Here is a 71,735-nt window from a genome sequence, read left to right as displayed (position 1 = left end):
ACCCACATGTGGAGCAAATTCTTGATATGGGTTTTTCTCCTCCTAAGGATCCACAAAATCCAACTTTTGAGGAGAAGAAAAACTCTTATCTAGATGCTCAAGCTACTAAAGTGCTTTGCCATGTTGTGAGTCATGTAGTGATTTCCTCCATCGCGCCTTTCTGGAGTGCTCATGAGTTTTGGACAAAGCTTAGAGATACATATGGTGGGTCCAAGACCATTGAGGATGATCACACTCCTTCCACTTCACCAATGTGTGATAAGACACAAGGTAATTATATGGTGAGTGGTGATGAACATTGCATTGTTGATGGTGAGCCTTCTCTTGATGATTCTTCATCCCTATCCCATTGCAATGTTTCATCTATGGACTTGAACACTTATAACACTATAAATGCTTTACATGCTAGTGTTGATAGTCCTTGCATGTCTTCATCCCATGATGATGTGCTTGCCTTGTCTTGTTGCCATAATGAACATACTTTGCTTTCCTCTAGTATTTGTGTGACTAACAATGTAGAGGGAACCAAGGATACTATGGGCCAAGACAAGATATTGGACCGAGCTTCAATTACTTCGTCCTCTTCATCATCTCATGGTTCCCACACTTGCCTTATGGCTAAGGCTTCTAAGGTATCTCCTTCCTTGGAACCTTATATATCTAGTGATGATGAGGATGATGATATGGAAGAACTTAATGTTGCTTCCTTAAACATGATGGGTGAGTTAGTATTCCATGCTCTTCATGATAAGAAATTTTCTTGCTCTAACTTCATGAAAATCTTGGATTTTGCCATTGAGAGCACAATACTTATTGAGAAAATGGAAGGGCATGAGCGCGAGTATGCAAACGAGATTGCAACTCTTAGTGAAGCTCTTAAAGGACAACAAACCACCAATGAATCTCTTGAGGAGACCTTTACTCTAGAGCTATCTATGGTAAAGGAATCTCGTGATAGAGCTTTAGAGGTGGCACATGATTTTCGAATTAAAAGTGTTGAGCTAGTAAGTTCTCGTGCTAAACTCCTTGAGGATTTTGAGCTTCTCAAAAGTAGCTCTAGGGCTATTGAGAGTGAGCTCATCAAACTCACCGAGTCACATGAGCAATTTAAGGCTCTCAACCTAATAGATCTTGCTAAGTTGCCTTCTCCTTGTGCTATAATTGATAATGCTTGTGCTACTAACTCTACCTCTTGTGAAGCTTCCATATTGAAGGAGAATGTTGAGCTAAGGGCTCAACTTGCTTTGCTAACAAGTAATTATGAGAAATTGGAAGAAAATTATGGAAATCTTTCTAGCTCCCATGATGATCTTCTAGTCTCTCATGATTTGCTAAAGTTAGCTCATCAGGCTATCATGTCAAAGGGAAATCGAAGAGCTCGAGCCCCAAGTCACTTCTTTGAAGAAGGACTTGGTAAAGGGTCATGAAGGGAATCAATCCCCCAATGACAAGAGTGGACTTGGATTCAACTCCAACAACAAGAACAAGTCCACCACACACAAGCGGAAGAAGGGCCATGGGCATGTGAAGGACCCCGCCAAGATTGTGTGCTTCAAGTGCAAGATTGAAGGGCATCATGTTAGATCGTGCCCCTTGAAGAAGAAGCCACTTGGCGAGAAGAAACAAGGGAAGCGGCCTCAAGATGGAGCTCATGGTATTCCTCAAGGCCAAGCTCAAGGTCTTCCTCGACTTGAAGAAAGGCCGCTACCCAAGAAGGATCAAGCCAAGGCTCCCGTTGTGGAGAAATCAAGTGAGAAGAAGGAGAAGAGAAGAACATGCTACGTATGCCGTGAGAAGGGCCACATCTCCTCCTTTTGCGCTAGTGGTAACTCATCCAACCCTATCTTGATCCATGGTGCTTATTCTCTACATAAGGATAAGGTTGGCGATGTGTTTGCCAAATATGTTGGCACTCAAAGTGGTTTCGTAAAAAGAACTGATGTCTACGCATGCTTCTATTCCTGTAGACAGTGTTAGGCCTCCAAGAGCAGAGGTTTGTAGAACAGCAGCAAGTTTCCCTTAAGTGAATCACCCAAGGTTTATCGAACTCAGGGAGGTAGAGGTCAAAGATATCCCTCTCAAGCAACCCTGCAATCACGATACAAGAAGTCTCTTGTGTCCCCAACACACCTAATACACTTGTCAGATGTATAGGTGCACTAGTTCGGCGAAGAGATAGTGAAATACAAGTAATATGGATGGATATGAGTGGTAATAGCAATCTGAATAAAATATGGCAGCGAGTAAACATGCAACAGAACAGTAAGTAAACGGTGATTCGATGCTTGGAAACAAGGCCTAGGGATCATACTTTCACTAGTGGACACTCTCAACATTGCAATCATAAAGGAATATAAATAAGCACTTCACTATGCGATTCTGAATTACTCTCTGGCAAGATAACGAACACTAATTCATCATGTAGGCAAACCTTAAAGATGTATTCCCAAGTACTAATAAACACCCCACGCTGTCACTGTGAGCATTCATAGGAGGTACTAACACACCACAATTTCATAGAGACATCCAACTCAAATCATAACTCAGTGAATAAGTATTCTGTGAAATATAGCCTAAGAGACCCACACGGTGCACACACTGTCACCTTTACACACGTGGGACAAGGAGTCTCCGGAGATCACATAAGTAAAATCCACTTGAATAGCATAATGACATCTAGATTACAAAGCTCATCATATGGATCTCAATCATGCAAAGCATCTCATGAGATCATTGTATTGAAGTACATGGGAGAGAGAGATATGAACCACATAGCTACAGGTACAGCCCTTAGCCTCGATGGAGAACTACTCCCTCCTCATCATAGGAGACAGCAGTGGTGATGAAGATGGCGGTGGTGTCGATGGATATGCCTTCCGGGGGCAATTCCCCGTCCCGGCAGCGTGCCGGAACAGAGCCTTCTGTCCCCCGAATCTTGGCTTCGCGATGGCGGCGGCTCTGGAACTTTTCTCGTATCGTGGCTTTTCCCTCTCGAAAATTTAGGTCACGACGACTTATATAGGCGAAGAAACGGAGTCGGAAGGGGTCTGGGGGTCCCACACAACAGGCCCCCCCTCTAGCCGCGCCGCCATACTGTGTGGGGGCCCTGGGCCTCCCCTCTGGCCCCTCTTCGGTGTTCTGGAAGCTTCGTGGAAATATAAGATCGTGGGCCTTGATTTCGTCCAATTCCAAGAATATTTCCTGTGTAAGATTTCTGAAACCAAAAACAGCAGAAAACAGGAACTGGCACTTCGGCATCTCGTCAATAGGTTAGTTCCGGAAAATGCATCAAAACGATATAAAATGTGTATAAAACATGTGAGTATCATCATAAAAGTAGCATGGAACATAAGAAATTATAGATACGTTGGAGACGTATCAAGAACCATTTGGGTTGCCAAGCCTATTGTGACTAACTTCTTAGGACCCAACTTGGTTGGGGACCAACAAGCCAAAATTTGATCAATAGGTACATGTGGAGGACATGGAGGCTTGACTAGTTCATGAAGACTTGGGGGATCTTCATCATTCTCACCTCATCAAGTCAAGTACTATTCCTTTCATCCTTTACCCATGCTCCTCCTTGCGGTAACGAGTCCTCAACTCCTTTACATTGAAAGTTACTCGCTCCCCTTTTACATGTGTTGGTTTTGTATCTTGCATGTGGTTGTGTATGTTGTGCTTCCTACTTGCTTATCTTGCTTTCATGCTTAATTATATATGTTGGGTGGCACATCATGTACAATTGTTCTTTGTTGAGCCTATTGCATCTTGTTGATATCTTAGTTGTTGGCTCGTGTGAGAAATTAATGTACTATCCCATTTTGGGGGAGTGATATGCTTTGTGCATTTAACAATCCTAAAATGTGTGACATGATGAATTAAAATTCTATAATGTCCATTAACCATCTCACTTGGTTCTTATTTGCCTCTTGCACGAAAAATGTTTTCATCACATTATGGGGGAGTATTGTGCTTTGTGCATTTTACAAGCCTAGAAAATGTGAACATTTGAGGTTGTGTCACATAGAATTGATATTATAGATTATCTTGTTCCTATGTGACATGTGTTCTCAAACAAATCCCACTTTACCATATGCTTTCTTTGTTGTGAAGATAATCTTGGACATACTCACAAACTACCATATGGATATTTCCTAAATACCTCTTGTTCTTGGACAATTGGTAATAAATTGTGTGGTATTGTTCCGGATCATCCTCACACTTGGCTCATGTGCTCAATTGCTTATTTCTTGCCAAGAATTTGTCCTTGTGGGTTAGACTCCCATATGTCTTCCTTGCCTCTTTTGGATCTCCTTATTTCACTTGAACCTTGTGAGTGTCTTTATAAACAATGGTAGAGCGATGATCCCGCATTTGTGCATTTTTTATTCAAATGCTAAATCCTAAATAGTGCACTAATTTTGGGGGAGCTCTCCTATGTTTGCTAGAACACTCCCTTGTTTCAAGAATTTGACTTGGAAGACAAACCTTTTCTTTTCGGTACTTTTGTGCCATCATGAAAAGCGTTGAGGGTTTGGTTTATTTGGAACCTTGCTTTCTTTGGGAGTTGGTTATCTCATTACTTGATTTTTGGTTTTACTTTTCTATAATGAGATAAGTCCTTGAGCATGCTTGTTTTGGACATCTTGCTCCATCTCTCTTGTACCTATCTTGTGTGTGCATGTTTCTTTGTGAATAAATGTCTTCGTGATGTTGTCCACTTAGACAAACTTATACACACAAGAGATGGTGCATATTGATACGTCTCCGACGTATCGATAATTTCTTATGTTCCATGCCACATTATTGATGTTATCTACATGTTTTATGCACACTTTATGTCATATTCGTGCATTTTCTGGAACTAACCTATTAACAAGATGCCGAAGTGCTAGTTGCTGTTTTCTGCTGTTTTTGGTTTCAGAAATCCTAGTAACGAAATATTCTCGGAATTGGACGAAATCAACGCCTAGGGTCCTATTTTGCCACGAACCTTCCAGAAGACCGAAGAGGAGACGAAGTGGGGCCACGAGGGGGCCACACCATAGGGCGGCGCGGCCCAGGCCCTGGCCGCGCCGACCTAGGGTGTGGGGCCCTCGTGCCCCTTCCTGACCTGCCCTTCCGCCTACTTAAAGCCTCCGTCGCGAAACCCCCAGTACCGAGAGCCACGATACGGAAAACCTTACTGAGACGCCGCCGCCGCCGATCCCATCTCGGGGGATCCAGGAGATCGCCTCCGGCACCCTGCCGGAGAGGGGATTCATCTCCCGGAGGACTCTACGCCGCCATGGTCGCCTCCGGAGTGATGGTGAGTAGTCTACCCCTGGACTATGGGTCCATAGCAGTAGCTAGATGGTTGTCTTCTCCCCAATGTGCTATCATTGTCGGATCTTGTGAGCTGCCTAACATGATCAAGATCATCTATCTGTAATTCTATATGTTGCGTTTGTTGGGATCCGATGAATAGAGAATACTTGTTATGTTGATTATCAAAGTTATATCTATGTGTTGTTTATGATCTTGCATGCTTTCCGTTACTAGTAGATGCTCTGGCCAAGTAGATGCTTGTAACTCCAAGAGGGAGTATTTATGCTCGATAGTGGGTTCATGCCTGCATTGACACCTGGGACGATGTAAAGTTCTAAGGTTGTGTTGTGCTGTTGCCACTAGGGATAAAACATTGATGCTATGTCTAAAGATGTAGTTGTTGATTACATTACGCACCATACTTAATGCAATTGTCTGTTGCTTTGCAACTTAATACTGGAGGGGGTTCGGATGATAACCTGAAGGTGGACTTTTTAGGCATAGATGCAGTTGGATGGCGGTCTATGTACTTTGTCGTAATGCCCAATTAAATCTCAATATACTCATCATGATATGTATGTGCATGGTCATGCCCTCTTTATTTGTCAATTGCCCAACTGTAATTTGTTCACCCAACATGCTGTTTATCTTATGGGAGAGACACCTCTAGTGAACTGTGGACCCCGGTCCAATTCTCTTTACTGAAATACAATCTACTGCAATACTTGTTCTACTGTTTTCTGCAAACAATCATCTTCCACACAATACGGTTAATCCTTTGTTACAGCAAGCCGGTGAGATTGACAACCTCACTGTTTCGTTGGGGCAAAGTACTTTGGTTGTGTTGTGCAGGTTCCACGTTGGCGCCGGAATCTCTGGTGTTGCGCCGCACTACATCCCGCCGCCATCAACCTTCAACGTGCTTCTTGGCTCCTACTGGTTCGATAACCTTGGTTTCATATTGAGGGAAACTTGCCGCTGTACGCATCACACCTTCCTCTTGGGGTTCCCAACGGACGCGTGCTGAACGCGTATCAAGCAGCTTTTTCTGGCGCCGTTGCCTGGGAGATCAAGACACGCTGCAAGGGGAGTCTCCACTTCTCAATCTCTTTACTTTGTTTTTGTCTTGCTTAGTTTTATTTACTACTTTGTTTGCTGCACTAAATCAAAATACAAAAAAATTAGTTGCTAGTTTTACTTTATTTGCTATCTTGTTTGCTATATCAAAAACACAAAAAAAATTAGTTACTTGCATTTACTTTATCTAGCTTTACTTTATTTACTGTCTTGCACTCTACATTAAAAATACAAAAAAAATTTAGTTACTTTTGATACCATGTCTAGCTCTGAACCTGTTACTTCTTCGCCTGAAGAATTAGTCTTCACTTTTAAACAAGGGGATGAGGAGAGTTTTAAGGATGCTTGGTCTAGAATTTTTACTTCTTATCGTAAAACTGAACCTCAAATGACTCTAAGTTTGCTCCTTAGTAATTTTTATTTTGGTCTTATGATTCGCTATAGATATGCTTTGGATACTTTTGTGGGAGGAGATTTCCTTCATTGCAATGGGGATCAAGCTTTTAATGCCATAAAGAAGTTGGTTGCATCACATGATTCAGCCCTCACTAGCATTTATAATAGATTAAACAAACTCGAGATAAGTACATCTCGCTTGGATGATAACTATTGCCATGTTCGTAATCGTCTTGAACAAGTTTTAGTGAACTCTAAATTTTCATTGTGGGATCCTACTGTTAAAATTGTTATCGGTGATCGAACTCTTCATGCCAACTGTGATATTATGTCTGAATTTTGCCTTATGCCTGAGAGCATTTATAAATCTTTGAAACTTTGGGGAGTCGATGAAGGAGGAGAGGAAATAACTCTCATTAATAACTCTGTTATAATTCCTAAGGGAATAGCCGCAGGTGTGCATACAACCATTCTTGGAAGAACAATATCCATTGATTATCTTGTTGTTGAATGTGTAGGGACAGGAAAAATCACACTCGGAAGATCCCTGCTGAAACTATTGGGAGCAGTCATTGATGTGGGAGAAGGCACCCTGAAATTCACCTCTATACCGGGGGGAAATCATATATTTCCTAAGTCAAAGGGAAAGAAAAACAATAAAGGTAAGGGTAAAGCCCAAGGTAAGGTTGACGCTTCATCCCTTGATAATACTTGATGCACACTTTCTGCGCCTAGCTGAAAGGCGTTAAAGAAAAGCGCTTATGGGAGACAACCCATGTTTTTACCTACAGTACTTTGTTTTTATTTTGTGTCTTGGAAGTTGTTTACTACTGTAGCAACCTCTCCTTATCTTAGTTTAGTGTTTTATTGTGCCAAGTAAAGTCTTTGATAGAAAAGTAAGTACTAGATTTGGATTACTGCGCAGTTCCAGATTTCTTTGCTGTCACGAATCTGGGTTTACCTCCCTGTAGGTAGCTCAGAAAATTAAGCCAATTTACGTGCATGATCCTCAGATATGTACGCAACTTTCATTCAATTTGAGCATTTTCATTTGAGCAAGTCTGGTGCCATTTTAAAATTCGTCAATACGAACTGTTCTGTTTTGACAGATTCTGCCTTTTATTTCGCATTGCCTCTTTTGCTATGTTGGATGAATTTCTTTGATCCATTAATGTCCAGTAGCCTTATGCAATGTCCAGAAGTGTTAATAATGATTGTGTCACCTCTGAATATGTTAATTTTTATTGTGCACTAACCCTCTAATGAGTTGTTTCGAGTTTGGTGTGGAGGAAGTTTTCAAGGATCAAGAGAGGAGTATGATGCAACATGATCAAGGAGAGTGAAAGCTCTAAGGTTGGGGATGCCCCGGTGGTTCACCCCTGCATATTCTAAGAAGACTCAAGCGTCTAAGCTTGGGGATGCCCAAGGCATCCCCTTCTTCATCGACAACATTATCAGGTTCCTCCCCTGAAACTATATTTTTATTCCATCACATCTTATGTGCTTTGCTTGGAGCGTCGGTTTGTTTTTGTTTTTTTGTTTTGTTTGAATAAAATGGATCCTAGCATTCACTTTATGGGAGAGAGACACGCTCCGCTGTAGCATATGGACAAGTATGTCCTTGGTTTCTACTCATAGTATTCATGGCGAAGTTTCTCCTTCGTTAAATTGTTATATGGTTGGAATTGGAAAATGATACATGTAGTAATTGCTATAAATGTCTTGGGTAATGTGATACTTGGCAATTATTGTGCTCATGTTTAAGCTCTTGCATCATATGCTTTGCACCCATTAATGAAGAAATACATAGAGCATGCTAAAATTTGGTTTGCATATTTGGTTTCTCTAAGGTCTAGATAATTTCTAGTATTGAGTTTGAACAACAAGGAAGACGATGTAGATTCTTATAATGTTTACAATATGTCTTTTATGTGAGTTTTGCTGCACCGGTTCATCCTTGTGTTTGTTTCAAATAACCTTGCTAGCCTAAACCTTGTATCGAGAGGGAATACTTCTCATGCATCCAAAATACTTGAGCCAACCACTATGCCATTTGTGTCCACCATACCTACCTACTACATGGTATTTTCCGCCATTCCAAAGTAAATTGCTTGAGTGCTACCTTTAAAATTCCATCATTCACCTTTGCAATATATAGCTCATGGGACAAATAGCTTAAAAACTATTGTGGTATTGAATATGTAATTATGCACTTTATCTCTTATTAAGTTGCTTGTTGTGCGATAACCATGTTTCTGGGGACGCCATCAACTATTCCTTGTTGAATTTCATGTGAGTTGCTATGCATGTTCGTCTTGTCTGAAGTAAGAGCGATCTACCACCTTATGGTTAAGCATGCATATTGTTAGAGAAGAACATTGGGCCGCTAACTAAAGCCATGATCCATGGTGGAAGTTTTAGTTTTGGACATATATCCTCAATCTCAAATGAGAAAATTATTAATTGTTGTTACATGCTTATGCATAAAAGAGGAGTCCATTATCTGTTGTCTATGTTGTCCCGGTATGGATGTCTAAGTTGAGAATAATCAATAGCGAGAAATCCAAAATGCGAGCTTTCTCCTTAGACCTTTGTACAGGCGGCATAGAAGTACCCCTTTGTGACACTTGGTTAAAACATGTGCATTGTGATGATCCGGTAGTCCAAGCTAATTAGGACAAGGTGCGGGCACTATTAGTATACTATGCATGAGGCTTGCAACTTGTAAGATATAACTTACATGATACATATGCTTTATTACTACCGTTGACAAAATTGTTTCATGTTTTCAAAATCAAAGCTCTAGCACAAATATAGCAATCGATGCTTTTCCTCTTTGAAGGACCATTCTTTTACTTTCATTGTTGAGTCAGTTCACCTATTTCTCTCCACCTCAAGAAGCAAACACTTGTGTGAACTGTGCATTGATTCCTACATATTTGCATATTGCACTTGTTATATTACTCTATGTTGACAATATCCATGAGATATACATGTTATAAGTTGAAAGCAACCGCTGAAACTTAATCTTCTTTTGTGTTGCTTCAATGCCTTTACTTTGAATTATTGCTTTATGAGTTAACTTTTATGCAAGACTTATTGATGCTTGTCTTGAAGTGCTATTCATGAAAAGTCTTTGCTTTATGATTCACTTGTTTACTCATGTCATATACATTGTTTTGATCGCTGCATTCACTACATATGCTTTACAAATAGTATGATCAAGGTTATGATGGCATGTCACTCCAGAAATTATCTGTGTTATCGTTTTACCTGCTCGGGACGAGCAGACCTAAGCTTGGGGATGCTGATACGTCTCCGACGTATCGATAATTTCTTATGTTCCATGCCACATTATTGATGTTATCTACATGTTTTATGCACACTTTATGTCATATTCGTGCATTTTCTGGAACTAACCTATTAACAAGATGCCGAAGTGCCGATTCTTTGTTTTATAACTGTTTTTGGTTTCAGAAATCCTAGTAACGAAATATTCTCGGAATTGGACGAAATCAACGCCCAGGGTCCTATTTTGCCACGAAGCTTCCAGAAGACCGAAGAGGAGACGAAGTGGGGCCACGAGGGGGCCACACCATAGGGCGGCGCGGCCCAGGCCCTGGCCGCGCCGACCTAGGGTGTGGGGCCCTCGTGCCCCTTCCTGACCTGCCCTTCCGCCTACTTAAAGCCTCCGTCGCGAAACCTCCAGTACCGAGAGCCACGATACGGAAAACCTTACTGAGACGCCGCCGCCGCCGATCCCATCTCGGGGGATCCAGGAGATCGCCTCCGGCACCCTGCCGGAGAGGGGATTCATCTCCCGGAGGACTCTACGCCGCCATGGTCGCCTCCGGAGTGATGTGTGAGTAGTCTACCCCTGGACTATGGGTCCATAGCAGTAGCTAGATGGTTGTCTTCTCCCCATTGTGCTATCATTGTCGGATCTTGTGAGCTGCCTAACATGATCAAGATCATCTATCTGTAATTCTATATGTTGCATTTGTTGGGATCCGATGAATAGAGAATACTTGTTATGTTGATTATCAAAGTTATATCTATGTGTTGTTTATGATCTTGCATGCTTTCCGTTACTAGTAGATGCTCTGGCCAAGTAGATGCTTGTAACTCCAAGAGGGAGTATTTATGCTCGATAGTGGGTTCATGCCGCATTGACACCGGGACAAAGGATGTAAAGTTGTAAGGTTGTGTTGTGCTGTTGCTACTAGGGATAAAACATTGATGCTATGTCTAAGGATGTAGTTGTTGATTACATTACGCACCATACTTAATGCAATTGTCTGTTGCTTTGCAACTTAATACTGGAGGGGGCTCGGATGATAACCTGAAGGTGGACTTTTTAGGCATAGATGCAGTTGGATGGCGGTCTATGTACTTTGTCGTAATGCCCAATTAAATCTCACTATACTCACCATGATATGTATGTGCATGGTCATGCCCTCTTTATTTGTCAATTGCCCAACTGTAATTTGTTCACCCAACATGCTGTTTATCTTATGGGAGAGACACCTCTAGTGAACTGTGGACCCCGGTCCAATTCTCTTTACTGAAATACAATCTACTGCAATACTTGTTCTACTGTTTTCTGCAAACAATCATCTTCCACACAATACGGTTAATCCTTTGTTACAGCAAGCCGGTGAGATTGACAACCTCACTGTTTCGTTGGGGCAAAGTACTTTGGTTGTGTTGTGCAGGTTCCACGTTGGCGCCGGAATCTCTGGTGTTGCGCCGCACTACATCCCGCCGCCATCAACCTTCAACGTGCTTCTTGGCTCCTACTGGTTCGATAACCTTGGTTTCATATTGAGGGAAACTTGCCGCTGTACGCATCACACCTTCCTCTTGGGGTTCCCAACGGACGCGTGCTGAACGCGTATCACATATCTTTTGATATCCCTCTTTTTTGGAGTCCATTCCTTTATTCTTATTTGACTTGTTAATGACTCCACAAAGATCTTGGTCATGAGTGCTTGTTTTATCCTATTTGCATCTTCACACACTCATACTTGTTTTTGGCACAAGCTTCGTTTTTTTACTTTCCTCTTATTAAGCTTGTGTTTCTTTTTGGGTCATTGGATTGCTTGCTTCATTTGTCGAAGCCTTCTCACCTTCATATCCTCTTGCAATCTTTGATCCTCAATATAGTTTGATTTCCTCCGAATATTCGTCATTGAATATGTGCATTTGATTTCACTCACAATTATGAGAAATGCACAACTTATGGAGGAACGCTCACTATATTGGCCTTCTAAACCTTTCACCCATTTCGGCAATCGATGTCAACGGGGGAGAAGTTTGGAGGGTTTAAGGGAATTGCTTTTGTTGGTTCTTAAGCATTTGCCTTTCATGCCTTGCATTTGTTGCTTTGCATGGTTGAAGATTTAGAGGATACTCCGCTAGGCTTTAATGGCGGTATATGCAATGAAATTCAAGTTCATTCACACATGCATATATTATGGGGGAGTTTGTTCTAAATCTTCAACTTGGGTTGTTCGCTAAATTCCATATCTAAACCCTCTCAAAGAGATTGTCATCAATTACCAAAATGGGGGAGATTGTAAGAACATGTCCATTACCCCATGTGTGGTTTTGGTAATTGATGAAAATCCCTATGGACTAGCGGTTGCATTGAGAATCAATCTTAGGTCAAGTCCATAGCTATGTGTTGGACTCGAGGTTGTAAGATGGAGAAGACGGAGTACAATGACGAAGACGGTGTCGAAGAGATACGAAGACGGTGTTGAAGATGAAGAGAGATGAAGATGGCGTAGAAGATGAATGAAGACCGTAGCGCGCGTACAAGATGGAGACGGTGGCGTGTATGTTGGAGGAAGACGGTGGCAAGTACAAGGTTGAAGAGGATGAAGACGGAGTTTACCGACTCGAGAGGAACGCGCAAGGATAAGGTTTGTGCTCGATAGGATAGTGGGTCGCATCATCGGAGAGAGCTCAAACCTTGCATGCATTGCATCGTGTTTCTTGGTTCTTCTTGGTTCTTATCCATAAAACGGATTCCGGTTGCATCGCATGTCGCATGTGCGAGGGTGATGATTTTCTCGATATACCGTATTGAGAGGTTACACCTCTATGACCATGAGAAAATCTTCACTCACTCTTTTCCATGATTTCATCATGTGAGAAGGTAGCTCTTGTCGTCCTCTTTCCAACAAAATTGATTTCATGTCATTCCGATTTTCCTAGATCGAGTTATCGCTCTTTCCGCTTTGCAGAAAAAAGAAAAAGAAAAAGTGGGCGGTAGTACCGCTTGGGCTTCCGGCCCAAGTACCGCAGCTGCCTCCCAGCCTTACTGGACCCGGAGCGGTACCAGGCCGGTACCATGCCGGTAGTACCGTAACCATTAAGGTACCAGGCCGGTACCGGGCCCGGTAGTATCGGCCCTCTTCTTTTTTCTTTTTTTTTCTCCTTTTTTCTCTGCACTGCCTGCATCCGCCTGGGCCACCGCCGGCCCACACCACGCGCCCAGGCCGCCGCTCGCCAAACGCCCGCGCTCGCTCGCCAGCTGCACGCGGCCGCTCGCGCCGCCGACGCTCGCCTCGATCCCCGCGCGTGCGTTGACTCCCGCTTGGGAGAGAGGCTCCCGCTCGGCGCAAGACTGCTCCCTCGGCCCGCCCCCACGCGCCGCTCCCGTCCACCTGCTCGCTGCATGATTGCATGTTGCTGCTGCTTGCCGTGTTACTGCTGCTCTGCTCTGATTTCCCTTCTCTCTCACACACACACATTTTCAGATCTGACCTGTTTTCTGGACACAAGCGGTAGTACCGCTCCGCGGAGCGGTACTACCGGTTTGGGGCGTTTTCCAGCTGTTTTCTGCGCAGTTCGCGCGCGAGCGGTAGTACTGCTTTGACAAGCGGTAGTACCGCTCGGGCGCGGAATCTGACCATTTTTCTGCCCCAACAGCTATATTTCTGGGCCCCTATTTATACCTCTCTTCCACCTCCGACCCAACCACTTCTGCCCCTCCATTCTCTGTCCTCCATTGTTGACCTTGAGTTGTTTCTTCCTCCTCTTGATCTCCCCACTATTTCTTGCATATTTTTGGGGGGAAAGGAGAGAGGAGATCTAGATCTAGAGCTTCACCAATTGAATCTCTCTCCAAGTGAGGGGATCTTGCTAGATTTAGGTCTTGGAGTTATTTGGTGTTTCTCCACATATTTGTTCTTCCTCCCTTATTCCCCCAATAGCTTTTGTAGCTTTGTTGGAATTTGGGAGAGAAGAACTTGGGCATCTTAGTGGTGTTCTTAGCCATTGCATTAGGTGCATCGGTTTGGGTTCTCTCCGGGGTTTCGATCTCGTAGAGGGCATGTTACCTTAGTGGTGTTGTTGCCTTAGTGGCCTTGTTACCTTAGTGGTGTTCTTGCCTTAGTGGTCTTATCGTCTTTGTGGCGTGGTGGCCTTTGTGGCGTTGTTGCCTTTGTGGTGTTGTATCCTTTGTGGCCTTGTAGCCTTAGTGGCCTTATCGTCTTTGTGGCGTGGTGGCCTTTGTGGCGTTGTGGCCTTTGTGGAGTGTGTTAGCCTTTGTGGTTTTGGAGCCGGTTGTGGCACGTTGGTGTCTTGGTGGCTTTGTTGCCGGTGTGGCGTGTTGTAGTCTCTTGTGGCCGTGTGCTTGAGAGCCTCCGTGTTGTGGAGTTGCCTCAAGCTTGATACTTGGGAGTTTGCCCAAGCTTGTACGGGTTCGGTGACCACCCTCAAGGGTCCCTTAGTGGATCGAGACTTTCCTCCTTGGAGGATAGGCTCGAGGAGATACGGTGGCCCTAGTGGCTCATTGGAGTGCCTTGTGCCTGCACACCGCTCCAGACGGAGACGTAGCACCCTTGGGTGTGAACTTCGGGATACATCGTCGTCTCCTCGTGCACCGGTTACTTCTCAACCCGAGCTCCTTTACCTATGCACTTTACCTTGTTATATCCACCTTGCTTGATGTGCTATACCTAGCTTGTTATCACCTTGTTGCTCATCATGCTAGCATAGGTTGTTGGTGCTCTTAGGCAAACCCCTTGTTGATAGGCTTTGAGCTAAACTAGTAAACACATGTGTAGTTTTATTCCGCCTAGTTTAGCTCTCAAGTAGAAGTTCTTATACACCGCCTATTCACCCCCCTCTAGGCGACGTCCTAGTACATTCAGCCGGGACCCGTTGTATTTCGTTGAAATCTTACTGAGAATGACACTTTCTCGGTAGCTTCCATGTATAATGCTTTTAGTTCAGCCCGATGTTCCAGTTGATCATAATAAGAAAATTTGGAAAATGAAGATTCCACTTAAAACTAAAGTGTTCGCGTGGTATCTTCGTAGAGACCTAATTATTACCAAAGATAACTTTGCAAAACATAATTGGCAGGGAAGCAAAAAGTGTGTCTTCTGTCATCATAATGAGACTATTAAGCACTTATTCTTTCATTGCAAATTTGCAAGATCTATATGGTCACCCATCCAAATAGGTTCTACCTTATATCCACCACGAAGCGTTGGAAATATATTTGGCAATTGGCTTAATGGTGTAGATTCTAGGTTCAAGCTACTTATTAGGGTGGGAGCTATTGCCATTATATGATCGCTATGGTTTTTTAGAAATGACAAGGTTTTTAATAATAAAAATGCTTCTGTTACACAGGTCATCTACCGGTGTACAACTATGCTCCGTTTGTGGTCACAGCTATAGCGTGCGGAGCATCACGACCTATTTATAGAGGTGTGATACGTCCCAAACGTATCTATAATTTTTGATGCTCCATGCTCGTTTTGTTACAATTCTTATATGTTTTATGTGCACATTTCAACACTTTTTAGCATTTTCTGGGACTAACCTATTAACGCACTACCGCAGTGCCAGTTCCTGTTTTCTGTTGTTTTTCTGTTTCAGAAAAGTTGTACATAAAAGTTTCTCGGAATTGGACGAAACAAAATCCCAGAGTCTTATTTTTCCGGGACGAAGACGGAGCCAGAAGGACACGCGCAGGAGAGCTGTCACGTGGTAGTACATAGGGTAGGCGCGGCCCCACCCTTGGCCGCGCCTGGCCTATGTACTGGCGCATTGTCGCCTCGTTTGCTCCGCCCTTCCGCCTATTTATTCCTCGTATCGGGGAAACCCCAGGGACCAGAGCCTCCATCCACGAAAAGTTCCAACACCGCCATCAACCGAAACCCTAGTTCGGGAGGGTTCTGCAGTCCATCCTGGCACCCTGCCGGAGAGGGAAATCGCCGCCGGAGGCCTCTACATCGCCATGTCTTCATCCAAGGTGATGCATGAGTAGTCCTCCACGAGACCATGGGTTCATAGCAGTAGCTAGATGGCTGTCCTCTCCTTGTTGTGCTTCATGTATAGATCTTGTGAGCTGCCTAACATGATCAAGATCATATATTTGTAATTGCTACTTGTTGGTTTGATGTGGATCCGATTTATAGAGAGATTGCTTTGGTTGAGATTATGTATTATGTTATTATGATCTTGCATGCTCTCCGTTTCTAGTAGATGCTCTGGCCAAGTAGATGCTAGCGACTCCAAGAGGAAGTATTTATGCTCGATGGTGGGTTCATGCCACTATTTAACCATGGGAAGTGACCTTGTTCTCTACGGTTGTAGATGTGTTGTTGCTACTAGGGAGAAAACAGCGGTGTTCTATTCAAGGGTAGTTTCATCGTTTACTTTACACACATTGCTTAAATCTATAGTCCGTTGCCTGCAACTTAATACTGGAGGGTGTCGCGGATGCAATCCTGAAGGTGGATTATTAGTCATAGATGCAGTTGGATTACGGTCTATGTATATTGTTGTAATGCCCGCATACTTTCATAGCATGTATTCTGCACCAACCATTAGCGTAGAATATCTGTTTGTCAATTGCCCATCTGTAATTTGTTTTCCCAGCATATTTATTTTATTGGGGAGGCGCCTCTAGTGAACTGTGGACTCCGGTCCTTCTTCTTTTAATTACAATCTTCTACAACATTTTCCTGTTCTGTTCTTTGCAAACAATTCTTCTTCCACACGGTTCGTTTAATTCTTTGTTTTCAGCAAAACCAGTGAGCTTGACAACCTCGCTGAAAGTTGGGGACAAAGTACTTGGTTGTTTGTGTTCAGGTCTCCACGTTGCTGCTAACGCAGGCAGTGCGCCCTGCCACGAGTTGGTTCGCAACACCTCGGGAGAGAACATTTTTCTCCTATTGGTCGATAAACCTTGGTTTCTTACTAAGGGAAAACTTCCTGATGTGCTCATCATACCTTCCTCTTGGGGTTCCACTCAACGTTGCGCAAAAATTCTCCTTCATCAACTCCGCGCTCAGCAAAGACTTTTTCCGGCGCCGTTGCCGGGGATAAAAGCATCTCTTATGCGAGGGGAGTCTCTCACTCTCAAGTCTTTTACTTTGTTATTGCTTTTCTTGCATATTTTATTTTTATCTTGTTTGCATTTTATATCAAAAATCCAAAAAAATTAGTATAGTTTCTATTTGTGTTGTTTACTTTACTTTGCAAAATGAATGTCTCTGAAGTTGAGGTTCGTACTTTTAAGCAACCTGGGGGTGAAAGTTTGAAAGATGTTGGTATAGAATATGTGATGCTCATCATAGATGTACTAAGAAATATTCTACTATGATTCTTCTTAGGAATTTCTATGTTGGTATTTCTACTTGGAATAGATATGTTCTAGATACTCTTATTGGTGGTAATTTCCTAGGTGCTCCCGCCCGGAAGCCTATGTTTTAATTGAAAGTTTAGTATGAAGTCCTCCCATTAATGTTGCTAAAACTGAGATCACTTTAGAAGAGGTGGTAAAAAGACTAGATTCTTTAGAGAAAAGTTTGCCCAATTTACTTTTTGATGCTATCCATACTAATGAGTTGATAGGAGGAATCAATAAAAAAATTGCTGTTTTGGAGGGTAGCATTGCAAATGATGATAGAACTATTAGAATTGGTAAACTTGAAGAAGCTATGGAAACTTTGAGTTCAACTTTTTCCTCAACAAGGAGAGAGCTTTTGTTGGGAAAGAACAAAAATTTATGTATGTCCCTAAGGCACCCAAACCAAAAACCCGTGATATGTTTAAATTTGATAAAACTTTTAGTGCAACTAAGAGTAAATTGCATGTTGAATCTTCAGAGGTGTCTAAGGTACTTGATGATACAAATGGTGTTTTGGAATAAGTAATTGATCTTGATGCTTTACCTCTTGATAATACTTGATTTGCACCCTTTTTGCGCCTAGCTCAAAGGCGTTAAAGAAAAGCGCTTATGGGAGACAACCCATGTTTTATTTCAGTTCTTTTTTCTTTATTGAGTCTTGGAAGTTATTCCTACCGTAATAACCTCTCCTTATCGTTTTTATTTCGTTTCTGTGCCAAGAGTGGCCTCTAATAGAAACAAAGCAGTGTTTGGGGTATTTGCAATTCTGAAACAGATTTTGTGCTGGTCACGAAAAAATTCGTAAAAATCGCCAGAACATTATTATAAGCTGAAATTTTTTGTTCTTATGCCCCAGTATGTTAGCTAACTTTAGTTAGTTTAGCATTTTTCTATTTGATCAACATAACTATTTCTTTAATTTCGATCTCTGCCTGCTGGTCTGTTTTGGCAGATTTCTGCCATGTTTTGCATTTGCGTCTAATGCTTCGTCTTTTTGAATTCTTTTATGAAAAATAGCTTTGGGAAGAAGTAGCTACAGTAGAATATGTTAAAATGAGTGTTTGATATGTGCCATTACTGAAGCCTTGCTGGTTTGATATATTTTTATTTGCACTAATGTTGCTAATCAATTGTGCTGAGTTTTGTGTGAAGGAAGTTTTCAAGTGTAGGGAGAGAAGAATGATGCAATAAGATGAAGCATGGACAAGAGATCTAGCTTGGGGATGTCCCCTGGACCCCCCAATAAATATCCAAGAAGTACAAGCGTCAAACCTTGGGGATGCCCAAGGCATTCCCTCTTCATCAACAAAAAGCACCAGGTCATTTTTCAACACGCTATGTTTTTATTCCGTCATGTGATATGTGTTATCCTTGAAGGTTCTTTACTTTTTGCTATGTGTTTACTTTCAATAAAGTTGGATCCCATCATTCATGTTTACTTTGAGAAAAATGAGACACGCTCCACCGCTTTGCATATTTACTTTGGAGTGAGACACGCTCCGCTGTTTTGCATGTTTATTTTGGAGTGAGACACGTTCCACTGTTATGCATTTTGCGTTGAAGAGAGACACGCTCCACTTTTATATTTATTTGTGTATCAATAGATTTCTGTACATTTACTTGTTTTTCATATATGAGAGTTGTTTGGTTTCATTTGGTTGACGTTGGAAGCATGAAAAAAGTTTTATGTGTATGTGATGCAAATGGAAACATTTTTAGACTGTGGCATAGTTATTTTTGCATCTCTTGCTAGATGTTATTCTCATGATGATCTTGTTAATTATGTTTTCATTATGATTAGTCTCAAATACTGAGAGTGTTTAGTGTGCCATTGAAGGTTTCATGCATTGTTTTTAGCATACAATACAAAAGCATAATATTGTGGTATATGTTCTCCTGCGAATGTTTTTATTTGGGTCGACTTGGCACATGTTTTGCAACATGTTATGACTACATTCCAGTCAATTATTGCCTCTATGATCAATATGCTTTGATTAATATATTTTATCGCTGTGCATGATTATGACCATTATGCTCTCTTAGTTGGTCGCACCCGTTTTTTTCCAGCCTCCATTTGTGTGAGTATTTTATTCATGCATCCAACCACCAAAAACCAAATATACCAAAGTGTCCACCATATCTACCTATATGTGGTATTTCATTGCCATTCCATAGTAGTTTTCTCATGTGCTACCTTTAAATTTCAAAGTATTATATTTTTGTTGCTCATGGGAAAGTAGTCAAAAATGACTATTGTGCCTACCGTGTGTTCCTGGTGTAACCGTAGCTCTTTTAAGTTGCATGTTGTATGATAACCATTAAAATACTGGGGACACCTCAGCGTGCTTTGCCACTGAATATCATGTGGGTTGCTATGCATGTTCATCTTTTCTGAAATGAAGGAGATTATCCATGCAAAATAGTTTGAGTATACATTTTTGTTAAAGAAGAACATTGGACCGCTAACGGAAGCCATGTATCCTGGTGCAAGTTTCAGTTGAACAAATCCTCAATCTCTTATGAGAAAGCTTCTAGCAATAATAAAAATAAGAGGAGTCCATTTATCTGTTGCTCGTGTCGTCCCGGTATGGATGTCCCAAGTTGAAGATGCTTTAAAAATGAGAAATCAAAAGCAATGCATCTCCTAGGACCTTTGTACAGGAGGCACGGGGTACCCCTTTGTGATACTCGGTTAAAACAACTTGTATGTGATGAGAGCTAATGGTGATCCGAGGTGAGTAGGACGAGGTGTGAGCACTAGTAGCAATTATGCATGAGGCTTGCGATTTAGAAGTAGCACTTTTGCACAACCCATATGCTTTGTACTTACCGTTGACATCATCCACCTCTCAAAAGTGTATTTTATACTCTTGTTGTTTCAATAAAAAGCTCTAGCACATGAGTGATCTTACTTGCCTCTCAAAGAGAGACCTTTTACTTTTATGTTGAGTCTCCACCTTCTAGTTTATGCACCACTTGTGAGAGCATAGTTGTCATTCTTAGTTTTATGTGCATGGTTCCAAGATTTTATTGATTGATTCATAATTATGGTATTGTTTGTTCAAACTTTTTGTTTCTAGTCATTCTTATAATCTTTTAAAGGTGTCCAAGCATTTATGTTTTGCTTCTACTTATGGGACAAGCTGAGTACCACTTTATTATGTATCTATGCTATGCTCTTGACAATCACTTTGCTTTCCATGCACGTTATACATTTTCTTTTGTTCGATTACTCTTCATGTTTTAGCATGGTTATTAAGTTTCATTGTTTGATTATATCTATCATGCTTATGTTAGGATTCTATGATTCCAGCTATGTTTGCTTTTACACTTAGATTGATCAAAGTAGTGTGACAACATGTCACCTCAAAAATTATTTGTTATCACTTACCTACTCGAGGACGAGCAGGAGTTAAGCTTGGGGATGTTGATACGTCCCAAATGTATCTATAATTTTTGATGATCCATGCTTATTTTGTTACAATTCTTATATGTTTTATGTGCACTTTTTCACACTTTTTAGCATTTTCTGTGACTAACCTATTAACGCAGTGCCGCAGTGCCAGTTCCTGTTTTCTGTTGTTTTTGTGTTTCAGAAAAGTTGTACATGAAAGTTTCTCGGAATTGGACGAAACAAAAGCCCATAGTCTTATTTTTCCGGGACGAAGACGGAGCAAGAAGGACACGCACAGGAGAGCTGCCACGTGGCAGTACATAGGGCAGGCGCGGCCCCACCCTTGGCCGCGCCTGGCCCATGTACTAGCGCCTCGTCGCCTCGTTTGCTCCGCCCTTCCGCCTATTTATTCCTCGTATCGGGAAAACCCCACGGACCAGAGCCTCCATCCACGGAAAGTTCCGACACCACCGTCTACCGAAACCCTAGTTCGGGAGGGTTCTGCAGTCCGTCCCGGCACCCTGCCGGAGAGGGAAATCGCCGCCGGAGGCCTCTACATCGCCATGTCTTCATCTGAGGTGATGCGTGAGTAGTCCTCCACGGGACCATGGGTCCATAGCAGTAGCTAGATGACTGTCCTCTCCTTGTTGTGCTTCATGTATAGATCTTGTGAGCTGCCTAATATGATCAAGATCATCTATTTGTAATTGCTACATGTTGGTTTGATGTGGATCCGATTTATAGAGAGATTGCTTTGGTTGAGATTATGTATTATGTTATTATGATCTTGCATGCTCTCTGTTTCTAGTAGATGCTCTGGCCAAGTAGATGCTAGCGACTCCAAGAGGAAGTATTTATGCTCGATAGTGGGTTCATGCCTCTATTTAACCATGGGAAGTGACCTTGTTCTCTACGGTTGTAGATGTGCTGTTGCTACTAGGGAGAAAACAACGGTGTTCTATTCAAGGGTGGTTTTATCGTTTACTTTACACACATTGCTTAAAGTGATAGTCCGTTGCTTGCAACTTAATACTGGAGGGTGTCGCGGATGCAATCCTGAAGGTGGATTATATTAGTCATAGATGCAACTAGATTACGGTCTATGTATATTGTTGTAATGCCCGCATACTTTCATAGCATGTATTCTGCACCAACCATTAGCGTAGAATCTCTGTTTGTCAATTGCCCATCTGTAATTTGTTTACCCAACATATTTATTTTATTGGGGAGGCGCCTCTAGTGAACTGTGGACCCCGGTCCTTCTTCTTTTAATTGCAATCTTCTACAACATTTTCCTGTTCTTGTCTCCGCAAACAATTCTTCTTCCACACTGTTGGTTTAATCCTTTATTTTCAGCAAAAACCAGTGACCTTGATAACCTCGCTGAAAGTTGGGGACAAAATACTTGGTTGTTTGTGTGCAGGTCTCCACGTTGCTGCTGATGCCGGCAGTGCGTCCTGCCACGAGTTGGTTCGCAACACCTCGGGACAGAACGTTTTTTTCCTACTGATCGATAAACCTTGGTTTCTTACTGAGGGAAAACTTCCTGCTGTGCTCGTCATACCTTCCTCTTGGGGTCCACTCAACGTGGCGCATAAATTCTCCTTCATCAACTCCGCGCTCAGCAAGTTGTCTAGACGGTTGGAGGACACAGCGTGGTATATTTTTTTCCAACATGGATCGGAGCGTGATTTGCGAATCGACCTTCCTTCGTCTTAGACTCTTTTTGTTTTTGTAATAGCTGAGACCTACAGTTTTTCATTTAGTTTTAATCCGTGGATTGTTGCGGCTGTGTGCATTCTAGTTATACGGATGCCAGGTGTATTGCTTTTTTGAGTAATAAAGCGTCCATTATCGAAAAAATCATAACAGCTCTCTGAACGAACAAGGCGGGACTCGGAGACTGCAGCCAGAGAAAAAGATATCTAGCTTGCAATGGCAACCAAAAGAAACTTCCATCTTCATCTGATATAACGCAGAAGACAATTAGTGAGTAGGTCAGTAGGTGAACCTTCCTTTTCGAAGAGAAGGTGATATATCAACAACCACTTCCACGTGACCATGCCTCCAATGCTTCCTACATGGCTACATTGCTACTCAGATCGGATGCCCAAATTAAGGCGCAGACGGAAGAAGCAAATTATGTCCTTCAGGCTTCTCCGGCTGCTCCTGCTGCATCTCGTCCCCGGCTTCCTGCTTCTGCTGTTCTTGCGCCCGGCCTCGGCGTCTGCGCCGACAGTCGTCACGCACCTGCCAGGATACGATGGGCCTCTGCCCTTCAACCTCTTAACAGGGTAAGCGCGCAGGAGTGCAGCAGCCCACAGCTAAGCTTCGCTCGTCGCAAATGGCGGCGTGACTCACGAAGCCGTCACGCGATGCAGGTACGTGGGCGTGGAGGAGGAGACCGGAACGGAGCTCTTCTACTACTTCGTCGAGTCGGAGAGGAGCCCCGGCACGGACCCCGTACTCCTGTGGCTGACTGGCGGGCCCCGCTGCTCCGTCATCATGGGCCTGGCCTTCGAGATCGGTTAGTCCTCATCAGATATTTCCTGATACATGATTCTCAAAAGAAATAATCTTGCTACTGATATATACCCATGCGTCGTAGGTCCTCTAAGGTTTGTGCGGGCACCGTATAGTGGTGGTTTGCCGGAGTTGGTCTATAACCCACATTCATGGACCAAGGTGAGACTGATGCTCATCCATGACGCCCAAAACTATTCGTCGTGATCAAAGTTCCTTCTGGTTCAGTTTTGTGGTTTACTGATGACGATTCTCAGATGGGAAACATCCTCTTGTTGGACTCTCCAGTTGGCTCAGGTTTCTCGTATGCGCGTGATCCCAAAGGCTACCATGTCGGAGACTACTCATCTTCTCTGCATGTCCAAAGATTTTTGAATAAGGTGACAAGAAGTCAAGGAAGCATTGTTCATGTCGTACCGTTTGATTTTTGGCTGATGTGTGGATGGTTATGCAGTGGTTCACGGATCATCCGCAGTACCTTTCGAATCATTTCTACCTTGCTGGAGATTCATATGCTGGAAAGGTGATTCCACTTATTGCACAAGACATTTCGGAAGGTATTAATTATCTCTTTGTATCTACTCCGTATGCACATTTCAGAAAGTAGTATCACATGTTCTAAGGAAACTTGGAAAAAAAATCTCTTGGTGAAGTTCAGATTGCAACCGTCGTGTGCAGAAACCCTTTAAATACCCTCCTCAACTGACATTTCAAATTCTTCAGACAAATTCAGTTTGTTTTTACAGAAAGTAAACTATTAGGTCAGCTATGCAAACAGTTCAGGAGAAATCACTTTAGAAGTTGCTATATCAAATTTTGACTAAAGTTTTACACTATTTTTGCGAGTAGTCTAAAACATTTAGGAGTTAGGGGCGCTATCTTAAATGGGTTTGCACATCAGAATTGTAATATGAACTTCAGCAAGAGTCGAGCGCGGTAATTTGGACTTTTCTCTTGATTTCACTTTGCTCCAGGAATTGAAATGGGGCAGCAGCCTATCATCAATCTAAAGGCAAGTTATTCTCTAGCTTTCAAACATTAAATACTTGCAACAGTAAAAGGATGGCAAACGGTGTTTGTGATCATGTATTTTACTCTTTTCCTGTTACTTCCATTTATCGCCAGGGATATATGGTCGGCAACCCTATAACAGACCCGATGTTTGATGAAAATTTCAGAATTCCAAGTGCTCATGGCTTCGGTATAATATCTGATCAAATATATGAGGTAATTCCACATTCACAAGCTTTGAAAATAGAGGTGATATTTTGTAGTATGTGTGGATGTAAGAAAATATAGCATGTTTCATGTCCCAAAGATTGCAAGGGAGAGTTGCAAAGGAGACTATATAAACCCGTCGAACAAAATGTGTGCTGAGGTTCTGCATACTATCAACAATGTAAGATTCATGTAATTCTTTATTGTTCCAAATGTCTGGTATTGCCAACATTTGCTAATTTAGTTTTCTTCTACCGCAGCTCATTTCTGAAATTTCAATTGAGCACATCTTGTATGACAAATGTGACGTTGTCGCGCCAAATTCCGTAGATGATAATTCAAGAAGAAAGTTTTTGTTGGAAGGTTCTATCCAGATAAGCAAGCCACCTAGTCGACCTCCAGTAGATTGTTTTGTTAGTCTCTCTTTGCCCCTCATCCCTTGATTGTTAATCTTATAGATAAATTCTGCTGAATGTGACAAATATCATATGACGCTATTTTCATAGAAAAAACTTATCTGGATTTTCTTTCTATACTGCAGACATATGGTTACTACCTAGCTTACTTTTGGATGAACAACAACTTGACTAAAAATGCTCTTGGGATTAAGGAGGTAAATACAATGTGTTCTACATGAAGTTTATGTATTCATAAAGTATGAATCTAAAAGTAGCATTAGCTTCTTTAGATCTAAAATCAGCCTTAGTATGGTCAAATATTGTTGTCGAGTAGTAAAATCTGAAGAGCACAATCAACTTTTGAACACTGAACTTTGCCTCAAATCTACTTTTGGTCCGACGTTTTCAAAGACACAGTTCACTTTCGGAGCCTCCGCTGACTTCCAAGTGATTTGGGATGATGCGTTGTCCAATGAAACTTGTTTTACTTACATAGTTGCCACATGGATATGAGGTATAGTTTGCTAATGTGGGATATGAGAGGGGGCAGCCCGTGTGAAAAGGCAAGAAGATGGGTAGTTGATCATGTTGGTCCAAGGCACTTTATTTCCACATTTTGTGAGTGTACAAAAGGGCAGCATCTAGGTTTTTTGATAAGTCAAACTTTATTACATTTGACCACCTTTTTAGGAAAAAGTAGCAGCATTTATGACACTAGATTAGTATCACTAGATCCACCTTGAAATGTAGTTTCATAATATAGTAATCTAATGTCACATATGCGTATAATTTTTGATAATAAGTTGGTCAAAATTAAACAAGTTTGACTTATCCAAAAACCTAGATGTACACTTATTTGTGGACGGAGGGAGTACTTCCCAAGTTTTGTTCATTTTAGATGCTTTTGAAGTTTTAGGACCAAAATTTACTCTGGGAATTTGCCGAGCGTTCAAAAGCTAGCGGATCTTTCTATGCAGCTGAGTTGAGACCATGTAGGAACGCTCTGCCATTTTTTCCCAATCCAAATCATTTGGAACAGTATTCATAAAAATGGATTTGGCAACAGGCAACAGTGGGCGAGTGGATACAATGCAATGTAGGACTCCCCTACACATTCGAGATCCGGAGCAGCGTAGGGTATCATCTTAACCTCACCACGAGAGGTTATCGTGCACTTGTGTACAGGTAAAAGCAAGAATATGAGAGCAAGTTTTCGTCATCGTCAGTTTGGTTCAAAATCTTATCGATCCCACGTATCGTAACTGCAAACTTGTGTGAGCGTAGTGGAGACCATGATCTTGAAGCACCATTTCTTGGCACGCATGCATGGATAAGATCCTTGAACTTCTCCATCGTTGATGACTGGAGGGCATGGCATCTCAATGGGCAGGCTGCAGGGTTAAGTCTTACTTTCTCCTTTTTCTCGTACTTCGGAGATAGAAAAAAGAACTTTAATTATGACATACAAAATGTGTGTTGGGGTTTTCTTCTTTTTTCTGACACTGGATGCATCATCTTCTCCGTTTCAGATTTACCATAAAATACGAGAACAATATGACATTTGCTACGGTGAAGGTGATATTGTTTTCATCTTGAAATCATGTCCCTGAATTCGGTAGGATAACTATAGCGTTATATGTGCTTCAATTTTCCGTTTGTGCAGGGTGCTGGTCATACTGCTCCAGAATACCGGCCAGAAGAATGCTTTGCCATGGCACAAAGGTGGTTGGACAATGAGCCTCTCTGACGCCTTGATTTGACAACTTTATTTGTTTAATTGACTTTGGCCATTTTGTATGTGTGCTTCACTCCACGTGTAAAGATAAACTCAATAGCATTCTGTAAAACGAACTTTATTTTCCCTTCTAGAAATGTATTGTGTGGGAAACCAAAGCATCCATAAAGATCAGATATATCGGTATAACTGTGGATGTGAATTTGATATACAAATTGTAGCCTTGAACTGGCACGGGAGCTAGCGTGCATGCAAGAGCTGTTTATTTTCTTTGGACATGGTGCTTTTGCTCCTGGTGCTCCCTTTATTTAAAATGTATTTTAAACATATTCAAAGTTGTCAAAAAAATTCAAAACAAAATATTGCGGATACATCTCCACATCATACGTCTTCACGAAGTCGTTTCAGGAATAAGTGAATTTTTATGTGGCTAGTGCTAAAAAGGATAAAATCCCATGCTAAAATAAGGATTTTTACTAGGAATTTCTTTATTTTTTTTGCACAGGCCACATTTTACTATGGAACTGTAGAGATATACTGCCTAAATTTTTTCTCCAAATATTTTAATATTATTTTTAGGCAAATGGAGCATATGCACCTAGGATCAAAAGTACATTTCCGGATCTCATATACTCTCCCTCTCTCTCCTGGTATGTGCTAATCATTCATTCTTTTTTTGATTCCCATCGTCTGACACATGAAAGCAAGAATCTTTGCTCATCCTACCACACAGCCTACTAGCTACTACTCTCTTTGCTTTTTCTAGCGTTGGATTTAAAAAGAAAATATGTAAAAAAATATTAGATTAACAATGCGTTTCAACATGGGCATTTATTTTGACAATATCTTTAAACAAGTTCCAAATAGATATTGTTTCGACAAAATTTAAAACCTGATTTTCGAAATACAATGGAACGTATCGATGGATTTTGAAACTCAATGAGACCGAATGAAACAACATTAAAATATTGTGTCTTCGAGTTGTATTTACTATTGTTTTAGTGCAACCATTATGTGTTTCCTTTAGGTTTTGAACTCAAAATTTGGTGTAGTTTTTTATTTTTTTGAAGCTCTCTTCACTAGAAACCTAGATATTCAAATGGTCCTCAAATCGAACTTTCTGGTTTAAACTATGCGTAAGTTTTAAATTTTACAAAGCGCATGTTAGAAATTTAACGACACATAGTGCGAAAGGCGAGATACAGTAGTCTAACACAAACATTTTTAGAGAATGGAGGAGAGAGTGTGTGTAGTATGCACGATATCTAGCGCGCGTTTTAAAAACATTACTCGATCTTGCCTTGATGACCCATTATTAGAATGGTATGTCTGGCGTGCCAGAATTTTTTTAAAAAAAATCTGAATTCAGTGGATTTGAGGATTTTGATATTCAGAATTTTTTTCTATGTAAATTATTTGATTCATAAGTCTGAAATTCTTTTTTTTTTGCCCCATGATCTGGTCTCAGGCTATCATACGCGTCATTTTCTCGGACAGACTGCTACTACATCCGAAAATTGCAATGCAAAAAATATCGAGTAAAGGCTTCTACAATTATCAACTACACCACAGGAAAAGATTATTGCACTTAGGTTGATAATAATCGACTGCCGTTACTTTGCCTGTCCAAGCTAAATACTCTGTCCTCCCCATGTATAAATTATGTTGACTTTTCATAGTCTCTTATGCGCAATTTTAACTACTCCCTCCGTTCTAGAGTGTAAGTCATATATTCCTAAAAATTATTTGTCCCATAACCCCCACCTCTAAGGCATAATTTTATTTAATGAGGGAGAGAAAGGGGTTGCATGCACCAATGAGGGAGAGAAAGAGAATGCATGCACCAATGAGAGAGAGAAAGAGGCTGCATGCACCAATGAGAGAGAGAAAATGAGACCCAATCAGTTACTACCTTGGACCAAGATATTCAAAAATTGTGACTTACAAACTAGGACGGAGGGAGTATACCTTTTAATTGTAATATGGCTAATTAAGATTTATTAATAATGTACCGCGACGTAAAAATATTGTGCAAATCAAACACAACTACGGAGTATATATAGGGGTATCATTCTTACGAACAGTAACTATCTGGATTTGACACATCATCGCATTCATCTTGACTACTTGGCTGGACTCATCAACGCGACTACTCATGTACGTCTGACACGCAGAGGCGCCCGTCCGATTTGAACCGGCCAAATAGAACCGACACGTACGACCAAACGAGTCAGACCTTCCGTGCTCCGTCTCCGTAGCCCTCCACCTACGAACGAGCATCACATTTACTAGGTAGAACGAGTCACCATAGTTCATTCGTTCCCATGCGAGATAATTGCATACTGCTACCTCAATTGAGGCTAGGGCTTCAAAAAACTACCACTTTTCTGGTTAGTTGCAAAAAACTATCACTTTTGCGTCTAATTGCTTCAGAAAACTAACAATTGTGTGTAACACTCGGTTTGGTCCAATTTAATCATGTTTCTGACAGAGATGACCCACCATTTGATCAAGTTTTCTATCTGAATGACATGGTGGGCTATCTCTGTCAAAAACTTGATCAAATGGGTCAAACCGATTGTTACACAGAACTGGTAGTTTTTTGAAACCATTAAACGCAAAAGTGGTAGCTTTTTGCAGTTGACCTGAAAAGTGGTAGTTTTCTGAAGCCCTAGCCGCAATTGTGGTAGCAATATGCAATTTTCTCTTCCCATGCACATCCATATATATATAGTTCCGTGGCATGGGTCGTCTTTGATCAGATTGTGGGATCGGAGCGGCATGTCGGTGACGGCGGCGAGCAGGGGTGTGCGCGCGCTGGCCGTCCTGGGGCGGTGCGTGCGGGCGCCGTTCCGCGTGCTGCTCCGCGCGCGCGACCTCTACGTGAGGCAGATGACTACATGCGCGGCGGGTCGCGGGCCGGTGGGGATGGTGTCCGTGCCGCGGAGCCGGAGCCACGCCTTCTACCGCTCGGCGGGCGACGGCGACGACGGCGACGTGCTTGAGCTCGTCCGTGCCGCCTCGCGCGCGAGGTGTTCCAGCGTCGCGGCACGGAGCCAGAGCATGGACATCGGAAGGATTGACGAGGACCAGCCGTGCGAGTTCGGGACCGGCGGCGGCGCCATGCGGCAGGCGCTGGATCGCAGGAGCAGGAGCTGCGCGGTCGGGTCCATGGGCATGTCGATGGGGAGGAGCAGGGCTGGCGCCGTCGCGGCCGCTTAACGCCGGCCGACGGCGCGCACGGCGGTACCGGTGCGCGTATAGGACGAGACTTCAGCTAGAAACCTGCGTGGCTTAGCTGACAGTGAGCTTGAAGAAGAAATTGAGACGATATGTAATCTATCCCCACTATACATTGATGCAAGACAAAAGATACATGAATGAAAAGTTAATGTTAATATTCATTTCTACTGACGGATGCATATAAGTCCGCTATGTAATAACATATTTTAAAATGTCAAAAAATCTGAACAAAAATTGTGTATATACATCTAGACATTCTTTGTTCGTAAGTAAGTTTTAGGGAAAAACAACATTTTTTCTGTTCCGTGTAGAAAAGACAATTTTTGATGTTCTTAGGTGACTAATCGCGGGACATTCTTCTATTCTTTTACACATGCCACATAAAATGTTCGTTCCCTCGAAAATTTGTGTGTGAACATAGAATATCTGAATATACACGCGAAATTTTATCTCAGAGTTTTTTGATATTTTTTAATGCATTTTGATAATAGGTTCATATGCACCTATGCCGAAACAACACCTCTGAATTAACTGTTAGAAAAATAAAATATGCATAGTGATTCTATTACTTAGGTTTGTACTGACACTGTACTTTTTTGTTTGCACAGAAAATGATACCAAACATCCTGAATGTTAACCGCTTCGAGCATTTTTCTTCTTCAATAATGGACATTTCATTACTTAAAGGTTTAAGTGTTACAGCCAGCCTCTGTATAACAAGATGCACACGGCCGCACAGTCGAAAGTATGTCTTCTTTAGGTGACCGAGGACTTCTAGATCGAATCGAACTCGAAACAGGAACCCTATTTAATTATTTTATTTTAGTTTATTTAATGGTTTAGCTTAGGTTTTCAATTCCAAACAAGTTTAAATTTCAAATTATTGTATATTCAATTTCAAACTCCAAATATATATGTATCTTTGCAAAAAAAAAACGCACAAATAATCGTGCATGGCCATGTCCAAAAAAGGAGCTACGTTCAAGCCACCTACACTTGTCCGCGGCCACCTAAAGAAGACATACTTTGGGTCAATCAGAACGAAACTGCTCTTAGGCACTAACTACATTTAACATACTAGAGTAAAGTCTGTAGTAAACCTTAAACTTGTAGAGGGTGTGCAAATCAAACCCTAAACTCAAAATCCCGGAAATCGGCACCATGAACTCCTTGTTCCAGGTCATTATTTGAGAGACCCGTGTTTCCATTGGGATTTGTTGACGTGGCAAGGTAAACGCTGGTACGGAGTATTACTGACTTGACAAATCTAAGAGGAACTCTCCGCCCTTTCTCTCCATCGGCCGAGCATTTTAGCGAACACAACACATGCATCCACGATGGCGAGGGATGGCGGTTGGTGGTCACTGGGAGGCGTTGCACTAACTCGCTGTCTAAACTATTGTGCATGTCCTAAGTGAGCAGATTGCACATAACGACTCAGCATGAAGAACAAGTAAAAAAAAGGACTCGCCTAAAGCAAGCCAGCGATATGAGACCAAGGAGAGATCCTGTTGTTTGGAAACAACCAAAATGCCACTTTAGGCCAGGAAAGAGAAGTTCAGGGTGTTGATTCCCGTGATTTATAGTTCAGGGTTTGATCTCAACACCCTCTACGAGTTCGAGGTTTATTTCAGAATTTACTCTTTAACATGCGGAGTATGACTGGACGTTAGGTTAGTCTAGTGCTTCTAGGGCGAGGATGAGCTTTATTTTAGGGATTTAGGAAAGAAACGCTACGGTAGCGCAACCGTTGGATTGTTATGATGACGTGGCAAGGAAAGAGTCAACGAGGCAAGCCTTGATCGCCACCGGTTTCCTTCACTTCCTCATATTCGTTCATTGAAACAAACATAGCTGACCATTTTTTTTTGTAAAACTTCGGTATAAAATAAAAAATTCATAATATGATAATTTCTGCACAGGGCCTGCCCTTAAGACACCATGCTCACACTGAATGGCGCCGTGGGGTAGGGCTACATGACTTATGGCCATTTCGGCGTCATGCATGCAAGACTATGATGCCCTAACCCATGGTGACATATGTTCATGAAAAAGAAAGGTCAGATTGAAAATTTTCTCAGATCTAGTTTTTTTTTGTACTGAAGTTTCAAAAAAGGATCAAATATGTTCATTTTCACTAACTGCTCGTTTGTCTGTCTCTCTTCTTTCTCTCCATGGCCTTGCGATCTATTCTTTTTTTCCTTCGACTTCGACGGCCCATGGAGTGACACAGGGGCACCTACGCAATCCCCGCCCGTCGTCTCCATCTCCTCTTACAACTTTGTTGCTCTGAGTTGCAAAGAGTGGACGCCGAACCACCATGCACCTATGCCGTCATCGCTGCCACGCGCCATCTTCATCTGCGAGAGTGGACGGCGGAGATTCTTTATTCTCTTTTATTTGCTTTGTCTTCCTCCGTGCGGGATGGGAAACAAAGTGTGATTTTTAATGGGGAAAAAACTAAACCAATGGATATATGCTGATTGATCGCGATCCTAGTGGACGTATATTTTTAGTCAAACAATCAAATCATATTAAGTTTAACTGAAGTTTTACACAAAAATAACACAATGTACGATAGCGAATAATTAAATATACGTACTATAAAAATACATCTTATGGTGGATCTATTTATATAGATTTGGTATTGGAGATGTCAATATTTTTTATCTCCATACTTAATCAAACTTAAGCAATGGTGAATTTTAACTGAATTTATATGATATGCTTGTATTATGGAATGGAGTTAGCAGTGCGGAAGTACCAGTCAACTAGATTTTTTTTTGGTGTACCAGTCAACTAGATTTGGAAGTAGGATAGTGCCACCTTTGTTGGTGGGCTTTGGATCTGTAGTAGTCTCGATGCTCTTTCCTTGTTGGGCTTATCTTGGTTACGACCCGAGAGTTGCGGCCTCATGTCTTTTCTGCACCTCGAAGAGTAGAGCTCCGTTTGCTTTCTGGCGCGCGTGAGTGAGAGATGGGAGAGACCGAGCGATAGAGAGAAGAAGAAGAAGAAGAGAAGTGAGCGAAGGGGGAGAAACCGAGGGAGGCGGCCTGAGCGGAGACGCTCATGGGTGAAGCTGAGGCGATTGGAGAGCTCATCTTTGAGCCCCGCGCGCGCGCGCGCGGCTTCATGTCTCTTGTTGATTTACTACCCCCGTCGGTAAGCTCCTTTCTGCTTTGCCTTGCCATAATCACAAACTGTTTGTGAAAATGCCGACAGGGAACGCGGTTACTTGCCTGATGATTTGCTGCAGATTCTAAGCAACCTGAGTCCAAACAGCCATAGCAGGTGAAGTTTGACAAGTGTAAATTGGAGTTGGTTTAACCTCGATCGCAATTCTACCACCAGCAATTCGTTTATTACTTTTCTATGTCCCTCCCTTGTTGAGTCTCCGGCCGGGAAAAGGAACAGAGGAGGAAGATGAATTCTGGGCATATCATCTCGTACGGGTTTTCTCTCTCTGAAATAAGAAGCGCGCGGACCTCCGCTTCCGTTCCAAGCACGAAATCCCGGCTCTATAAATTGGCGCGCGGTTCGTTACGGCTGGGCATTCCCGTCGTCGTAGAACTGAAATCCGAGCTCCTCGTCTCCTACATTCGCAAGGCAAGCCCTAGCCCTGCCACGCTCCCTAATCGATCCCGCTGAGAAAGCTCGGAGCGCATGGCTCCACCCCCACGCGATCCCACCGACGCTGCGGCGGCCGCCGGAGTGATCCCGCCCCGTTCGGAGGCGGAGGAGGAGGCGGATGCCGTCGACGAGACGGAGCGGGAGCCGGTAAGGAGGGAGTGGGATCGTGAGTTGGCTGTGCCGTTCGATTGGCAACAAGAGGGTTCGGAAGACGAGGACGACGAGGAGGTCGACGACGAGGAGGTCGACGACGCGGAGGAGGACATCCCCGGCGACGTCATGGAGATGGAAACCGATACGCGCGAGCTCTTCGCCGAGAGCTTCGACTTCTCCAAGTACTTCGATAAGGGCAAGGGGAAGGAGGACGAGGTTATCGAGAGCATGGCCAACGCCCAGAGTCTCTTCTGCCGCCGCTGGTCTTTCCCGGATGGCCTAAAGGTTACCGTGAGGAGGATCGATTGCCTGCGGATGGCCGAGGATATCCTGGACCTGATGCTGAAGCTCGAGGTCGAGGGCGGGAACTGGACGATAACCAACATTGATCGGCTCAAGCAGGCTACGCGGCTCGACGGGCGGCTGCGACAGCTTGAGGGAGGACTGCGACGTCTCTGGGCGAGCTTGAAGAAGCAACAGCCCTTTGAGGACGCCAATGCTATGCGGGACTTGGTGACTGAGATCGACGGCTTGTGCACCCTTCAGCCAGCATCAACGAACGCTGCGGTCATGCTCATCACTACATCCGTCTCCTCTCTGCTCGCAGGTTCGGCAACTGCATCCCCGCCCTACGAAGAGCTCATGGTTGCCTGTGAAAAGCTCTGGGCCTCAGTCAGCGTTGCTCGTGAAGAGGAAATCGTATATCCCAGCCCATAGGAATCGAGCGCTTACTCATACTGTCATACCAGTAACACTAAACATGTGGTGTCTGGTCTTCTGTAGGCTAAGGTCTTGCGAGGTTCTTCAAGTTCTGAGGCTCACAAATCATGTGGTAGTGAAAACTACCTTTACAGCCTATGTTACCTTGATCAACTTTTCATCTTGTGCCAAACGTTTTGTGCATTTGGTATGGAAATCGAGTGGATTTGATCTGCAGGCATTCTAGGTATGCCGTGTAATGTTCACAGACATCAGTCATGTAATTGTCCTTTTAACATTTGTATCATATGGAGATTAGTAGAATTTCTCAAAGCAACAACTGTTCTAGGTCCAGGATTCAGATATCATGGAAGATACAGGAATGTGGTTGAATTACAGTTTAATACATCAACTGATTGTTTGCTTCCTGCTCTGAACTGTGGGTTGCTTACGGGGGAATTCTGCATGCTGTTGTCGGAATCATGATGAGCATCAAATGATAAAAGATCATCTAATGGTTGTGATGTCAAGTACCTGATTATTGGGCATGTAGCAAATGTAGGGAATATCATTTCGCTGCGTCTGTTCCTGGGTTCCTTTGTTCTGCAATGGACATATTGGTTAACTATCTACTGACATATGGTTATTTTTTTTTTGTCTATATAACCATGGTCTCCATCTCACATTGTTAGAATATAAGTTCTGTGAAGTACCTGATTATTGGGCATGTAGCAAATGTAGGGAATATCATTTTGCTGCGTCTGTTCCTGGGTTCCTTTGTTCTGGAATGGACATATTGGTTAACTATGTACTGGCATATGGTTATTTTTTTTGTCTATATAACCATGGTCTCCATCTCACATTGTTAGAATATAAGTTCCTATCTTGTTTGGAAAATTGAATCTGAATTATTTGTTTCTGATTTTTTTCCTTGGACCTTAAGCCTGCACTTTATTTGCGTTCGACTGAGTTGTGGACAAAATATGCACTTGTTGCCCTCTGAAACCTTATCTCTGAACTTTTTTCGAACACTGAATCTGTAGTTGCACACTGCTTATTACTCTTACCATTTTCATCAAGCATACTACATTCATCCTGACAAATTCTATTGTAAGGATACTCATGCATTGCAAGTGCCATTTGACATACCAGCCCTCACTGCTTGGTCTGTGATTTAACCAGATATCTGTGAGTGTTATTGTCTAAATGCAGCACCTTTTTAATGTGCTTTAATTTGAATTGCCATGTGAACCATTCAGTCTGTAATTATCTAAGAGCAGAGTGCACATGTGTGCCTGAGTAGCCAGAATGCGCTCTCAAGGATATTCTCACTTGCAGTTGTTTTATTATGGATGTGTTCTTGTTGAGAAAATCTAGCAGTAGAAGGTATTGTTTCGAAATTGAAGTAATTATCAGATCCGTGTCTCAGCATTTCCCCCCTTGTTAGTTGCTAGGTGTAATTATTCAATTCTGCATATGTACACCACCTATCGTATGGCGTCCTTTGTTCTTGACAGTAATGCATTACATGCCTGTAGCATGAAAACAGAAGTTGCTTCTCTACTTTGATGTTATAAGGAGCAAACAGGGATCGGTTGGGGTGGTAGTTGGTAACCAAATCATATAGTTTTAATCTCAAGTTACTCATATTCTCTACTGATGTCCTTGAAATGCAAATATTGTGATGATTTTGTAATATTTTTTATGAGCACAAGATAAACACTTATAGAACAAAGTTACAGAGATATGGATCCTACTATGTGAGTTATACTCATTTTTTAAAATGAGGCAAAACCTTTGCCTTTTATATCGTACGCCCTGAGATATATGATATTAACAGGTCAGAAGAAAATTAGTAGCCAAAATCTGCTTTGTCCTTGTCTTTTCATTTATTTGTGTTTTAGTTGCATCACAAATTATAGTCTTCTGCTAAGTCCTAAAGGAAAGGGTAAAAAAAAAATGCAGGCTCATGTACATTTCTGTTTTCAGTGTGCAGATTAACTATGGTGAATAGGAAATTCTGATATCTTGTGTTTGAGTGGAGAAAAGCATGTACCTGAGTGATTAGTAAATACTACTCATCATGCCAAGTTATAGGTGATATCACTTGGGAGTTCGAAGACTTAGCCTCCTTTTTCCCTTTGTGCTTTTGTTATCCTGTTATGAACCGTTTATGCTTCCACAACCAAGCTCTCCTTGCATACTCTGCATATCACACCCTGCTAGATACTTTTGCTCCCATTACAGAAGACAACAAAAAGGGGCGGTTCAGCGGCGCACCGTAGGTACGCCTGAGCATCTAGTTATGTATGTGAATATCCGGCTTATGTGCTATTCACATGGATTCGTTTTTAGCCCACGAAGGAAACAGATTTTTACATCAGGAGGATGTTAGTCTAGCCCACATGTGGAAAAACAAGAACAAAATAAAGGATATAGAGGAAATGACAAGTTACCAAGGAAGGCTACATCTACATGTTCTAACTGCAAGCTTCAAGACCATAAGTATACAAGCTGTTTCACTACCTTTGAAGCCTACGAGAAGGAGCAGACACAAGGTACAAGACTATTCAATTTTAATTCACAGTTGCATGAAGTACTAATCCTCGAAACAGGCTTTCGCCCCACTTGAATAAGTACTAATCCAATTTCACTTTCTTTTCGAAGGGCCTTCGGCCGAACTTCACTAATCCAATTTCACTTTCTGTCTGAGGTTTGGAGTGATCGAAGGATGCACGAAGAATGTGGTACTGCAGAAGGGCTGGGAAAGCTGCACAAGCACCACCACCAAGACAAGCTGCCCCAAAATCGGTTAGGTTAGTTGTAGCATCTTTTTAGCGAATTTTCAAAAAAAAAAGTCGGTTAGGTTAGTTTAGTTAGAACTAGCCTACGCTTTAGTGGGCTTATGTGGGACGTCCGGTTGCAACACCGTCTCCAAGAAAGGCTGCATTTGCACCCCCAAGAAAAATTGAGAAAAATATTCGTCAGTAATAAACAGAGGCAGAAGGGGAGGCACTCCAGGAAGTGGGGGAAGCAGAATGGTAGAAATTTTTTTTTTGAAAGAAGAGAATGGTTGAATTATTTCACTGCTAGTGAAAACAAGTATTTAGGCGTGGATGTTCTTATTCAAGCAATTTGTACTTGGTGAGCATTTGTTGTTAGGCTCCTGGAAAAGATGAAAGTCGTTAGCAGTTTCGGTAGTTTCTTGGTTGGTGTTGCTGGAACTCTGGAAGAGATGAATCAGTTTTGTTAGCAGTTCCGGTAGTTTGGTGTTGCTGGAACTCTGGAAGAGATGAATCAGTTTGGTTAGCAGTTCCGGTAAACTCTGGGTTGCAGGTACTTATGTTACAATGCTTATGCGATAGATGCAACGCAACATTACTCTACCTGCTATTTAAACTGTAAAATCGCTGACGTTGCTCCCAGTTGATGATACAGGCTTGCAGAGCAAAAGTCATCACGTTGCTGCCATTTCTTTATGCTCACAGTCACAGTGCGTTCAGGTTCAGCTGCACTTAAAACATAACAGCTCATAGTATTACATGCTAAGTTTCTGAAACAGGACCTGCACCAGGGCAAACGCTAAGGCTAAGGTCACTATGGCACTTGCAGCCACATCAACAAGCCAGGTGCTCTTCTGACTGAGTCAGTGGCTTCATCACCTCGGTAGCTTCGTCCTCTCTCTACATTGCCACTGACTCAGTGATGCGCAACCGATTTATCACTCTCTGCAGGATCATCTTCTATCTCCTGTCTGCTCCTTCTGCTCGGTAGTGTGCACCACAGATTCGGAAATTCAATCTAAATTGAAAGGCGGTTTTGAGTCTCGAGCACATATGCTCCTGTTATCATGTCCGTGCGTGTGCCCTCCTTTACCTTATCTCTCAACTGCTTTTAACCTTTCTTAATTCTAACCTAGCCTCACCGGATCTGCAGTTTTAGAAGCACAAGGTCACCGGATAAAGAACCTCGGGAATAGTTGACCACGAGTTTGACCTCCCACCTTGTCCCCTTCGTCCGCTTCAGCCGCAATCGTATGCTCCCCTAGGCTCATCTCTCTGTGTGATGTTCTTGGTTGATTCTTGTTTATGTGGTATGCCGAGAGATTGATGTAATTAAGTGTGTAGAATCATCATCCCCCTTTTCATGTCTGTAGCATGAATTGGACCATTTGTACAGGGTCCTTTGGACAGGCAAATCTCTTTAATCATTTGCAGTGAACACAGATAATTTGCGGAAATTGTTCATTGTTGGTCCTGAGTCCTGTGCTGTAGTAGACTTTCAGCTTGGCTGACACTGAAGGATGCAAGAAATGCATGTTACTGTATCCTACATGATGGTACGGTAGAAGTGTTCTGTAACTTGTCCAGTTACTTAAGGTAGCATTAGCTTTGGCTGGAGTTCTGTATGATGGCGTAAATTGTGAGCACGAAACACTCGATCTATCTCTCACTTTCTGTATGTCGCTCGCGTTCTAGCAATGACAAGACGAACAGTAGAGACAATGGTTTTTGGTGCAGCGTACTGTATGCCGCTTTTCTGTTTCTCCTTCTTATTCTCAACGAGCTACAACGAGCTGCCGATATTTGCGCCACGTCCAGGACTGGATCGTGCCATCCCACGATCGAACATGGCGCTCACAGCGATCCTACAAACCAGGTCAAACGCACATGCGCGTCGACCGGAAACTGGGCTAAATCCCAACAGAAACTTAACTGAAAGTGTTAAAATGAACTAACACCTAGCTAACTGAAACTGACAACTAACCAACAGCTAGAATTATTCAACATACTCCCCCTAAGGCTAGCTGCCGGTACTTACTTGACGTCCATGACGCCAATGCGGGCGCGCAGGTCCTGAAACTTCACACGCCCAAGTGATTTGGTGAGGACATCCGCGAGTTGATCTTCAGTCTTGATGTGCTCGATGTTGATCTTCCCTTGCTCAATGCTCTCACGGATGAAGTGGAATCGCACCTCAATGTGCTTGCTCCTGTCGTGGAAGACAGGATTCTTGCTCAGCTGTATCGCGGATTTATTGTCCACAAACACAGTAGCAGGAACGCCATTGTTCTTCTCCAGCAGCTCGGACAGCAATCTGTCGAGCCAAACTCCCTGGCATGCCGCCGTGGTCGCGGCGATGTACTCAGCTTCGCAGGAAGAGAGAGCCACCACCTTCTGCTTCCCTGATTGCCAAGTGACAGGGCACCCGCCGAGCGTGAACAGAACGCCCGTCGTACTCTTCCTATCGTCGACGTCTCCGGCCAGGTCGGAGTCGCTGTACCCTTTCAGATGCAGGTCACCGGAGCTCGAGTAAAAACACCCGTAGCTTCGCGTACCCGCAATGTAGCGCAGCAGGTGCTTGACCGCTGCATAGTGCTCGGTCGTCGGAGCCTCCATGTACCTGCTGACGTACCCGACGGCGAACGCGATGTCAGGCCTGGTGTTGACTAGGTACCTCAGTCCACCCACCATGCTTCGATAATGCGATGCGTCCGTTGGTTCTTGAGTGCTCGTCTTGCTCAGCTTCAAGCGCGGTTCCATGGGCACGGCTGCAGAATTGCAGTCTGACATGCTCACCTTGCTGAGCAGTTTTTCAGCATAAGCGGCTTGGCTGATGGTGATGCCGTCGTCGCGTTGCTGTACTTCGATGCCCAGGTAGAAGCTGAGGAGACCGAGGTCGCTCATCTTGAAGCGCTTGGTCATCTCCTCCTTGAAGCGCTGCACCTCGCCGGCATCTGCTCCCGTCACGATCAGGTCGTCGACATAGACCCCTAGGAGTAGACGTGTGTCCCCCGTGCCCCGTGCGTACACGGAGTGATCAGAGGGACAGCTGGTGAAGCCGAGGTCGCGTAAGGTGGCATCAAGCTTCGTGTTCCATGCTCGAGGAGCTTGGCGCAGGCCGTACAGCGCCTTGTGCAGGCGTAGAACCTTGTGCTCTTCTCCCTCCCGAGCGAAACCAGTTGGCTGGCTGACGTAGACCTCTTCCGCGAGCTCCCCATTCAGGAAAGCCGATTTGACATCGAGGTGGTGCAGCTTCCACTTGAGCTGGGCGGCAATGGCGATGAGCAGGCGCACCGAGTCCAGGCGGGCTACTGGTGCGAAGACCTCATCGAAGTCCACCCCTTCGCGCTGCACGTACCCCTTTGCCACGAGCCGCACCTTGTGCTTGATCACTGCACCGCCGGCATCCTTTTTGACCTTGAAGATCCACTTGAGTCCTATTGGTCGATGCCCAGCAGGTAACTCAGTTAGAGTCCAGGTCTTGTTGTCCTCGATCGCCGTCATCTCCTCGAGCATGGCACGGCGCCAGGACTCGTGCGGTTCTGCGTCAGAGAACGATGCCGGTTCGTCCGCGATCAGCAGCTGCTCACTACGTCCTGGTGGTGCCGCAGCCGTGTTGATCAGGTCAGAGACGAGGCGGAAGCGATGAGGCAGGTCCGCGTCGTCGCCGGCGTCCAGCGTGTCCTCGTATGCCGATGGTGGTGAGGCGAAGCGCACAGGCCTCGCGCTGCTCTCCGCAGCTGACCCAGTTGAGGGAGGGCTCGACGTAGTGTTCCCTTCAGGTGTGAGCTGCTGCTGCTCGACTCCCTGCTCGCTCGGTGGAGAGGGTGCAGGTGTTGGTGAAGAAGCGACAGGTTCAGTCGCTGCTCCCCCGTACACTGTGTACTCGACGCTGAACTCTCCAGGTGACAGCTCGTCGCCGTCAGCAGTCCACGTCCATGGTCTGCCCTCGTCGAACACCACATCACGAGACACGACCATGCGCTTGGCAGCTGGATCATAGCATCGGTAGGCCTTGCCACCGGGCTCGTAGCCCAGAAAGACCACCGGTACACTCCGATCATCCAGCTTCTTCAGATTTGGGCGCGTGATCTTGGCGTGAGCCCTGCAACCAAAAACGCGCAGAAAATGCACATCTGGCTTTCTTCCATACCAAGCTTCGAACGGGGTCTTTCCCTCCACGCTCCGTGTGTACGAGTGGTTCAGCACGAACACTGCGGCAGTGACGGCCTCACCCCAGAACCTGCCAGGCACTCCCATGCCCTTGAGCATGCTCCTCGCCATGCCGACGACGGTTTGATTCCGCCGCTCGACAACTCCGTTCTGTTGAGGAGAGTACGGAGCTGTCAAGTGACGGGCGGTGCCACGCTCCGCGCAGAACGCCGTGAAGTCCCTTGAGGTGAACTCGCCGCCGCGGTCTGTCCGAAGTGTGCGCAGCCTCCGTCCTGATTCCATCTCCACGCCAGCAGTGTACTGACGGAGCACATCTGCAGCCTCGTCCTTCGTCTTCAGGAGGAAGATCCACATGTATCGACTGAGGTCATCGACCAGCAGAAGAAAGTAGTTCTTCCCTCCTGGAGTTGCAGGCGTGATAGGGCCGCAGATGTCGCCGTGTACCAGTTCGAGCTGTTCAGTAGCTCTGAACTTTGACACCTGTGGGAACGGAGATCGCTTCTGCTTGCCGATGAGACAGGCGTCGCAGATCTGCTCCGGGTGGCAGATGCGTGGGAGGCCACGCACCATGCCCTGGCTTGCGAGGCGCTCCAAGCCCTGGAAGTGGAGGTGTCCGAAGCGCGAGTGCCACAGCCATGCCATGTCATCGGCATGAGCCAAGAGACAGACAGGCTTGGCGATCTTCAGCGTGGCGGGGTAGAGGCGGTTCCGTGCGCGCGGCACTCGAACGATTAGCTTCTGTGCCTGATCACGCACAGTCATGTAGCCGCCCTCGATGTGAGCTGGACAACCGATCTCATCGAGTTGCCCAACGCTGATCACGTTGCTGCGCAGCCTCGGGATCCAGTAGACGTTGGTGAGCGCCCGATGCCGTCCTCCAGCCACGGCGAAGAGGACGGTGCCCCTGCCCTGGATGTCGACCAAGGAGCCGTCGCCGAACTTGACCTTGCCAGTGACCTTGGTGTCGAGTTCGGCGAACGCCGTGGCATCGCCGGTCATGTGGTTGGACGCTCCGGTGTCCAGGAACCACACGGATTCCGTGTCGTCGGCGGCGCGATGAAACTCCACCCGTGCGCGCTCCTCGTTGAAGAAGATGCGCAGTCCAGCGGTGGCAGCCGCGTCGTATTCCTCGTCAGGAACGTGCACGGCCATCAGCATGGCTGGATCGGGGTCGTTCTCCTCCTGAACGAGGTGGGCCTGCGCCTGTTCGTCGCGCTTCTTCTTGCGACATTCTCGGGCCCAATGGCCCTTTTTGCCGCAATAGCGGCACTTGTCATCTTTGGATGCGCCGCCGCTGCTGCCGCCGCGTGCGGCGTCCTTCGAGCCGCCTGGACGGTCTCGGTGCTGCTTGCTGCCTGAGCCCGAGCCTCCGGAGCCGTCCGAGTTGCGGCCCTTTTGGCGGGATCGCCACTCGTCCTCGGTCAGCAGCAGTTTGCCGACGCCGTCCGTAGCATCGTCGAGGTCGTACCCTTCTTCCGCCGTGAGCAGGCGCCCGCAGAGGTCCTCGATGGTGAGCTGCTTCAAATTGACGGTTTGCTCAATAGCCATAACCATAGGACGGTACTTACGCGGCACGATGCGGAGGAACTTGAGGACGGCCTTGTACTCGTCCACCGGATCACCGAGGAGTTCGAGATCGCTGAGAAGGTTCGTCAGCCGGATCGCGAAGTCCTCGATCGATTCTCCTGGACGGAAGGCGAGGTTCTCGTACTCCCGATGGCGCGTCTGCGCCTTGGCCTCGCGGATGCGTTCGCACCCGAGGCGCATGGTTCTGAGCGTCTCCCACGCTCCTTTTGCGGTGTTCTTCGCCGCAAGGGTGCGTACCAGCTCCGGCGGGACGGCACGCAGGAGCGCCGCCAGAGACGCGCGATCATCTTGCTCGTCGTCGACGCCGAACTCGATCGCGTCCCATAGATGTGCGGCCTGCAGCTGGATCCGCATCACCGTCGCCCACTCCGCATAATTGGAGCGGGTCAGCGTGGGGAACTGGGCGGTGCCGCCGCCCTCCCTGATCACGCGCTCGCGCACGACCAGCTCCGTGCCGTCGCGGCGCACCATGCTTCTCCCACGGCGCGGTGTTGGAGAGGAGGACGTGCGACGTTGTGGCGGCGGCGCCTTGGCCCCGCTCGACGTGTCGCCCTTGTCCTTGTCCTTCTCCGACGCGCCCGCCGGTGACTTCGACATGGCTCTGATGCCAACTGTGAGCACGAAACACTCGATCTATCTCTCACTTTCTGTATGTCGCTCGCGTTCTAGCAATGACAAGACGAACAGTAGAGACAATGGTTTTTGGTGCAGCGTACTGTATGCCGCTTTTCTGTTTCTCCTTCTTATTCTCAACGAGCTACAACGAGCTGCCGATACTTGCGCCACGTCCAGGACTGGATCGTGCCATCCCACGATCGAACATGGCGCTCACAGCGATCCTACAAACCAGGTCAAACGCACATGCGCGTCGACCGGAAACTGGGCTAAATCCCAACAGAAACTTAACTGAAAGTGTTAAAATGAACTAACACCTAGCTAACTGAAACTGACAACTAACCAACAGCTAGAATTATTCAACATAAATTAGCTGTGTAGGATCATCATCCCATTTTTCATCTCTTTAGATGGTATGCTGAAAGGTTTATAGCACTCCATGCCAGAGTTGAAGCAGTGAGATGTTGTATGGAGAAATGGCGTGGAGATACTTTAGGTCCTAATTTTCTCTACTATATCTGTTGGACCTGAACCTGTGAAAGCAGCAGCAGCAGCAGCAAATTTTGCGTTGAGACAAAACTAACTGGACTGCGTTTAGAATGCTGAGTACTTGGTATTTTTTTCCATTGCCACGGCTACCATTGATCGTGTCATTTAATAATGTCTTTGAACACCGTTGCAAGATAGAATCTGATCTGGCCCAGCTTGGATGATGTGTTAGTTCTTGCTTTTATTCATCACCATTACTGTAGTACTGTCAAGTAGCTGCTCAGAACTATGATTGGAATCCGTGTTTGTTTGTTCGTGTGGTTCCTTTTGCTTGCATTAGTATATTTGTTGCTATTTACATCCGTGAAGTTTTATTTATTTTTTCTACTCTGAATAACTAATGCTTATCTGTCCAATTGATGCACCGTGTGCTTCTCATCTTGTTTGATGCTCTTAAATCATTATTCCGTGTGCATGCATGTAGGTTAGCTAGCTCGCTGTGTGCCTGTGCATGTTAGGCCTGGTCATATGACTGAACTAGAGATATTGTTTGTTTTGGATAAGGGAGAAAGTGAGAAAGGATGTAACCATGGTGTGCTCTACTTTGCTTGGCCTGTGTTGGTTTCATGGTTCAGAATATATCTTTCTTTTTCCAAATCCATGGTGCAATTTAACTAACTCAGATGTTTTTAAATCTCTGAACCCATGATGCAACGATTGACTGTTTCATATAGTTTCCTGTTTATCATGAAACTGGTTTTCATGGTGGTAGTGCTCTCCATTTGTTCTGTTGACCTGAAGTCTGAAGTCTGAAATATATGTATAGTTATGCGGTCTCATTCTAGTTGTGACTGACCTGACCCCATGGTGCCGATTAACTATTTTTCTTTCCATATTTTAGGCTTGTTTGTCAGTACAAAATCTCTATTGTTTTTATTGGTGTATTTTTGCTCTCAACTAGTTCTCTCTGCTGTACTTATTGCAGATGGCTGATCCACCACTAGAGTTATTATATCATGAGAGAAGGAAGAAAAGGAAGAGCGCAGCAGCTGGGTTCTTCATTATAGTAGTTGCCATAGCACAACATATGTACCTGAGCATGGCATTTGTAATTGTGGATGATAATCTATGTTTTAGTATGTGAATTAGTGTTCTGAGATAAGAAAAAGTAGTGAAAAAATGTGTTGCAATGCAATTCATCTTTTGCTCACATGTATCGTTTCTTTGAAAAGATCATGTGTTTTATTATGTAGCAATTCCATATGAAATTCAGTTCATTTACAATTACAAATCTGTGTGGCAGCCAAACAGGTAATGTGGTATTGGAATCTCAATTCAAATGAAATGAATTCCCGCTGAAAGTTTGAATTCATTTCATTTGTGCAAAAGGAAATGAATACCTGGAAACCAAACTGACCTCTAATGGATCTGAATGTTCCAAAATAGTTTAATTTCACAGTTCGTCTCCTAGCTTCGTTTAATATGGCTCCAGCTCGTTGTTTCACCCTACAGGTTCGCTTTGTTCGAGACTAGGGATGACAACGAGAGCCCTCAAGCTTGCGCAGGGCGAGTAGGAGGCCGTGGTCGCGGAAATCAACACTTGGGTTACTAAAGGGGTAGTCCGTGCTAGGTATGATGCTGGTGATCTATCCTGCGGACAGCTCGCCGCTGATTCCGAGGGTTCTCCGCTGAAACTCTTCAGGGTAGATACGGGCAGTGCTCTTCTATGCGTCTGGTCTCTAAATGGTATAGTGATTATTCAGTTTCATGCTGAGACACCCGATTTTCTTTTGCCAGGAACCACGTATTTCATTAATAAAAAACAAGTTACATGAAGTAACACCCGTGAAAACTAAAAGATAAACCGGGATAAAATGATTATCCAGAATTTGCAGATAAAAGCATAAAAATTTGAGAAATACAAAGAGATCCTTAGGATTTCCTGCAACTACCGTAGCCAGCGGCCGCCCAACTCCAGCATCATCGAGACGGACGCTGGAAGATATATTGAGTCTCAAGCATTTCAAGATCCAAATAAGCACCATCACCTATGAGGCTTTGTGAGTCGAGGGGAACACTGCAAGCAGCGAGGCACCATGTCATTGTGGCACGTCGACACGTCGATCGGGGGATGTCCCTGTGTTGTCTTGGACCAACATCCGCCGCCTCCCATCTACGAAGTCGGAGAAGAACGACAAATCCAACACCTTTGGACCAACATCTTCGCTCCAGATGAACCACCTTGCACCGGCCGCCAGCGTCGTCGCGGATAACAACGAACATCAGCAACAGATCGAGAAACTGATCTCGCCAGATCTAAAGAACAGCGAGAAAACACGCCCAAATTAAGCAGGCTATGAGTTGCTTCTGCCCCACCTGAGAGGCCACCTTGCCGGGGAAGAATGGGTGCCTTGGAGAAAAGACTTGAGGCTAAGTGGACTAGAGGATTTTGTTGAGAACCCATCTAGAAAATGAATACAACCCACATCGGGGACTCACTAAAGGACATATCTAAAGATACATAAAGTTAAGACCGTATCGTTTTCACAGAAAAAGACGCTAAGCGGCTAAATTACAATGCGGTTGACACATGCATCGAGGCCGTAGGATCCACACGGTCACAAGGACAGCCAAGCCGCGAGAAACACTACTCTCTCAATCTCCACCCTTCAGCTACCGCTAGGTTAGCCCTAAACAACCTAGCAACGGTCCACATGTCTGTCTCCACCGAGATTTTGCTGAGCACTACCAAGGGCGAAGGCGCATCACCTTTGAAGACAACGTCATTCTAGTGGAGCCACCTAGATCATCCCCCCCCACCCAACGTTGGAATGGCCACTTTGCGCGTACATCCTATAAAAGGGGAGCTTTTTCTTCCTCCTTCTCAGATCATATATGATCAAGATGAAGAACACTCTCTCTTCTCAATTGTTCTAGAGCTTCAAACGCGTGGATCTTCCTCCCTAGCTAATAAAAAACCCTCAAACTTTGAGAATCGAAGCATGAGTGATAGATCTACCTATCTGACTAAGAAATTTCGAAATCCCCCAACCTTTGGAAACCCTAGATCTCCTTTATGGGAATTCTTGTTGTTGAGGGCATCTAGAGTCTAGATCTTGATGTCCCTGGGAGCCTCTGTGTCCATTATGGAATTGTGCTCCAATCTTGTGTGAAGGCTAGCCTCCTCGCCTTTGTGTTATGATCACAAGGAACAAAGTGACGCCTTTGTGGTGGTTGGCACCTTGTGGTGCCACACCTCCTCAACGTAGATGTACTTCCTTTGGGAAGGAACTATAGTAAACATATCACGTCTCGTCTCCGCTCGCTCCCCGGTTGTACCGCTACCTTTTTCCCTCACTCTTTTACTTGTTGTTTCCATTTTCTTATTTGCATCGCATCATATAGGATCACGTGTACTTTCATGTTGTCACCTTTACTTTCCCGCTTCCGCATAAAAATTGAAAAACCTAAATATTTGTGTACCGCCTATTCACCCCCCCCCCCCCCCCACTGTAGACGTTTATGTTGCCTTTCGACATTGTTCCTATTTCATTTTGAATCCATATGTGGTCATTTTTTCAATGGGAATTTTTCATTGACTGATACATGTATCAACCCTTTGTGACCCTTGAGATGTAATAATTCTCGAACATACTTTGAATAATGTAATAAAGCAGCTATATGCATCATTTTGATGCAGATGTGGGGTACCCACATTTAAAAAAAAACTGTTTTAGTTCTCGTTGGCATTTTAATGTGTTTCTAATGAGTTTGTTTACCTAAGTTTTAGCATTACCCGTTTGTGTTCTGTATTTTTTTTTTTGCTATCGGTTCCGCTAATTCACACACCAGAGATTTTAGAGCACCGACCAATGCCTTGTCAAGAAATCGATGGCGTCTTCTGCAGCTTCACAGAGGAGAACAATATATGACATTTATCTACATATATGAAAGGAACAATGAGGTCATCACACATGTACATTTAGGTATTGAATACCAGTACATTTAGGTCTTGTTTAGATACCAAGTTCTAGGGATATGGTTTTTCCTAAACAAAATTTCCGGTGTGGCAGCCTAAATCTTGCTTGGAGGGGTTGGAAAATTAGTATATACATAAAGTTCAGTTTCGAAAAAAGAGTGGATCTTGTATTCTGGGAAAACCGAGTTTGTCATTTTTGTGGATACTCCTCTACTATGTGCTTAACCTTAACTAACAATTTGTTTTCCGCGGATATTTCAATGAACTCGATTTTCTAACCCAACCTCTTAATAAGTAGTCCCTCCAAATTAACTGACACTGTACAAGTATATTCCTAAGCCACGCCATTTAATTTGGGCCGGAGAGAGTACCTGCCTTTTATACAATCAAAAACCCAAAGAATGTGTCGATTCTTAGGCCAGCCCCGCATATAGCTACAAGCATTGATTTCGGCGTGCTTCAGTTATTTCCGCCGGTGGAGCAATGGGGGTCATCTAATACTTCTCAAATATTACTTTGTGTATGGTTGTCCAGATTGACCATCAAACATTAGATATGAGTAAAGGATAAAATCTCTCCCCCATGCTAGAAATGATAAAGCCAGGAAAAACATTGCCAAAATGAAGATGGGCAAGTTGTAGTACCAAACATCGATCCAGATGCCCCCCAAAAGTCTTAGGAGTTACACAAGAAAATAAAAGATGATTGCAAGTCTCCGTTTGATCACAAAAGGATCAATTTGGAATTTCATGCCATTTTCCTATTCTTGTGTTTTCCCTTGTTAAAACAATATTTTGCAGAACTTAGCACATGTTGTTCTTTCCAAAGCCACTTATAATTAGGACCAACATTATATTTTCCAAAAACTTGTAACAAATTTAGTTTAATTTCGTATTATGGTTTAGAGACCACACAACCCCATCAGGAACAACAAAAAGATTAATAGCAGTAGCATTATAAGAAATATTGTTCGGAAATAACCTTCTTTTAAATGATATGTTAAAATGCTTCTTAAAGTATTTTTTGAGAAGTGATATCTTGTTCCCGATAGATATCAAAAAGGGGGGGATAACTTCCCATCATATGCATAATCAAGCGAAACATCTTTCGAGAATCTCACAAGTTCACTATGATTGAGGATCAATTTCCTACTTGCTAAGATAACCTATTTGACTCTTAATAAAGTCTAATTAAGGATCAATCTCCTCCTAGCTAAATAAATCTATTTGACTCTTAATAAAGACTACCAAGCGGAGAATCATTCATTAAATCTTGTTTTCAGAGAGGTAATATTTTGCTTTGACAATTTTCCGCCAGAGCCCATCCTAGGTCTCAGGTTCCACGACCAGTTAACTAGGAGATCTATACTTTGTTTTCTAAGGTCCTTCAAGCCTAATCCACCTTTGAAATTACATTTTTTTTAATTCTTTTTCATTTAACCATATACTGCCTCCATTCCAACAAGATAAGGCGCCCACTTTCTTTTTAATTTGACCAAAGATCAATCCGAATATCAGATATATAATTAGCATCATTAGAATGTTTTTGAATACTATCAATTATGTACTCCCTCCGTTCCATATTAGTTTTCGCTAATCTGGAACATAGGTAGTACCATATTATCAAGATATTGTTGCACATTTTTGGGTCAAAGCTCATCTCTAGAAACGTGCGTGCGCCTTTTTTCCTTTCCCCCAAAAAAATCTTCTCATATGTTTATATATAAACTTTTAATGACAGTTTTGTTCAAGAGAAACATATGATAGAATGCCAGATAATCCTCTCATCGTTTTTGGGCACGCTGCTATCAGACATGTTCGGATTTATCCCCTCAGGCAGGCAGAAATGTTTTGTCCCTCTGGCCAGACGAATTGACTTAGTTAACCCTGTCCAGTGGCCCCACAAGCAGTAACTGTAAGGTGGGGCTGACAGTCCAGTGCCCGTCCGCGTTCTCTGCTGCGGTCGCCCAAACACACCAAATCGTAGTAAAGGGTGCTGGCTTTCCATGGCGGGCTCCATGGCTGCCACCGCCGCCCACACCGACATCGCCGACCTCTCTGGCAATTTCTCCGGCGGAAAAGCTCGGCTTCAACTGCGGAATCAATTGGATGCCTTATCTGTGGTAACTAATCAATCACTTCTCTGTTTTCTAACCGCTCTTCAAACCCTAAAACCCCATGTCCTACCCGATTCAGGCGCCCAATTCCGCTGCAGCAGCCCTGGCCGCCGCTTCCGTATCTCTTATCCTCACTTCCGCTGCCGAAAACATGGAACAATGGTATTCGGAAGATGAGTCCGAGTTACATGAGGCGATGATGCTCGGAGAGGTACTCACGTTCGTCACAGGTCCATCCTGCAACCAGGTACTCGATCCTTCTCAAATCCCGACCAATTGTAAAGGAGCCACCCAGATTCAGTAACGATGTAGGAGTAGGAGCGGATGCTTCCATCTACTATTACTGTCCAAGGCCGTTTTGATCACCCTGACCCTGTTTGTAACAGATGGCCATGGACGCACTGTCTTTAGAGCTCCCGAATCCTGTGGCCAAGCTCGGTGCTATCTGTCTGGATTTAAGTGCTGCCAAGGCTATACTTGAGAGGTTTGCATTCAATTGCAGCCCAAGAGATAACGTCCTGATACTCTGCGAGGTTTTCTATAACATTCTCTTCCAAGTAATGTATGTACCTGTACCCTCCAGATTGCCTAGATATTTGAGTCAAATCTTTGGATGCAGGCACTGGATAGACACAGCTCAGTACCAGTGGTGAATAGTGCTTCCTACTTCAGCATACTGATAGATGGGATTGGAAAGGGTATGCACTCTGTACCTAGACCAAGGAAAGCCGATTTTTCTTTTTCTTGTTTAGATTTACTAAATACTCCATCCGTTCAGTAATTCTTGTGCATGCCATAGCCTGCTTAAATGTCTTGGCTTGCACAATGGCACCACCACCATGCTAAATGCAGAGGGAGAGATAATAGAAGGAAGAGAGACGGGGATAGATTAGTATTCACCCTTACAACAGATTGACGCCATGAGGCTTTGGATGTTGATGTAGCCTGTGCACCAGCCTCCTGCTGGCAACTCAAGCTCGTTGTGTTTAGTCCTTGGACACCTTGCCGTGCGCGGGTGCTGGAGTTCCTGATGCGTGCTGCTGATTGAGCTTGTGTTTGGAGTTGGATGTGGGTGGGCAGTCACACTTCTAGAAAATCAACCCCTGTAAATAGATTTGTAGCTAGATATGAGCCAGCTGCTGGTTCCAGATATATACAATTTCTAGGCTTCTAGTTGATTCCGTTTGGCCACTGTGGGCCAAGCAGATGTTCTACACAAGTTTACCAGCCTGGTGTAGGTTTAAGTTTGAGTCGGACGATATGATTATGTACGTTTGGTCACCGTGGCCAAGCAGACGTTTCACGCCAGTTTACCAGCTAGGTGTAGGTGCGGTCATTTGAGCTGTATGATATGGTCATGTACATATGAGCATTGTATTGTTTCTTTTGTATACTAAGATTCACTAACTCATTAGTTGGGTTGGTATCTTGCTCCAAGCAAATTAAGTAGGACCAGGATATGTACATACATGCCCTAATTATTTTGTAAATTCTATTGGCTTATCTGTTTCTTTGCCTCCTTGTCACTACCACATACATGTGTTTAGCCTGCACTAGTCTGTATTGATTACTCCCTCTGTTCCTATGGAAAAGGCGTGAAAATGCAGGCGCTAGGATTAAGGAGATCCATGCATGTAGATTTGTTTCCAAACCTGCCCCTAGTTATTTGCTTGTCCTTCGTATTCTTTCTCCCCTCAAAACACAGCCGGACTCCTCGTTTTCTCTCCCGCAGTAGCACGCCATCCCCTCATTGCTTGGTTGCCCTTAATTCTAGCGCTAAGCCATAACTACTCTACGATTTAGTAGAGGTAATTGGGGCAGTTAGCATCTACTTAACACCCTGCGCCTTCCTTTTAGACGAAAAATTGGAAAAAAAAATTACGCCTTCCTCTTGGGAACGGAGGGAGTATATTTTTGGCATGACAAAATATGTAAAACACTTGCAACTATTTGCAATACCGTAGTATATGTTTGAAACTTTGTTACATAAACTATAGCACTATCTCCCTTTGCTGGTATATGCTTGCTGAAATAAATTTGATATGTTTTGCAGTGCTTCCTTTGATTCAGAGTCATCATGCATATAATATAAAGATGGCACTGAGAGTTGTCATTGGATGTGTGAAATATAGCGTATCTGTATTGAAGGAGCATAATGGAAGAAATGCTATTGGTTTATTCAATGCAGCCTTTGGATTCAGCAATACTGTTCAAGAAATGTGTGAAAGAATGGTTTGTTACTCAATTACCTTTCTGTTACTGTCTTTTTGATTCAAACATGCAATCAATGGTTTACGTGTAACTTGCTGCCTTTTTACCTTTTTCACCAACAGATTGATGATGAAAAGGAAGAAGTAACTACAACACTTGGTTTGTTTGCACTTCAAAATGTTGTAAGCAACCCGCTGCGTGTATCTTTATCATGTGGTCCACTTGATTCTATCATCTCTTATATTAGTATTTCTAGTTCCAATATATACTGTGGCGCATATCATGTATGCAGGCTTTAATTTCACAAAGTAAACAAGAGCATTCATTGTCATGTGGTCTGCTTGCTATTGGTTATTCACAATTGGCAATACAGTCTGGATTTTCATGGAAGGGCCTTCTATGTGGCGATGGTATTAGATCAGCTATTGGAAAGAATAATGAAGGTTTTTCGCTAATTGCATTTCTTACTTCCTAGTGGTATTATCTTTTGTTTCTTGTCAGCTTACATACTTCACACAATGCGATGTTATCAGGTTTGGGTATGAGCAAATTAGAGTTCTTTTCTCTGGCTATCGAAGGTGCACATCTTTCAGGTTTGATTATCAACGCCATCTCAACAACCATTTAATTTCACCATTGGTTTTTGTGGGAGAATTATATTAGAGGGGATAGGAGTAATATGTGCAATTTGTTTATTTGCTGCTTGATTGAGAGAAGTTTTTCACAGTTACTTGGATGAACAACTATCACAATATGCTTGAGATTCTACCAGCTATTGCGGAAGTCAATTTAGCATGGACTGATAAGTGGAGGGCAATTCAGATGTGCAAGTATGTACTCCGCTCGAGGAATTACCAGTGGCAGATCAAATCCTGGAGCTTAGAGTTTCTTTCAATTTTCGATGAAAGTTCTAGTGAGGAAGCAAGTCAGGATGAACGTTTAGTATCAGTTCATATTGCGATTGTGATGATAAAGGTAGCGTTCTGTCTCTCATCTATTGATGTGATTAGATTTAACTGTACAATTGTAAGATTTCGAGCTATTTATTTACAGGAAATCGAGGGTATGAGGACATCTGTCCCAGATGAATCAGTGCATACAAAAGCTTATGCTGCTATAAAGAAGGCAAGTCTTCTAGATTTACCGAGTATAATGATATTTAATTTGGAATGGCCCCTTGTATTCTAACCATGGAAAAAAATAGCGCGCTATTTCGACGCTAATAGCACGCTATAGCGTTTTCAGACAGCCCACGGTACATCATTCCGGCGCTATAGTGTGCTATAGCGCGCTATTAGCACGCTAATAGCGTATTTTTTGGCTGACGCTATTTTGTTATAGCGCGCTATTTTTTTCCTTGATTCTAACTAACGAGCTCAGTTTTGAGTCATGGATTAGTCGTCGGTTAGACCACAATTAGCCACTAAGTGGGTATTGGGTGCATGACAAGGCCCAGCGACTTAGCTAAAAGAGCCAGTCGAGCGACTTGTCGGCTAGCGCTCTACCAGCCCCGACTTGTAGTTGGCCAGAGGAGGAAAGTCACACTACTTTGGTTTCATGTGGCTCACTGCCAGTAAAGTTTTTGTCGAGATCTTTTCGTCCCTTTGGATTGAACAGGAGTAGAAAACAACAGTGTGCCAAAACTGGTTGTGATTTGTGGTTTATGTGCCTAGCTTTTGCTGCATCAAGAACCATCGACTAATTTACGGAAAGGGTTTGGCGTTGATTCGAGGCTTGTTTGTCCTGCTTTTGCTGGCTTTATTTGGGGCCCCCGTGCCTTGTCTTTTCTGCATCAGGAACCTATAACTTACTGTTTTATATTTTAACTATGGTAGTTGTTGTAAACTTGATAATTTCATAGTTTAATCAAATGTTTACTTTAGTTACTGCTGTTTTGCTGGTTGTTGTTACCATGCTTTCTGTTGCTTACTACTGCCGTGAAATTGTGATCCTATATGTGCACTGACTGGTTTAACTAGTGGCCGACCTGACTGACTAGTCCACAAGCCATCTAAGCTGGTTGGGTGTCATCTTGACTTGATTCGCTGACATAAATTTTTTGCTATTAAGTGTCTCGTTCGCTTACTTATTTTGAGATCCGGAACTTGCTTATGAGTTGTAACTATGGATTTGTAGATCATTCGAATGTTGCCTCAGTGCGAAAGATTCACATTGCTGCATGAGCTTTTAAAGGACAGGACGTGCCCAATTTCGGTAAGAACAAAGTCTCTTTCCTACATACTATGATACTAGAGGTGAATGTAGGCGAATAAAGGTCATTCTACAGCCTTACTTTCCTAGTTGCTTCATCTGAACTAATTCAGACCTAGTCCATTCCTCAAATTTCTAATATGTAACTATTTGCTCAGACAGGGTATCTTCTGGAAATGGTGAAAGAGGATATTAATACAGAGTGTAAGTTGTTCGATGAATTGCAAGATTACGAGGCATTACCACCTTGTTTTCAGGACTGCCTTGATTTTCTGTTTATAAATTTGAGCCGTCCTTATGAAGATAATCTTGATTCCTGGGGAAAGGTAATTTCCATTTATGTGCTTGCTGATTTATCACTGTTTCCTAAGATAAATGATATTGGATTTACATGTATCCTCCCTATGGCATGCAAATCCGTTAGAGGACAAACTATCTTGGTATGTAGTGGGCACGAATGAAGTGGACATAGTGAAGTTGAACCTTTGGTTTGATATCAGGCCATTCCAAAACTATGACTGCTAGTAACTCTATTGAGTAGTGTGTTTATCTGTGATACTAATTTCCATTCTGCCTCATCCCATGTATTTGTGCTGATTGAAAAAAATGTTATGGTTTTCACTTTTTTTTGGTTCTGTCAGGTGTTGGACTGTCTCAATTTGCTCAGATATCTCCTGATGAGAGGTAAGTATATAAGTCTTGTTTGTTTTGCAAGTTCCAAGAATTGCAGTGTTGGTGGTTACTGTTCTGTAATAAACTGGCCGCGTAGCTCAATCTCTGAGCAAACACTAAAGTCTAGGTTATTCAAATGTCAGAAATAGTTTTTTTTTGTGTCATTGCTGACGAAATTTCCATATTTTGAGCAGGATCAAGAATATTACCAAAGCCTGTAGTGAGAAGAATTTGTCTTGAGTTGATAGCCTCACTAAGATATCACCTTGCTGCAAGGCTAAGCGGCAATGATGATTGCACGATTCACGAGGAACTTGTTTGGCTGGTTGTTTGGGTGGTTGTTGACAGGTGTATGACACTGGCGGAAGATCTGGTCGCCGCACCCGTGGATGGGTGATGCAGTGCTCAAAGGAGTAGGCAAACTAACTGGTGCTGGGGTTGGTGGTGTATCGAACAAGGGGACGTGTGTACGCCCACTCTTATTGGATGAGGTTTAACAGCGAGATGGATAAATCTGATAACAAGTTAATTATCAACCTTTCTAACTACTAGTTGAAAATATACTAGATTTATTTTTGCATGCCTAGCGAGTCCCTATAAGTTAGGAACGGTAAACATGATCCAAATTTTGAGCTACCCGAACTGGCAAAGTATATTGACGTTGTTTTTTTCACCAACATGTATCACCCCTGGAACACAGGTAGACTAGCCTACCATGAACGTCTTATAATTAGGGTAGTAGTACATATTCAACCACCCTAGTATGTTGTTTATAGTACACATGATACCAATTCTGCAATTCATACTGTATATACTGATTTGCTTGACAATTGGAGTGCATAATTTTTATTTGACGGGGGTCACCAATTTGGAGTACATACTTTACTACCTAGTTAGTATTTGCTATTTTGGGATTAGGTGGGGAGCATACATGGCAAAGAAAGAAGTATGTACATCAATTTATGCATCCATCAAGAGTATATACCACATGTCTCGGATTGGTACGGAGTAGTGTACCCCACACAACATACAAATAAGTATGTATACTACATATTGTAGTATTTGCCACTTTTTTTAAAATATCTTTGGAGTATATACTGATTTTTTCATGTCAGAGTGTATACTAGCCTAAAATGGAGTATATACCGATTTTTTCAAGGAAGAATTATTATATCGGTCACTTGCCAAGTAAAATGGAGTGTAAGCTGATTTTTTTTCACGGAACAAGTATTATACCACTTGCCAAGTAAATGGAGTATATACTGATACTTTCAAGGAGTAGGTATCAGTATATGCTCTCCTGTAGAGAAGTATACATATTGATTCGGTTATGCTTTTGTGAGCAACTTCCTCCTAAAAATAAGCGTCTCAATTTTTTCTAGATATGGATGTACCTATAACGAAAATGTATTTAAATATGTTCATATCTAGATAAAGTTAAGATATTTATTTTTAGATGAAGGTAAGTAGTTGGCAAATCGATCGGAGCAAAACCATCCGCTCGTTGCCTGCGAAGCTAGCTTTGCACCGTGATCATCACCGGCCAGAATAGTCAATCAGTTAATCTGATTCTCCTGCTTGTACACAATTGTCTCTGTCCTCAAACCGCCGCCGACCACATCACACCTTGTCTCTCTCTGTAAAAATTACCTATTTGGTCTACTCGGATAGTCCCGAGCTCCCCGATCTCATGTACATATAGAAGGTATCAGCCGAAACTTTAGAAGGAGTAGGACTACGTTGTAGTCACAGTTACAGGGTTGCTATCGTATAGAGTTCCTATCGTATATGGTTTATACCATACTCTAACACCCTCCCTTAATCACACGAACATACGAGGGAACGAAACGTTTTTTGACCTAACGTCTGGCGATCGGCGATCGCACAGGCAGTTAGGGTTTTCTCGCCTTCTCGTCGGTCTGTGCCGGCGGGGAGTTCCTCGTTCCTGTCCCTCGCTCAGGGTTGAGCCCACCGATGGCGTCCTCCCAGGTGAGCGCGACAGTTCTGGCAGTGGGTTGGGTTTGAAGAAACATGGAGATCTGGATGATTTGCTGATGAGACTGGGAATAGATGAAGAGGAGATCGATGACCTCGTCTTCGAGGATGAGGCTGATGTTCCAAAAGAAGGTATGAAGTGGACGGCTCTAGCTAGGGTTCATACTGCAAATTTGTTTAGTCCCCAAACCTTTGAGCAACATATGCGAGTTGCTTGGAGCTCGGCAAATGAGATCAAATTCACCTCCCTGGAAGATAAACTCTTTTCTATTCAGTGTTCGTGTCTTGGAGATTGGATCAAAGTTGAACAGGGGGGACCTTGGTTATTCCGTCAAAACGCTGTTTCAATTGAACCATATGATGGACTTGCTCCCTTGAGTCGATCGACCTGAATTTTATTACTGTCTGGATACAAATTCATAGGCTGCCGATAGGATACAGAATTGAATCTCTAGTCAAAAACCTGGTAGAAAGAAAAGTTGGCAAGTTTGTTTCAGTGGAGCTTAATCCGCAAGGGGTTGGAAATTTTGTCAGAGTGCGGGTTCGTCTGGATGTTCGTAAACCTCTTGCTCGGGTGGTTATCATCTCTCGAGAACGCCAGCAAGAATTCTATGCCGTCAAGTATGAGAAGATACCTAAAGTCTGCGGGGTTTGTGGTCTATTTGGACATATTCATACTGAATGTGAGCATGACGAAAGTACACTTAAATGGGGTGATTTCATCAAGGCTGACTTTGACACTTGGCATGGCTGATTTTCTAATGGGAATAGAGGAGGTTTTGGAGGTGGCCGGGGCCGTGATTTCTTTGGTCGAGGTCGAGGCATGGTTGGGCGTGAGGCCAACATCAGTTGGCGGTTTAATGCTGTGCATGGTAATGATGTAACGGATGCTGCTGAGTTGGAGGATACTGGTACAATCCCTATTAAGAACACAGAAGTAAACATGCAAGATGCAGCAAATCTTAGTACTGGAGCTAAGAGGGGACTAGAATTTTCTAATCAAACGAAGAAGGGACCCTTACAGGATGATATTGAGGGCCAGACTGGGGATTTAAATGCGATGATTCTTGATAAGACACTACCTGCTGAGCCTGTGCCTGTAGGTGGAACAGGAAAGGATAGGAAAAAGAGGTCTAAGAAGGATGGTGCTAGCTCAAATAATTCTCTAGGATCGGCGGACTCCAGCAAGGGGTCTGTCCGGTCACAATGAAACTCCTATGTTGGAACTGCTGAGGAATGCGTCGACAGTTCGCGCGCTACTGGACCTCCATGCGCGTTTAAAACCAGATATGCTTTTCCTGTCTAAGGCACATTGTGTAAAGCTAGGGCAGAAAAACTTAAGAGAAGATTGGTGTTTGATGATTTTCTTGTGGCTGAAAGTGATGGTAGAAGTGGTGGATTGGTTATGTTTTGGAACATAGATATTGATGTTACTCCTAAGACAGTTGAACCTAATTTCATTGACATCTCTACTATTAAGAGCAAACTGGTGAATGCCTGGTGTCACATTTTCAGGATGGACAATAATACCCCCCATGTCTTTATCCTACCAAACAACTCAATCCTACTATTTCTCAACTAACACGTCTTTATCCTACCAAGAAAATCGGCAACCACATACTAACAAGCAAGCAAAGATCCTCACAGGTACATACTTATCTGATCCAAGAAAATCGGCAACCACATACTAACAAGCAAGCAAAGATCGATTTAGCAAGGATTGAGAAGAGGCGGCCAGCACCTAATTGATCAGGAGGACACCTCGCCATTATTGTTTCTCTTATTCTCCTCTCGCTCTGTCCCGTGGAGACCGCCGCCGCCCTCCACCAGCGATCTCTCCTGCGTCTGCCGCCGTCCTCCCCCGAGCCCGCTTAGCTCTGCAGTCTGCACCCTGTGCTAAGCGTTTGACGGGGACGGAGCCGGGCTCCTCCCACATCGGATCCGCCGGGTAGGTACTTCCCGATATGGATGTGTTTCTTCCCCAGCCTAGCTTCCCTCACGACAAAGCTGCCGGCGATCCTGATACGTCGCCGTAGGTTCACGGATCGGCTTTTCCGACCTCCGCTTACATCGCCTCAGTCCACAGGAATGCCATTTCATTTGTACCTTGTCGCCTCGGTCAGATGTGTCACCATCTAGGAACAGCAGAAAAGTTTTCTTGATTTTTTCAGGTTGTGCTTGTGTACTACATGTGCCCAAGCACGTCGTATTCACGCCCAGCGATTTTCTATGTGTTGCTTTTGCATGAGAAAATTTTTAAATCCAAATCTCTCCTTCGTTTTATTGTGGTTCGTGTAGGTGCTTTCCTAGACTTGGGAGATCGTTCTGGATTTTCAGTCACCGATCATGGGACAAATATTAATTTGTTGAGTTTGACCATAAATGATTCCTTATAAACTTTTCGACTCCAAAAACCAATCAGCATATGTCTTGCATTTGTATGCCCCACCAACAGAAACAGGATTAACCACTGAATAGTTCCTACATGTATACCACGAATGAGCAAAAATGCAGCACATGGTGATGTAAAAGAAGCTAAAACTGGTGAAATTGCCACGCAAAAAGTCATGCTCATATAACCTTCACATAAGCAAATCATCCCATTATGTGAGAGGACTCGCACACCATTAATGATAAATCAACCTGGTAAGCCGCATGCGATGACATTATCATCATTAGCAATAAAAGTGGCTTCAGTAGTTCAGGTATGTGAAACCCAATATGCGGAAGTCGATTAGAAAATTTCTAGGTAGGTACTTCCCGATATGGATGTGTTTCTTCCCCAGCCTAGCTTCCCTCACGACAAAGCTGCCGGCGATCCTGATACGTCGCCGTAGGTTCACGGATCGGCTTTTCCGACCTCCGCTTACATCGCCTCAGTCCACAGGAATGCCATTTCATTTGTACCTTGTCGCCTCGGTCAGATGTGTCACCATCTAGGAACAGCAGAAAAGTTTTCTTGATTTTTTCAGGTTGTGCTTGTGTACTACATGTGCCCAAGCACGTCATATTCACGCCCAGCGATTTTCTATGTGTTGCTTTTGCATGAGAAAATTTTTAAATCCAAATCTCTCCTTCGTTTTATTGTGGTTCGTGTAGGTGCTTTCCTAGACTTGGGAGATCGTTCTGGATTTTCAGTCACCGATCATGGGACAAATATTAATTTGTTGAGTTTGACCATAAATGATTCCTTATAAACTTTTCGACTCCAAAAACCAATCAGCATATGTCTTGCATTTGTATGCCCCACCAACAGAAACAGGATTAACCACTGAATAGTTCCTACATGTATACCACGAATGAGCAAAAATGCAGCACATGGTGATGTAAAAGAAGCTAAAACTGGTGAAATTGCCACGCAAAAAGTCATGCTCATATAACCTTCACATAAGCAAATCATCCCATTATGTGAGAGGACTCGCACACCATTAATGATAAATCAACCTGGTAAGCCGCATGCGATGACATTATCATCATTAGCAATAAAAGTGGCTTCAGTAGTTCAGGTATGTGAAACCCAATATGCGGAAGTCGATTAGAAAATTTCTAGCCTATTACTCGCTATACATCATCTCCAAATTGAGAGATTGATAAGCTAACCAAATTGAGCATAACAAATGAGAAAATCAACAAATGATTTTAATGATGAAGAAATGAGAAAGCCAACAATGATTTTAATTAGATAAAAACCTCCTTGTCGATGAAAGCAAATTGCTCCTCTACCACTCTTTCGTTCGGTTTCCCTTTCTTCTCCCACTAAAAATATATATGAGATTACTGACTAAGAAAATTATAAGCAAAATGAACTGAGATTACCTACTAAGAAAATTATAATGAAGAATATGAAGAAATAAGAAAAATGAACTGAAGAAGAAAAATGATTTCAAATGAGAAAGAGAGCTCAGCGTGGATGGAGGCAACTTCTACTCGGCTACTCCGTTGCTTTGTTTCCCTTTATTCTCCATCTTTTCACTCCCACTAAAAGCAAAGAGTAAAGAAACCAAGCAAAAGACCGCTCCAAAAAAAATCTCAGAAATCAACAATTGACTCTGAAATACAGGACTAATAGGATCTTTATAATTAATTTCGTTTTTGCAGGTCATGGACAATATAAAAATGGATGTTGATGTTAAAGAAGCCATCACCAAAGGCCTCGAGGCTACCTTGATGGAAGGGACCCTAGACTCACCGACTCTTTCAAATCCAAAGGAGTCATGTCATAATAAACCAAAAAAAGAAAACACAAACGTTATCCCAAAAGGTACTTAGTTCCGCCCTTTCCTTTTTGCTATATTACTTTTTTATGTAATTAATGTGGCACACTTATATATCTTGCCAAACTATGTCTGCACCGCGGAAGATTTTGTCGTCATTGAATCAATAATGTTTGCGCCTAAAAATACCAAATTTGTGGAGATCGGTGATGCATCGCTATCTAATTACCATTTAAAGTGTCTTACATGTGATGACGGATTTCTGCCCGATGATGTAAGTCAACAAGAAATCACTATTAACACAATTTGTGTCTATTTTTAATTTAAATGTATTTTATGTGTTCAATTGTAGGTGATAAATGCCTACATATATTGCATGCGTTCATGTGATCATCTGCTTAACAGAGCTGGCGATAAGGTATATATGGATAAAACATACGTCTCCAATATGCTGAAGAAAGACGTAAAAATATATCGCCATATCATAGAGCAGGCATATATTTATCTAAAGCATGACATGGTCAGAAATAAATCCCTACCTATGCATCTCATTTATTATATTTTTAACATGTGTATACCTACTTATGTAATATTTTATTTTAGATCTTCCTACCGATAAATATCAGTAAGACCCACTGGTATTTAGCGGTCATCAATGCGAAGAAACGCTTGATACCAGTATTAGACTCACTTGGTCCTGGAATGGGTAGAACTGACCTCGTTTATGGTAAGTTATTTGATTATGATCTCCTCTTGACATTTTACTTTTTCCCCGTGTCTAATATCTTTTTTCCTCATATAACAGCCCCGAGGACTTGAGAAGCACTTAAAGACTGCATCCCAAAGAAGGGGATTTGACAAAGGTGAAAAGTGGCACGATCTCGATGTCACGACATGGCCAATAATAGAGCATATCCGAAAACCACCGCAGACTCATGGGTATGTTGAATCTCTTGAACTTTCGAATGTGAAAATTACGGTGATACAAAATTAATGTATTTAAAGGTGTGTTTGGATAGTAGTTAAATTAGACCTTACCATTGAGTAACGGGCGTGGAGAAGCTCAGCCACTTCTTTTTTTGGTGTATCAGCTCTATGTCTCTTCTATATGGGTACTAACGTAATTTCTTGTTTTTCTAGGTCGTGTGGTGCACGGTAGTTCAGTGACATGTAGAGACAGAAAATAAAATTGACTAAGCAGTTGAGCTACCATGAACCTATGCAAAAAAAAGTTATTAATCCTCTAATCAAGTAGGTCTGAAAACTCTAAATTGTTTACAAAAAATGCGCGGTTTGCCAGTCTGGAGGATTGGGTAGGTCGAATGATATTTTAGCATCCTCCATTGGTACCAGTAGCATGAAGTATACCGAAAATCTTTCTAGCTTAATGATTGTTTTAATATTTTTTATGTTGATTTGTCTAGATAGAATTCTACTATAACATTTGCTAATTTTGTAGCGCATCGTGCGGGTTGTTCATGTTAAATTTTATGGAATATTGGACGGGCGATAGGCTTTCTGACTGCATCATTCAAGTATTATTTTTGTTTAGAGACCGTTAGTAGTATCTTGCATCTTAAATTATTAATTTACAATATCAATGTTTCTTACTACTTTGTAGGAGGATATGAAAGCATTCCGAAGAAAATTAATTGTCATATTGCATGATTCGGAACTAAACAAAATAAGAGGCAATTCGATATATAATCAATCTAAAGATCAAGAAAATATATGGATCCGATTCTGATATTACGGAATCGCCAAGTCTAGGTAAAGAACACCAAGGAGATGTAGCCAAAGAAAATATCCAGCTTCCTATTTGCACCTTGTCCACCAAACCACATGAGTTTGTTGACGAGATATGCAAATACATCATGTCCATTGACGATGAAACCTGTTTGAAGTAAGCCTCATAAGATAATGATCAAGCGTCGGTACATATTATTATCATATCATTTTTCTTATCAATTATTTTGCAGAAAAGAATGGGTGCGAAGCTCCACACCTTATCCACTAGGATTAACTCTAAAGCAAATTCAGGACATACTCAGGATGGACAAGCCAATGGACAAGGATTGTTTTAACATGGCTGTGTGCATAGTGGCATGTGATGAGATACAATTTTTGATAGAGCCTCCCGTGCATAACATGGACTTAAGATTTTGTGTAAGTTATTATAATCACATATTTATTGTCACTGTTATGGTTCTAAACCTTTTTTTTCATCTCACTCGGCGATACTCGATGGTAGAAAACATCCACTTTGGCATGTCAAGCCAGATATTAAGGAGTTGGCAACATTTTTACATAGCTGGCCTGGGATAGACCATAATATATCATCATGCAACATGGTAAGTTAGGTCTCTTTTCCATTATTAACATGATTTATGTGTTTTAATGCTCACCACTTGTAGATTTTTTTGCCACACGAATTTCTTGGAAACTTCATCTTGTTCACCATCGACAAACATGAGTGTCGTGTATGTATTTTAGACCCATGTTCTGAACCTCTATCAGAAGAGAGGTACCAACTAAAATTACAAAGGTGTTCATTCTATCTAATGACGCTCTTGAGATAGCGCAACCAAGCTGGAATTCCGATATTTATTTCTGGCCACGTAAATATCCTCACAATATCCCAATACCAACAAGCCCCGACAGGTGATTTTTCTCAGGTTATCTTTACAAGCAGCTTATTTTATCATCATTCTAATGACCAAAGATAATGATATGTTCCATTTATTTGCAGAAAATTGTCTGGATACTTAGTATTTAGTTTTATGCTTTCATGGGATGGTAAAAGATTTGTTCATCCAGTTTGCAGCGTGAGTACTCTATGTTTACAATCTTATATTTTTGGTGGGAAGAAAACTTCATGTTAACATGATAGACTAATTGTGCAGGATGGTTACGAGCTAAGGAAAAAGTTTTTGATACACATACTCAAGTATCTGGCTAATGAAGTTGAAGACAACATTCCTGAGATCGTGCGAGAATACCTTAAACGCGTCAACGGACCATGGCTTTAATAAATAGTGTATTCAGTCATTTCTCTTCTACAAAATAAATTGTGCGAAGTGGATCTTTAAATATTTTAAATATTATATATTTATTATATATACTTTAATATTTGCATGCATTATTTACACGCTTATGCATTTGACATTACATTAAAGGACCGTGGCGAAGCACGGGCATTCTACTAGTATGTATTAATGAGAATGATGTGGCTGGGTGGCGGTTAACTGGTTTCTATGGTGAGCCGAGTGGTGATCGGAAGCATCTGTCGTGGGATTACTTGAGGAATCTGCATGCCTCAGTTGATCTCCCGTGGATTATAATGGGCGATTTTAATGAAATTATGTATTCTAGTGAGAAAGAGGGTGGAGCAATGAGATCTCAGCGTTGTATGCAAGCTTTTAGGGACGCATTGAGCGCTTGTAATCTGGAGGATATGGGATATGAAGGAGATATATATACCTGGAGAAGAGGCAAGATTAGAGAGAGGCTAGACTGGGTTGTTTGTGATCCTAGATGGGCATCTTTGTTTCCTCTGGCCGGGGTAGTTAATGAAGATTTTGGCAAATCAGACCATCGGCCGATTCTTGTAGATACTGAGCGATGTGTGGGATTGGAGAGGCCGGCTAGGCTAAAAAAATTGAGATTCGAAGCTCGATGGCTGTGTGAAAATTCGGTAGAGAATATAATTCAAACGGCGTGGGATCGAGAAAAAGAATTACACGCGGAGGCATCATTAGGCGATCATGTACAGGAGGTTCATGAAGCCTTACATGCATGGGATAAAAACGTGCTGAAGGGTCCAAGGAAAAGGCTGAGAGAATTACGAGCTGAATTAAATCGGGTGTTAGCTGGACCTCTGTCAGATGAGGCGGTGGCTAAGCAGCGGGACTTACAATTGCAAATTGAAAACCTTCTTGAGAAAGAGGAATTGTATTGGGTGCAGCGAGGCCGTGTGAATTGGTTGAAGCATGGTGATCAAAATACTGCATTCTTTCATCGGTTCGCTTCTGCTAGGAGGAAACGGAATTTTATCAAATGTCTGAAGAATGATGCGGGTAATGTACTTGATGACGAGGGACAAATGCTGAATCTGGCCTCTAACTATTTCCAACATCTTTTCACATCAGAAGTACCCAATCCAAGTCAGGCTGTTATAGACAAAGTAAGTCCCTGTGTTTCAGAGAGATGAATGAGAAGCTGATGGTACCGTTTACTAGGGAAGAGGTTAAAAAAGCTCTTTTTAATATTGGTGATCTTAAGGCCCCGGGACCAGACGGATTGCATGCTGTTTTTTACAAGAGGTTTTGGCATATTATTGGTGAGGATTTGATAGATGAAGTCCTCCTTGCGGTGAACTCCAAGGTTATCCCAAAGGGTTGGAATAATACCACAATTGTGCTAATTCCAAAAGTGGAGTGCCCTGAGTTTATTACACAATTTCATCCCATAAGCCTGTGCAATGTTGTCTATAAGGTGATTTCTAAGCTGATTGCTCATAGACTAAAGTTCCTTCTTCTAGATATTATTTCTATCACACAAAGTGCATTTGTTCGGGGACGTCTGATTACGGATAATGTGCTGGTAGCATATGAAAGCTATCATGCAATCAAAATGTCAACACCCGGATTTTTAAGTCCAGATGCCTATTATGCCATACATCGCAATCCCAGGAATATTGTTTTTGCGAGATATAATAGATTGATATCACAGAACATCATTCATTACAAACCATAATCGTCTTACATCAAAGGATCACATGATCCAGTCTTAATACAACAACAGTTGATCTAATGATCAATTACAAAACACATAGCGGAAGCGAAGTAGTAGCGGTCCATCTGTTCCACAGGCAACGCTTGACGTTAGGAGTAGTCCTAGTTATCATAGACGTCCTGCTGTCCATCATCTTGGTTCTGGTACTTGATGTCTACGTGTGCTTCTATTCTTGTAGAAAGTGTTGGGCCTTCAAGAGCAGAGGTTTGTAGAACATCAGCAAGTTTCCCTTAAGTGGATCACCCAAGGTTTATCGAACTCAGGGAGGAAGAGGTCAAAGATATCCCTCTCAAGCAACCCTGCAATCACAAAGCAAGAAGTTTCTTGTGTCCCCAACACACCAAATACACTTGTCAGATGTATAGGTGCACTAGTTCGGCGAAGAGATAGTGAAATACAAGTAGTATGGATTTATATGAGTGGTAATAGCAATCTGAATAAAATATGGCAGCGAGTAAACATGCAACAAAATAGTAAACAAACGGAGATTCGATGCTTGGAAGCAAGGCCTAGGGATCCTGCTTTCACTAGTGGACACTCTCAACTTTGATCACATAATAAAGCCACTCTACACTCTTTTGTTGGATGATGAACACCACTAATTGTGTAGGATTACACGAACCCTCAATGCCGGAGTTAACAAGCTCCACAATATTCGATATTCATGTTTAAATAACCTTAGAGTGCACGATAGATCAACACAACTAAACCAAGTACTAACATAGCATGCACACTGTCACCATCACACTATGAAGGAGGAATAGATCACATCAATACTATCATAGCAATAGTTAACTTCATAATCTACAAGAGATTACAATCATAACCTACGCCAAGTACTACACGATGCACACACTGTCACCATTACACCGTGGAGGAGGAATAGAGTACTTTAATAACATCACTAGAGTAGCACATAGATGATATTCAACTAGATCACATAAAGAGAGAGATGAACCACATAGCTACAGCGGAGCCCTCAGCCCCGGGGGTGAATTACTCTCTCCTCATCATGGAGACAGCAATGGCGGTGAAGATGGCGGTGGAGACGGCGGTGGAGATGACACCGGGGGCAATTCCCCGTCCCGGCAGGGTGCCGGAACAGAGACTTCTATCCCCCGAATTGGAGTTTCGCGATGGCGGCGGCTCTGGAAGGTTTTCTCTGGTTTCGTCAATCGGTGTCGAGGATCTAGGTTAGGGACGACTAAATAGGCGAAGAGGCGGAGTTGGAGGGGCCACGGGGGACCCACACACTAGGGGGGCGCCCCCCCCTTGGCCGCGCCGCCCTGTGGGGTGGGCCCCCCTGGCTCCCCTTTGGCCCCTCTTCGGTGCTCTGGAAGCTTCCGGGCAAAATAAGATATTGGGCGTTGATTTCGTCCGATTCCGAGAATATTTCCTTTGTAGGATTTCTGAAACCAAAAACAGCAGAAAACAGCAACTGGCCCTTCGGCATCTCGTCAATAGGTTAGTTCCGGAAAACGCATAAAAACGATATAAAGTGTGAACAAAACATGTAGGTATTGTCATAAAATAAGCATGGAACATCAGGAATTATAGATACGTTGGAGACGTATCAAGCATCCCCAAGCTTAGTTCCTAGTCGCCCTCGAGTAGGTAAACGATAACAATGATAATTTCTTAAGTGACATGCTACCAACATAATCTTGATCAACATTATTGTAAAGCATATGAGATGAATGCAGTGATTCGAAGCAATGATGAAGATGATGATTAAACAACTGAATCATATAGCAAAGACTTTTCATGAATAGTACTTTCAAGACAAGCATCAATAGAACTTGCATAAGAGTTACTCATAAAGCAATAGATTCAAAGTAGAAGGCATTGAAGCAACACAAAGGATGATTAAGTTTCAGCAATTGCTTTCAACTTGTAACATGTATATCTCATGGATAGTTGTCAACATAAAGCAATATAACAAGTGCAATAGGTAAACATGTAAGAATCAATGCACAGTTGACACAAGTGTACTTTTGCTTCTAAGATAGAAAGAAGTAGGTAAACTGACTCAACATAAAGTAGAAGAAAGGCCCTTCGCAGAGGGAAGCAGGGATTAAATCATGTGCTAGAGCTTTTTAAGTTTTGAAATCATATAGAGAGCATACAAGTAAAGTTTTGAGAGGTGTTTGTTGTTGTCAACGAATGGTAGTGGGCACTCTAACTACCTCATCAACCAGACTTTCAAGAGCGGCTCCCATGAAGGACGTTATCTCTACCAGCAAGGTAGATCATCCCTCTTCTCTTTTGTTTACACATGTACTTTAGTTTAGTTTTTATTTATTTATGGATGACACTCCTCCCAACCTTTTGCTTACACAAGCCATGGCTAACCGAATCCTCGGGTGCCTTCCAACAATCACATACCATGAAGGAGTGTCTATTTGCAAAATTAAGTTGCTTACTGATAGATCAGAGCAAAACATGCGAAGAGAATTATTAATGCAAGTTAATTAATCGGGGCTGGGAACCCCATTGCCAGCTCTTTTTGCAAAATTATTGGATAAGCGGATGAAGCCACTAGTCCATTGTGAAAGTCTGTCAGAAGTAAATGACAAGATCGAAAGATAAAACACCACATACTTCCTCATGAGCTATAAAACATTGACACAAATAAGAGATAATAGCTTTTGAATTGTTTAAAGGTAGCACATGAAGTATTTGCTTGGAATGGCAGAGAAATACCATGTAGTAGGTAGGTATGGTGGACACAAATAGCATAGTTTTTGGCTCAAGGATTTGGATGCACGAGAAGAATTCCTCTCAATACAAGGCTAAGCTAGCAAGGTTGTTTGAAGCAAACTCAAGTATAAAACGGTGCAGCAAGACTCACATATGAACATATTGTAAGCATTATAAGACTTTACATCGTCTTCCTTGTTGTTCAAACACCTTAACCAGAAAATATCTAGACTCTAGAGACCAATCATGTAAACCAAATTTTAACAAGCTCTATGTAATTCTTCATTAATGGGTGCAAAGTACATGATGCAAGAGCTTAAACATGATCCATATGAGCACAACAATTGCCAAGTATCAAATTATTCAAGACATGCATTATACCAATTACCACATGAAGTATTTTTCGTTTCCAACCAAATAGCAATTAACGAAGCGGTTTTCAACTCCGCCATGAACATTAAAGATAGAACTAAGAACACCAGTGTTCATATGAAAAAGCGGAGCGTGTCTCTCTCCCACACAAGCATTTATTCAAACAAAAACAGAAACAAAAGCAAACAGACGCTCCAAGTAAAGTACATAAGATGTGACCGAATAAAAATATAGTTTCAAGAGAAGGAACCTGATAATTTTGTCGATGAAGAAGGGGATGCCTTGGGCATCCCCAAGCTTAGACGCTTGATTCTTCTTGAAATATGCAGGGATGAACCACCGGGGCATCCCCAAGCTTAGACTTTTCACTCTTCTTGATCGTAGTATATCATCCTCCTCTCTTGACCCTTGAAAACTTCCTCCACACCAAACTCAAAACAACTCATTAGAGGGTTAGTGCATAATCAAAAACTCACATGTTCAGAGGTGACACAATCATTATTAACACTTCTGGACATTGCCCAAAGCTACTGGAAGTTAATGGAACAAAGAAATCCATCCCACATAGCAAAAGAGGCAATGCGAAATAAAAGGCAGAATCTGTCAAAACAGAACAGTCCGTAAAGATGAATTTTAAAAAGGCACCAGACTTGCTCAAATGAAAATTCTCAAATTTAATGAAAGTTGCGTACATATCTGAGGATCACACACAAAAATTGGCAGATTTTTCTGAGTTACCTACAGAGAATTCTGCCCAAATTCGTGACAGACAGAAATCTGTTTCTGCACAGTAATCCAAATCTAGTATCAACCTTTCTATCAAAGACTTTACTTGGCACAACAATGCAACAAAACTAAGATAAGAGAGGTTGCTACAGTAGTAACAACTTCCAAGACACAAATATAAAACAAAGCTACTGTAGCAAAATAAACACATGGGTTATCTCCCAAGAAGTTCTTTCTTTATAGCCATTAAGATGGGCTCAGCAGTTTTAATGATGCACTCGCAAGAAATAGTATTTGAAGCAAAAGAGAGCATCAAGAGGCAAATTCAAAACAAATTTAAGCCTAACATGCTTCCTATGAAAAGGAATCTTGTACACAAATGAATTCATGAAGAACAAAGTGACAAGCATAAGAGGATAAAACAAGAGTAACTTCAAGATTCTCAACATAAAGAGGGGAAACTTAATATTATTAAGATGCATATAACCATGTTTCCCTCTCTCATAATAACTTTCAGTAGCATCATTGATGAAATCCACAATATACCCATCACTTAAAACATTCTTATCATGGTTCATATGCATAAAAGTATCATTAATTTTGGCATAAGAAGAGTTCTTCTCATTAATAGTAATTGGAGCAAGATTATTATCAAGAATTTTTACATGGTAAACAAATTGCATACTAAGGGAATTGTTTTTGGCAACCCAATCATAACTATGACAAGTTTCATAAGGATATTTATAACCTATATCATAGCATTCTTTATAATAATCATCAAAGATTGGAGGCACAGTGTCATCATAAGAAATAGGATAGTTATCTTTCACAGTATGTTCATCTGTGACCATACCATCATTGTTACTAGAAGGAGATGTATCAAACATATAATGATCAGTAGCAAAAGGATTTTCAAACACCTCATCCCCAAGCTTAGAGCTTTCTATATCATTATGGGAGGAAGCATGGATAGTACTGATACTATGGCAATTATTAACATTATCATTTTCAGAATTAGTTTCCCAGAGATTTGCAATATCAAAAGTAGTGTGCTCTTTCAAATCATGATCACTAATGTAGGTAAAGGGCATAGAAAGATCATTGTACTCAGATTCATTATCATAATAATCATCAGGAGCAACATACTTACGGTTACCTATCGTTATCTCATACACGCGGGGATATGCTGTTACCTCTTTCTTTTTATTCTCCTTCTTCTTCTTCTTCTTCTTCTTCTTCTTCTTCGTTCCCTTCTTCTTCTTCTTCTTCTTCTTCTTCTTCTTCTCCTTCTCCTTCTCCTTCTCCTTGTTCCCTTCTTTAGGAGGGAGAGGCTTGATGAGAGGCTTCTCCACATAATCTGCTTTATTTCCAGAAACAATAGAAGAAACTTGGGAGGATTCCTCCATTTCATTAATAAGTTCAAAACACACAGCGGTCCTATCATATTTTGGCAAAGTGTCATCTTCTAAAATATTTTGTATGTAAGTATTTGTATGGCAATTATCAATGCAATAAGAAAAACACCCATGCAGGACATCATCAATATCAAGATCACTCATATGTAACAAAGAGATTTTTCTTGATAACTCTTCACACCACAAAAATAAAGTAAGTTCATCATGCTGATTAGGAGTAATTTCATCATCACAATACAAATTTGCA

The 71,735-nt window shown here is 42.7% G+C and overlaps 3 protein-coding genes and 2 long non-coding RNA genes across 5 annotated transcripts; all 5 read left to right on the top strand.

The window, feature by feature from the left end:
• The first annotated feature begins 22,883 nt into the window (after window positions 1–22,883).
• LOC127293028 (serine carboxypeptidase-like 11) lies at window positions 22,884–26,989 on the top strand. The gene is made up of 14 exons (XM_051322578.2): window positions 22,884–23,131; window positions 23,219–23,364; window positions 23,446–23,522; window positions 23,618–23,740; window positions 23,815–23,917; window positions 24,335–24,372; window positions 24,486–24,587; window positions 24,679–24,759; window positions 24,839–24,991; window positions 25,120–25,191; window positions 26,043–26,161; window positions 26,261–26,374; window positions 26,506–26,551; window positions 26,640–26,989. The coding sequence occupies exons 1-14, from the start codon at window positions 22,899–22,901 to the stop codon at window positions 26,721–26,723; spliced, it is 1,491 nt and encodes a 496-aa protein (XP_051178538.1). The 5' UTR covers window positions 22,884–22,898; the 3' UTR covers window positions 26,724–26,989.
• A 2,435-nt stretch (window positions 26,990–29,424) lies between these two features.
• On the top strand, window positions 29,425–30,024 carry LOC127348457 (uncharacterized). Its single transcript, XM_051374480.2, has one exon. The coding sequence runs from the start codon at window positions 29,493–29,495 to the stop codon at window positions 29,931–29,933; it is 441 nt and encodes a 146-aa protein (XP_051230440.1). The 5' UTR covers window positions 29,425–29,492; the 3' UTR covers window positions 29,934–30,024.
• Window positions 30,025–37,054: 7,030 nt separating this feature from the next.
• On the top strand, window positions 37,055–38,626 carry LOC139830863 (uncharacterized). Its single transcript, XR_011744364.1, has 3 exons — window positions 37,055–38,065; window positions 38,171–38,288; window positions 38,373–38,626. It is a non-coding gene; the product is annotated as an uncharacterized lncRNA (long non-coding RNA).
• An 11,426-nt stretch (window positions 38,627–50,052) lies between these two features.
• LOC127293027 (aberrant root formation protein 4) lies at window positions 50,053–55,852 on the top strand. The gene is made up of 14 exons (XM_051322577.1): window positions 50,053–50,184; window positions 50,258–50,425; window positions 50,565–50,711; window positions 50,798–50,876; window positions 52,232–52,410; window positions 52,512–52,571; window positions 52,682–52,832; window positions 52,923–52,982; window positions 53,117–53,364; window positions 53,443–53,514; window positions 54,526–54,603; window positions 54,759–54,926; window positions 55,242–55,284; window positions 55,467–55,852. The coding sequence occupies exons 1-14, from the start codon at window positions 50,068–50,070 to the stop codon at window positions 55,667–55,669; spliced, it is 1,773 nt and encodes a 590-aa protein (XP_051178537.1). The 5' UTR covers window positions 50,053–50,067; the 3' UTR covers window positions 55,670–55,852.
• An 8,195-nt stretch (window positions 55,853–64,047) lies between these two features.
• Window positions 64,048–64,556, top strand: LOC127348456 (uncharacterized). Its single transcript, XR_007879789.2, has 3 exons — window positions 64,048–64,142; window positions 64,231–64,306; window positions 64,385–64,556. It is a non-coding gene; the product is annotated as an uncharacterized lncRNA (long non-coding RNA).
• The last annotated feature ends 7,179 nt before the right edge of the window (window positions 64,557–71,735 follow it).

This window comes from Lolium perenne, chromosome 4 (genome assembly GCF_019359855.2).
Source record: "Lolium perenne isolate Kyuss_39 chromosome 4, Kyuss_2.0, whole genome shotgun sequence".
NCBI classification, from domain to species: Eukaryota; Viridiplantae; Streptophyta; class Magnoliopsida; order Poales; family Poaceae; genus Lolium; species Lolium perenne.
This window is presented reverse-complemented; position numbering and strand designations above follow the sequence as displayed.

What these genes read in the sequence shown, in the direction of transcription:
- LOC127293028 (XM_051322578.2), top strand. Translation starts at nt 22,899, where the DNA reads ATGCCTCCAATGCTTCCTACATGGCTACATTGCTACTCAGATCGGATG. An exon ending in CTCAATGGGCAGGCTGCAGG is followed by an intron (nt 26,375 to 26,505) that starts GTTAAGTCTTAC and finishes TCTCCGTTTCAG; the next exon opens with ATTTACCATAAAATACGAGA. An exon ending in TGACATTTGCTACGGTGAAG is followed by an intron (nt 26,552 to 26,639) that starts GTGATATTGTTT and finishes CCGTTTGTGCAG; the next exon opens with GGTGCTGGTCATACTGCTCC.
- LOC127348457 (XM_051374480.2), top strand. Translation starts at nt 29,493, where the DNA reads ATGTCGGTGACGGCGGCGAGCAGGGGTGTGCGCGCGCTGGCCGTCCTG.
- LOC127293027 (XM_051322577.1), top strand. Translation starts at nt 50,068, where the DNA reads ATGGCGGGCTCCATGGCTGCCACCGCCGCCCACACCGACATCGCCGAC. An exon ending in AATTGGATGCCTTATCTGTG is followed by an intron (nt 50,185 to 50,257) that starts GTAACTAATCAA and finishes TACCCGATTCAG; the next exon opens with GCGCCCAATTCCGCTGCAGC. An exon ending in TATTGGAAAGAATAATGAAG is followed by an intron (nt 52,833 to 52,922) that starts GTTTTTCGCTAA and finishes CGATGTTATCAG; the next exon opens with GTTTGGGTATGAGCAAATTA.